The sequence below is a fragment of the Hordeum vulgare genome, chromosome 1H (genome assembly GCF_904849725.1).
Source record: "Hordeum vulgare subsp. vulgare chromosome 1H, MorexV3_pseudomolecules_assembly, whole genome shotgun sequence".
Lineage (NCBI taxonomy): Eukaryota > Viridiplantae > Streptophyta > Magnoliopsida > Poales > Poaceae > Hordeum > Hordeum vulgare.
The window spans coordinates 502179689-502251777 of NC_058518.1; the positions used below are offsets into that span (position 1 = coordinate 502179689).

At 44.0% G+C, this 72089-nt stretch overlaps 1 protein-coding gene, 12 non-coding genes and 1 pseudogene across 13 annotated transcripts; 1 reads left to right on the forward strand and 13 right to left on the reverse strand.

Annotated features, from left to right (window-relative positions):
* Positions 1 to 17625: 17625 nt before the first annotated feature.
* LOC123424029 lies at positions 17626 to 17712 on the reverse strand. Its single transcript, XR_006621520.1, has one exon. It is a non-coding gene; the product is annotated as a small nucleolar RNA U31b (small nucleolar RNA).
* Positions 17713 to 18372: 660 nt separating this feature from the next.
* On the reverse strand, positions 18373 to 18467 carry LOC123423873. Its single transcript, XR_006621409.1, has one exon. It is a non-coding gene; the product is annotated as a small nucleolar RNA Z43 (small nucleolar RNA).
* A 69-nt stretch (positions 18468 to 18536) lies between these two features.
* Positions 18537 to 18630, reverse strand: LOC123423428. The gene has a single exon (XR_006621072.1). It is a non-coding gene; the product is annotated as a small nucleolar RNA snR60/Z15/Z230/Z193/J17 (small nucleolar RNA).
* Positions 18631 to 19214: 584 nt separating this feature from the next.
* LOC123424027 lies at positions 19215 to 19299 on the reverse strand. The gene has a single exon (XR_006621518.1). It is a non-coding gene; the product is annotated as a small nucleolar RNA snoR8a (small nucleolar RNA).
* A 316-nt stretch (positions 19300 to 19615) lies between these two features.
* On the reverse strand, positions 19616 to 19736 carry LOC123422596. The gene has a single exon (XR_006620594.1). It is a non-coding gene; the product is annotated as a small nucleolar RNA SNORD14 (small nucleolar RNA).
* A 118-nt stretch (positions 19737 to 19854) lies between these two features.
* LOC123423947 lies at positions 19855 to 20014 on the reverse strand (annotated as a pseudogene).
* A 55-nt stretch (positions 20015 to 20069) lies between these two features.
* Positions 20070 to 20150, reverse strand: LOC123423981. Its single transcript, XR_006621488.1, has one exon. It is a non-coding gene; the product is annotated as a small nucleolar RNA snoR77Y (small nucleolar RNA).
* Positions 20151 to 20314: 164 nt separating this feature from the next.
* LOC123424038 lies at positions 20315 to 20407 on the reverse strand. The gene has a single exon (XR_006621529.1). It is a non-coding gene; the product is annotated as a small nucleolar RNA snoR31 (small nucleolar RNA).
* Positions 20408 to 20461: 54 nt separating this feature from the next.
* LOC123422708 lies at positions 20462 to 20557 on the reverse strand. The gene has a single exon (XR_006620664.1). It is a non-coding gene; the product is annotated as a small nucleolar RNA R30/Z108 (small nucleolar RNA).
* Positions 20558 to 20903: 346 nt separating this feature from the next.
* Positions 20904 to 20990, reverse strand: LOC123424031. The gene has a single exon (XR_006621522.1). It is a non-coding gene; the product is annotated as a small nucleolar RNA U31b (small nucleolar RNA).
* Positions 20991 to 21648: 658 nt separating this feature from the next.
* LOC123423893 lies at positions 21649 to 21744 on the reverse strand. Its single transcript, XR_006621420.1, has one exon. It is a non-coding gene; the product is annotated as a small nucleolar RNA Z43 (small nucleolar RNA).
* Positions 21745 to 21824: 80 nt separating this feature from the next.
* Positions 21825 to 21918, reverse strand: LOC123423446. Its single transcript, XR_006621075.1, has one exon. It is a non-coding gene; the product is annotated as a small nucleolar RNA snR60/Z15/Z230/Z193/J17 (small nucleolar RNA).
* Positions 21919 to 21976: 58 nt separating this feature from the next.
* On the reverse strand, positions 21977 to 22054 carry LOC123423983. The gene has a single exon (XR_006621490.1). It is a non-coding gene; the product is annotated as a small nucleolar RNA U83 (small nucleolar RNA).
* Positions 22055 to 63255: 41201 nt separating this feature from the next.
* Positions 63256 to 63774, forward strand: LOC123419959 (the record flags this gene model as incomplete). The annotated part of the gene is made up of 1 exon (XM_045107237.1): positions 63256 to 63774. A coding segment is annotated over one exon (519 nt), but the record flags the coding sequence as incomplete, so codon positions are not given.
* Positions 63775 to 72089: the final 8315 nt, after the last annotated feature.

Consider the following 72089-nt stretch of genomic DNA (forward strand, 5'->3'; position numbering starts at 1 on the left):
CTCAGTGACATCTGTTTCACGGCCCTTGGAGATGCTTCCTTCTTACCTAGCACGGTTATGAACATATTTCTTTAAGACTCCCATGAACCTATCAAATGGGAACATATTGTATATAAATGCAGGGCCCATAATGGCAATCTCTTCGACTAGGTGAACTAGAACGTGTGTCATGATATTGAAGAAGGATGGTGGGGGAACACCAACTCGAAACTGACAAGACATTCCACCAAATCATTCTGTAACCTTGGTAGGATTTCTGGATCGATTACCTTCTCAGAGATTGCATTCAGGAATGCACATAGCTTCACAGTGGCTGATCAGACGTTTTCTAGTAGAAGACCCCTCAATGCAACCGGAAGCAATTGCGTCATAATCATGCGGCAGTCATGAGACTTTAGGTTGTGGAATATTTCTCTGCCATACTTAGTATTCCCTTTATATTCGACGAATAGCGAGATGGGACCTTCATACTGAGCAGGCATTCAAAGAAGATTTCCTTCTCTTCTTTGGTAAGAGCGTAGCTGGCAAGACCTTCATACTACTTTGGATGCATGTCGTCTTTTTCGTGCATACGTTGCTGATCCTCCCGTGCCTCCGGTGTATCTTTTGTCTTCCCATACACACCCAAGAAGCCTAGAAAGTTCATGTAAACATTCTTTGTTACGTGCATCACGTCTATTGCAGAGCGGACCTCTAGGACTTTCCATTAAGTTAGGTTCCAAAATATATATTTCTTCTTCCACATGGGTGCGTGTCCGTCCGTGTCAGTCGGAATAGATTGTCCACCAGGACCCTTTCCAAAAATTACTTTTAAATCCTTGACCATATGAAGTGTATGATCACTAGTACGGTTGTTAGGCTTCTTCTGGTGATCTACCTAACCTTTGAAATGCTTGCCTTCTTTTCTTAAGAGATGCTTGATCGGAAGAAATCGAGGATGTCCTAGGTACCCATTCTTCTTACATTCATCTAAATATATACTTTCGGTATCATCTACACAGTGCATGCATGCATGGTATCCCTTGTTTATCTATCCTAAAAGTTTACTAAGAGCAGGCCAATCATTGATGGTTACAAACAGCAACCCTCGTAGGTCAAATTCCTCATGTTTGTGCTCATCCTACACATGTACACCTTTGATATCCCACAGTTGTCAAAGTTCTTCAACTAATGGCCTTAGGTACACATCAATGTCATTGCCGGGTTGCTTGGGGCCTTGGATGAGCATTGGCATCATAATGAACTTACGCTTCATGCACAACCAAGGAGGAAGGTTATAGATACATAGAGTCACGGACCACGACATTTGGCGTCCACCGTGGGGCCATCGCAACTATGTGGCGGCTTGAGAGGGGTTGGTCGGAATCGAGAGACGTGAGTTTACCCAGGTTCGGCCCCTCCGATGGAGGTAAAATCCTACGTCATTCTTGTGCTTCATTGATGAAGGTGATGATCTCGATTACAAGGGTGCTGAATCGCTACCTCTAATCTCGAGGGTGTCTAATCTATCTATCTCATGATTTGTCTTGTCAAGACCTAAGTTGTGAATCTGTCCCTCTTGGGGCGCCTTACCCCTCCTTATATAAGTGGAAGGAGTAGGTTTACATGTAGAGTCCTACTAGGAGTAGGAATAGGACTAGTCTCTCTTCAATCCTAATTTGGGTCTTGTTTCCTTTATGAGGGAGTCTCTCCTCTTCTTGGGCCTTCTCTTGTGAGTCGGCCCTCCTGGCCTCTCTATGAGCCACCTTATGCCAGGGTGTACGCCGGGCCTTGGGCCTTCGTCATTTGTCTGAGTCGCGTGTGGGGTCAAGTATGAGTCGCCCGCCAGGTCACTGCTGAGTCGCCGGTGAGTCGCCAAGTCCTTGGCGGGTCATACTTCAAGCCGGGTTACACTGCGGGGGTATATCCCCGACAGCTCCCAAAAAGGATTAATCTCATCGGCACTTAAACCAAACCAACAGTTCCTTGCGTCATCTGCAAAGTCCGGCCACTCTCTCTCGATTATATTCCACTGCGGGTACTCTCAACTTCCCGTCTTTCTTACGCTCATATTTGTGCCATCGCATCAACTTGGCATGCTCTATGTTTTGGAACAAACGTTTCAACCATGGTATTATAGGAGCATACCACATCACCTTGGCAGGAATCCTCTTCCTGGGGCACTGGCCCTCAACATCATCACCAGGGTCATCGCGGCGGATCTTATAACACAACGCACCGCATACCGGACATCCATTAAAATTCTCGTACTCCTCATCGCGGTAGAGGATACAGTCATTAGGGCATGCATGTATCTTCTGCACCTCTAATCCTAGAGTGTAGATAGCATTCTTTGCTTCGTACGTATTGTCGGGCAATTCGTTGTCCTTTGGAAGCACCTTCTTTTAACATTTTCACCAACTTTTCAAAACCATTGTCAGATACACCATTCCCTGCCTTCCATTGCAGCAATTCCAGTGTGGTACCCAGCTTCTTGTTGTCATCTTCGCAATTTGGGTACAACAATTTCTTGTGATCCTCTAACATGCGCTGCAACTTCAACTTCTCCTTTTCATTTACGCAGTTTCTGTTTGCATCGCAATGGCCCGACCAAGATCATCACGGGGCTCATCTGGTGCCTCTACTTCAGCTTCTTCCCTCATTGTAGTACCATCTTATTCAGGGAACAAAGGATAGCCGTCATCATCCTCTTCTTCTTCATCTCTTCCATTAGAACCCCTCTTTCTCCGTGCTTGGTCCAACAGTTATAGCCGGACCTCAAACCGGACATAAACAGGTGGACGTGAATGACTCTTGACTTAGAGTAAATTTTATCATTCTTATAGACAGCACATGGACAAGACATAAAATCATCCCGCTGGTTTGCCTCGGCCGCATGCAGAAAACTATGCAAACCATCAATGTACTGGGGAGAGCGTCGGTCATCGTACATCCATTGTCGGTTCATCTTCATTACACAAGACCGAAAAGACCAAATTAATACAAGTTCATACATAAAGTTCATACACAGTTATTCTTATAAATGAACATACAAGAGTATCTAGCTAAAGCATTTAAATGCAACAACAAATGCATCAAAATCGCAACTAAGGTAACAATTGATCCAACAACATAGTGATACCTAGCCTCTTTATTAATGACATATTTTCTAATCTTTCTAATCTTCAAGCGCATTGCATCCATCTTTTTGTGATCATCGACAACATCGGCAACATAGAACTTCAATTTCATCTTCTCTTCTTCAATTCTTTTCAATTTTTCTTTCAAATACTCGTTTTCTTTTTCAACTAAATATAAATTCTCGACAAGAGGGTCGGTTGCAATTTTCGGTTCACATACCTTCTAGATAAAAATATCTATGTCAACTTGATGGGCATAATTGTCATAAATGAGAAATGCAACAAATACTTATAAAAGATAATATACCACATCCGGATCATAAATCAGACGAGGGCCGGCGGGGACGGATATCAAGACCATGGCACTATGTATAACAAACAATCATGCATGTAAGAGAACTATCTAAATCATACAAATAAGATTTTTCTTGTATAAAAGGATAAGAACAAGAGGATCACCAAGGTGGTGCCGACGACGAGACGGTGGGGGCGATAGATGGTGGTTAGGACGGGGACGGGAAGGCATTAAGCAAACCACACCTACACATATGAAAATAAGAAGCTAATATGAGATTAGATTGCATATAACTCAAATAAACTCCCACAAAATTACTCCCCAAACTAAAACCCACAAATTACTATACTTATAGAGCATTGCACACACTAATCTACCAATAAGAGATAAAAGGACAAAGTTGCTAACGTTTATGAACACTTGGAGAGATGGGGTGCCTCAAATCTTGACAAATCTTGGCAAAAAATGGAGGATGAGCTCGAGCTAAGGGGAAGAACACAGAGGGGAATGGAGAAAATCGGGAAATGGGCTCGGCCTGGATGAAGGGCTTATATAGGGAGATCTTTAGTCCCGGTTTGTATAACCAACCAGGACTAAGTGGCTCCCACTAGTCCCGATTGGTGTTACAAACCGGGATAAAGGGCCTTGCATGGGCCACAGTCTGTCACCAGCCTGCCACCACCCCTTTAGTACCGGTTGGTAACACCAACCGGGACTAGCGGTCACAAATGAAGCGGGACTAAAGCCTAGCCTCATGAACAGGGACTAGTGGCAGCATTAGTCCAGTTCAAAAGCCAACCGGGACTAATACTTCGATCCAAAGGCATGTTTCCTACTAGTGTTACTTGCCCGCTGTGAGAAGTTGTACAAAATGTACGTACTAGAAGGAAGTTGACATATAGATCCTTGGATCTGTTAAAGTATATATAATATACACGTGTACCTTTTTGTACTTATCTCATTATATAAGGGGTTTCCTGCATATATTCTACACATGTACATGTATATATATTGGCCTATGGCCTCATGGGAATACAAGTTGCATATTTCCTAACATGGTATTAGAGCTAGGTCAATTTTTTGCACGTCGTAACTCATGCTATTGATCCTTCGTGGCGCCGCCGCTGCTTTCCTCCCCATCGTAGCCGCCGGTCCCCACGTCTGCTCCTGTCGCCGGTTCCCACGTACGCTTCTGCTGCCGGTCGATCCCACGGCCGATTCTCTCCTGCCCCATCATTTGGATCGGGATCCAGGACTTCCATCGAGCCGCTCCCGCTGGTGACCGCTGGTGTTGTCCGCTGGGATCGGATCCAGCTGCCCCTGTTGTCTGGATCCAGCCGCCGGCCCCCCCTCTCGATCCACTCGAGCTGTCACGTCCTGCCGTCGATTCCTGCTCTACCACCGATCGCCTCTCTACCCTGGATCGCAGCCGCCGCCTTCGCTGGAGCTCGCTGCCGGTTGCCGCCTTCATTGGGGCTCGCCGCCACCTGCGCTGGTCTCCCGCGCTCCCCACCAGCTGCCGATCTCTCCAGGTTGTCTCTCCAGGTCGGGTGGTTCCAGATCGAGCTGCCTCTAGGCTGGGTTCCAGATCAGGCAGAACAGCCTCCAAGCCGGGTTCAGGATTCCCACGAAGCAGATCGAAGAGGTTCCAGATTCTGCCACATCGCAGGCTTGGTCCTGGTCTGCTTTTTGTTTACTCAGTTTCTTTGGTAAAAAAAAAAAAATGTTTGCACCAGCGCGCAACGTTGTAGTCCCTTGCTTCCCGGTGACTCGTGACGGCTGTGCTGGTAGTTCTTCTGCTGCTCCTCCTGCGAGCTCCACATATGGTGATTGTTGCTCTACACTGACTCCTCCCACGACTTTCATCGGTGCATGCCGCTCTTCCCCGACACCTCTCACGACTTTCATCGGTTGTCCTGGTGCCTATGACTCCATGGACTGCGCTTTGTCCACGCGTCTTCCCTTGGCGCTCGGTGCTTGTCTGCACACGGCCTCGTCTTCTCCACCGGCCTTTGCCGATGATACTGATCATGCTACACAGCCATATTTAGTGGCTTCCACAGGTGGTGGTGGTCGCTTCTGTCCTCGTGCCACTATGTTGCCTACTTCAGTTGTGTACTTCACCAAGGACGAGATTGCATGACTTCGTGCCCTGTTGATTGCCTCCGACTCTCTATTGTCGGGTGCGTCTACATCGACATCTTCAGTTGCGCCCCTGACTGAGTAGGAGATTGGGCGATTTTGATGTCTGTTAGCTCCATCTTTTGGTTCTTCATCGACAGGTTCTATTGGTTTTGCTACGGACTCTTCTGGCATTGTGAGACCACCTTCTACACAAGCAGGTACATCCCCATGGATTCTGGATACTGGAGCATCTTTTCATATGACTCGTGATTCATCAACTCTGTCATCTACTCGACCTCTCGATTCTCCTGTTCATGTTCTTACTGCTGATGGTACTTCTATCCCGGTTACTGGTCGAGGTACTCTTAGCGCTGCATCTTTTCATATTTCCGATGTTGCTCATGTTCCTCGGCTTACCATGCAGCTCATTTCTGGTGGTCAGATTGTTGACTCTGGTTGCAGGGTCATTCTTGACTTTGACTCATGTTCAGTTCTGGACCATCACATTGGTGCTCTTCTTGGTGCTTGCCCCTGGCGCCGTCACTCTCGGAGTCTCTCGGAGCTTGACTGGCTTCACCTTCCATCCGCTGCCACCGCTGCCAGTCCCTCCAACTTTGTTGCCTTCGCTACCAGTTCTTTTCAGCAGTGGCATCATCGCCTTGGTCACTTATGTGGCTCTCGTCTCCCAGCCTTAGTTAGGCGTGGTCTTCTTGGATCCGTCTCTGGCGGTGTGTCTTTAGACTGTCAAGGTTGTCGGCTTGGTAAACAGGTTCAGTTACCTTATCCTCGTAGCAAGACTGTGTCTCAGCGTCCTTTTGACCTTGTTCACTCTGATGTATGGGGTCCAGCTCCCTTTGCTTCGAAAGGATGTCATCGCTACTATATTATCTTTATAGATGATTTCTCTCGACACACGTGGATATATTTCATGTCTTCTCGTAGTGAGGTCTTATCTATCTATAAGTGTTTTTCTGCCATGGTTCTCACTCAGTTCTCTTCGCCTATTCGAGTGTTTCGTGCTGACTCTGCTGGAGAGTATATCTCCAAGATGTTGCATGGATTTCTTGCTGAGCATGGTACCCTTGCTCAGTTTTCTTGTCCTGGTGCTCATGCTCAGAACGGCGTGGCTGAGCGCAAGCATCGCCACCTTCTTGATACGGCTCGTGCAATGATGATCGTTGCCTCTCTTCCGCCTCACTTTTGGGATGAGGCTGTCTCCACTTCCACCTATTTCATCAATCTTCAGCCATCCACTGCTTTGCAAGGTGCTGTTCCTTTCGAGCATCTGTTTGATCGTTCTCCTGATTATTCGACGCTTCATTTGTTTGATTGTGTTTGCTATGTTCTCCTTGCCCCTCGTGAATGCACCAAATTGACCGCTCGGTCTGTTGAGTGTGTCTTCTTAGGCTACAGTGATGAGCATAAGGGCTACCGTTGTTGGGATCCTATTGGTCGTCGGATATGTATTTCTCGGGATGTGACTTTTGATGAGTCTCGTCCCTTCTACCTGCGCCCATCTTCCTCGACCTTCTCAGTGGAGGATATCTCTTTCCTCACTTTTCCTGACACACCTCTCATCCCCATCGAACCTTTATCTATTCGTTCCGCTACCTTTGGTTCTCCACCTCTTGCCGATTTGCCGTCACCATCTCCCACTATTTCCTCACCTAGCATGTCACCGGATTCTGCACCTTCATCTTCGGTGAGTTCTTCATCCCCACCCACCCCCCCCCTGATTCTACCTTGACGCCTCCTCTTTGCATTGTTCCATCTTTTCCTCGGTGTTACACTCGTCATTCACGTCATGTGGATACCTCTGCGGATGTGTCGTTCTCCTCGTCTCAGCCTACCCATGGCTTGCGTCCTCGTCCTCGTTCGCCTGTTGATCGCCTTGGATTTCCCACCGCTGGTGCTGCTGTTCTTGAGACGACTTCTTATCATGAGGTTGTTGTTCATCCTGAATGGCAGAGGAGATTGCTACTCTTGAACGCACTGGTACATGGGATCTTGTTTCCCTTCCTCCCGGTGTCCGTCCCATCACTTGTAAGTGGGTCTACAAGGTTAAGACTCGCTCTAATGGTTCTCTTGAGCGTCACAAAGCTCTTCTTGTGGCTCGTGGCTTTCAGCAGGAGCATGGTCGTGATTACGACGAGACTTTTGCTCCTATGGCCCATATGACCACTATTCGTACACTTCTTATCGTGGCCTCTGCACGCCACTGGTCTATATCTCAGCTTGATGTTAAGAATGCCTTTCTTATTGGTGAGCTGTGTGAGGAGGTGTACATGCAGCCACCACCTGGGTATTCTGTTCCAGATGGCATGGTATGCCGTCACCGTCGCTCTCTCTATGGCCTTAAGCAAGCCCCCCCCCCGGCGCATGCCTGGTTTAAGCGTTTTGCCTCTATGGTGATTGCCGCTGGTTTTCAACAAGTGCTCATGATCCAACATTGTTTGTTCACCTTTCTCCGCGTGGTTGGACTCTTCTTCTTCTCTATCTTGATGACATGATCATCACTAGTGATGACCCCGAGTATATTGCCTTTGTAAAGGCCCGTCTAAGCGAGCAGTTTCTTATGTCTGATCTTAGCGAGCAGTTTCTTATGTCTCTTCTACCTCTGATGGCTTTTTTATATCCCAGGAAAAGTTTATTCAGGATCTTCTTTCTCGTGCTGCTCCTACTGATGAGCGCATTGTTGAGACTCCCATGAAGCTTAATGTTTACCTCTGTGATACTAATGGTGACCCCCTACCTGACCCGACACGTTATCGTCATCTTGTTGGCAGTCTTGTCTATCTAGCTGTCACTCATCCGGATATCTCTTATCCGGTTCATATTCTCAGTCAGTTTGTCTCCGCTCCCACCTCGGTTCACTATAGTCACCTCCTTCACGTTCTCCGAAATCTTCGGGGAACGATCTCTTACCGTCCATTATTTCCTCGCTCTAGTTCTTTACAGCTTCAGGCCTATTCGGATGCTACGTGGGCTAGTGATCCTTCAGATCGCCGTTCACTTTCTGCTTACTGTGTTTTTCTTGGTGGTTCTCTCATTGCCTTGAAGACGAAGAAACAGACCGCAATTTACCGCTCGAGTGCAGAGGCTGAGTTGCGATCGATGGCTCTTTTGATGGCAGAGGTGATTTCGTTACGATGGTTACTTCAGGATTTTTATGTTTCTATCACTACACCTACTCTACTCTTATCTGACAGTACAGGTGCTATCAGCATTCCGCGCGATCCTGTGAAGTCTGGGCTCACCAAGCATATTGGTGTTGATGTTTTCTATGTACGCGCTGGTGTGCAGGATCAGGTTATTGCTCTTTAGTATGTACCTTCCGAGTTACAGTTGGCGGATTTCCTGACGAAGGCCGAGACTAGAGCGCAATATGGCTTCTATCTCTCCAAACTCAGTGTTGTTCATCCACCATGAGTTTCAGGAGGGTGTTAGAGTATATATAATATAGCCATATACCCTTTTGTACTTATCCCATTGTATAAGGGGTTTCCTGCATATATTTCACACATGTACATGTATATATATCGGCCTATGGCCTCATGGGAATACAAGTTGCATATTTCTTAACAGAATCCATGTGCTTTCTTACATGCCTCCTTAATTAATTTGCTAGTCCTCCTTCCTCTTCATCTTTGTCTTGATGTCTTATACATCTTCCTTCTCCGGACTTTATCCACTCTAGGAGAAGGAAATCCAGTCTCCTCCTGGAAAGCAAAATTAAAAAATGGGAAGTGCATATTCAGCCTCTCGCATATTGGTCATCAAGTTAATTATGGGCTCATAACTCGTAATAGAATCACAGATTAATGTGTCTCCAAATTAGACCCAGATTTTGTTGAGAAACTCGATTATGAGATGTAGTTGAAGACATACTGCAGCTACATTGCATGTATGCACACTGATACATGTTAACCATCCATCCACATGAACAGCCACACCACGGAGCGATTCATCTACCATCTAGCCACACGCACCAACCTGCCAGCATAACAAAAAAGAGGGATGGATGGATTGAGTTTGCAAGTAAAACTTGTTAAAACTAATTACATAAATTAGGGGAAAATCTCCTCTTCAGTAACCGTTCAAGCGGTTTCCTCCCGCACGGGCGTCTCTCTCCCGACTCCCTGGAACCGACGCATCTCCTCTCTATCGTCGCGTCTCTCCACGAGTTATATATACTCCCTATAACCATCGACAATGACAGATCAATCACTTTGATTCGTTTCACGTTATCAGCACTTGTCTACCAGAAAAGGAGCGAATAGAGAAACAGAGAAGGGAAGGAAGACTCGCCTCTGGTGAGATGTCGCCCCTGACTACTTTCTTCCTTCGCCTCATTAGGGAGGACAACCACCGGAACCGCCTCGTTGCCCGTCGCCACCGTACCCTCGCTGGACGCGGCCTGAACGCCACTGGAAGCGGCCGGAACGCCACTGCACGTGGCCGGGGTGCCACTGGAGGCGGTCAGAATGCCGCCGGTGGCTTCGCACGGGGCGGTTACCACCCCCCCCCCCCCAGGCATGCGGGTGGCCAGCGCGCCACACAGGACGCCGCCCAGGGCGCTCCCGTCGGCCTTGACCTGTGGCTGCTCGCCGGCCATGCCGCACCGATGGTGCAGGCGGACCCGCCTCCGCCCCCTCCTCCGCTGGCGCACTGGCTGCCTCCGCGCACGCCAACGCCCGCCGCCGAGGATGTCGGCCCAAGTCGACGCCCGCCCGGCTACTTACCTGTGCCGATGCGCACTGAGGTGACCGCGGAGGAGGCGCTCGGCTTCGTCTCAACGCCCACCGGTGCCTCCGGTGTCGTCCGCCTCGGAGCAGGAATGGAGGGCGTCGTGGCCAATGCCCGACCACCGCAGGAGATGAACGCGGGCCCGAGCAGCCGCGCGGAGCGGCGCTTCGGCCGCCTCTTTGGGCACGCCGTCGCTGCCCTCGACCACCAGCCCGGCCGCCCCGCCGGCTCGTGGGCTCCGGCGAGCCTCGGCCTCGGCCTTGGCCTCGGAGCTGTCCCCCAGGACCCGGTCGTCATTTCCTCTTCTTCTGACGAGGAGGGATCCTCCGTGCTGCGCCGATGATCACCGGAGAAGCCAGGGAGGCAGCCCTCACTCCCGTCGGCGGGCTTCCTGTGGTCTTCGCGCGGTGGTGGGGATGGCCTCGATACATGTGGTGGAGAAAGGAGCGGTGCTGGTTGGGGAGAGGAGCGGTGCTTGGGATGGATCTGGAACCGGATCTAGGAACCGATCCCACCTCCTCTCTCTGCCTTATGCGGTGGTGTGCTGTCCAGGCCCACACACGTGTTGTGTTTTGGACAGGCAAAGGATGTCCAAGCGAGCGCATGTGTTGCCCTGGCCGGCCGTTGTTCTATAATTTTTTGTTCTCTCTCTTTCTTTTTCTTATTTCTCTGTTTAGTACTAGTTAGTACTAATTATTGTAAATAGTATAGTTCTAGACTATGTTTAGTACTGTCTTAGTACTACTATTTACACTTAGTCTAGTTCTAGATTTATTCTAGTTTAACATTTGTGTAATTATAAGTGTGTTTATATTATGCAATGGATTGATGATATAAATAAAGTACCGGATTTCATCTGGGCATAATGACATGTTTCATGTGTTTACCACATTTTTTTAACATGTTTCTTATTGTGATTGAGATCAGCTTCTCTCGCATCAAACTTGCAAATTTTTTAAATAATTCTCCCTCGTCTTATTTGGAATCACAAGGTAATGAGTTGTGATCTACTGCACATATGCAGACTATCCCCTCTTACTGTAAGGTCTACGCTTTGTCAATCTCGACAAGTGATTACCTTCAACGTGTATTCCTTATATCTAAATTGTAGCATACACAAGGTAATGGCCATGCAGCCTATTACTGTGAGATCTAAATGATCTTCAATGTGTTATGTTCACACAATTGAGGTTAAGAATTTTTCAAGTTTTACACTTGACTATCAAATTTTTGCATTCTTATTACACAACCATGATGGTTTTTAATTTACCGCCCGTAAATTAATTATCTCTGGTTCCCCATGTAGGCCAAGATGACTGCCAAAGAATTTGAGGAGCTTGCCCTCAATGGCCACAATTACCCTACATGGGCTATGGACATCAAGATCAGTCTTGCGTCCCGTGGGATAGCGCGTGCAATCCAGCCCCTGGAGACTCCTCTCCCGGCTAGAGCCACGCCGCTGACAGAACAGCAGAATTATGTTGCCTTATTCATCATAAGGCACCATATTCATCCAGATCTCAAGTCTGAGTATTTACAGGAGGAATCTCCTAGTACTCTGTTTCTGGCCCTCAAAACGAGGTATGAACAGCACAAGGCAGTGGTCCTGCGTGAAGCACTCCATGATTGGACTCATCTCCGCCTTCAGGATTTCAAGTCCATTGGTGAGTACAATCATGTTGTTCATAAGATATGTTCCAAACTACGTTTTTGTGAGAAGGAACCTACTCAAGGGGAGATGATAGAGAAAACATTATCTACTATGCTCCCTTCTGATAGGATCCTCCAACAGCAAAACCGTGCTCGCAACTACACTGTCTATTCCGAGCTTATTCACATGTTACTTCAGGCTGAAAAGCATGATGAGCTACTCGCTAAGAATGGCTCTCAGCGCCCAGTTGGGGCACAACCTTTACCTGAAGTCCATCTGAATGTCGCGAATAGACAGAAGTTTAATGGTACCTTTTGAGGTAAACATTCCAATTCTGAGCACAAGCACAAGCGCAATGAGAACAGAAAATTCAGAAACATTGGCAAAGGCAAAGGCACTGCAAAGCCAAAGTTCGATAAATCTGAACTTCGCAACAAGTGTGGATGCTACTTGCATTCTACTGAAAAGTGCTCAATGCCCCAGCATCTGGTCATGCTCTACCAGCAATCTCAGGGACGCAAAGCACCTCAAGGGAAAAGGCTTGAAGCTAACTTCAACCTACATCCGCATAGCGCAAATGGAGCTGGCGATTCTCAGGATATTCCTCCTGGACCGAGCAACGCCATGATTCCTTATCCACTTGAGGACCCTGCTGAAACGGAGGCCATGTTACTTGAGTACACCTCAAACGATGTGTTTGGCGACTTTGACTAGTCCCTCGACCTCCTTAGTGATCTATTTAACTATGTCCATTTGTGATGATTGTAATAAGAACATAAGTTTGTTGTCGTCTTTATATTGTATTGTATCAGCACATTTGATATAATAAAGATTGTATTCTATGCATTAACATAAGGTTTTCTTATTGAAAATTCTTTCGTTTTTATATAGTTTTTCTACGGGGACAATCCGATGGAAGAGGAATTATGCCTTGTGGACAGTGGTACCACAAACTCCATACTGAGGGAGATGAAATATTTCCAAACTCTGAAAAAGATGAATGGAGATATTCTAACTATCGCTGGACGCGATACAGTGATTGTTGGTACTGGACGTGCCATATTCACCCTCCCAGGTGGTACACAAGTGACAATCGAGGATGCTTTATTGTATCCTGATTCTTCACGTACCCCGATCAGTTATCGAGATATCCGTAAGAATGGTTTTCATATTGAAACCCATGAAGACAACAAAGAGGAGTATCTACTCTTTACTAAAAATCACGGATATGGCAAAAAGGTACATGAGAAAATTCCTTCTCTATCGTCTGGTTTGTACTATACGTACATCAAACCCGTGGAACATGTTGCATACAAAGTAATTTTTCAAAATGTTGACGCATTCCAAACCTGGCATGATCGCCTAGGCCATCCCGGAATCGGGATGATGAGAAAAATTACTAGCAATTCCATTGGTCATAATTTGCTTGAGTCAAAATTTCCTCAATCTTCTCATTTTGTGTGCACATCTTGTGCCACGTGAAAGCTAATTTTGAGGCCCTCGCATCTCAAAATACAAGCTGAACCACTTCAGTTCCTTGAACGTATTCAAGGAGACATTTGTGGTCCTATTCAACCATTATCTGGACCATTACGGTATTTCATGGTTCTGATTGACGCATCTACACGATGGTCACATGTGTGTCTTCTGTCCACACGAAACCATGCATTTGCCAAAATAATGAGGCAAGTCATTAAGTTGCAAGCCCATTATCCTGAAAGTCGAATTAAGAAAATTCGAATGGACAACGCTGCAGAATTCTCCTCACGTGCTTTCAATGATTATTGCATGGCTTTGGGGATTGAAGTTCGGCACTCTGTTCCATATGTCCATACACAAAATGGTTTGGCTGAAGCATTAATTAAGAGGATTAAACTCATTGCAAGACCTTTGTTGACGAATTGCAACTTGCCAACCTCTTGTTGGGGTCATGCAGTTTTACACGGTGCTGACTTGATACAATTGAGGCCAACTGCATATCACAGTTCTTCCCCTCTGGAATTGGTACGTGGAAATCCTCCTAGCATTTCCCATCTGTGTAAGTTCGGATGTGCTGCATACATCCCGATCTCACCACCACAGCGGACATCTATGGGCCCACACAGAAAGTTGGGGATCTATGTGGGGTACAAATCACCGTCGATTATCAAGTACCTGGAACCCCTAACTGGGGATCTGTTAACAGCCCTTCACGCTGATTGCATATTTAATGAGGAACATTTTCCAGCATTAGGGGGAGATTTCAAGTACCAGAAAGAATGCCCGAAAATTGATTGGAATGCTCAAACCATTTCATCCTCTGATCCACGTACCCATGAGACCGAACTTCAAGTTCGGAAGATCATTAATTTGCAACATCTTACAAATAATCTGCCAGATTCATTTACTGATCTAAAAGGTGTTACAAAATCCTTAAATCCGGCCAGAAACACATCAGAAAGAGTGGAGGTACCAATAAAAACCACTCAACTCCCTGTTCCTAAAAAGAGGGGGAGTAGTATGGCCTCTGACCTGGAGCTAGCTTCTAGCAAGCAGCAAAGGAAATCGAGGAGAAAATCCTCGGAGTTAGTAAATGCAGGTCAACTCAACGTTGACAATCACCTGATGGGTAGTTCACACCCAGTGAAAGGACAACCTCCACAACCCAGCTCCAGTGTGCACAAACTGGCTGGAACATCGGAACACCGAGACTCAACCGTATTGGGAAATCACGAAGAGTCTCTAGGGGTGCAGGAAATTTCCATCAACTATGTTGATTCTGGAGAATCATTTGACCGCAAGACTACAACTGTCGACATATATTTTGCTGAAAAGATTGCAGATACCCTTATCACTGATCATGATCCAAGGTCTATCGTCGAGTGCCAAAGGCGCTCCGACTGGCCTAAATGGAAGGATGCAATCCAAGCAGAAATTGCCTCGCTTCACAAAATGAAGGTATTCACTGAAGCAATACCTACACCTCCCAATGTTTTCCCCGTGGGATTCAAATGGGTTTTCCTCCAAAAACGGAATGAGAACAATGAGATGGTGAGATATAAAGCAAGGCTCGTAGCACAAGGTTTTACGCAGAAACCCGACATTGATTTCAATGAAACATACTCTCCAGTAATGAGTGGAACCACTTTCCGATATCTTATATCTATGGCAGTGCAAAATCGTCTATCCATGTAGTTGATGGACGTCGTGACCGCATATCTTTACGGGTCACTAGATTCGGACATATATATGAAGGTTCCTGACGGAATCTCCGTCCCAAATAACAGTGCAAAACGCAACATGTATTGTGTAAAGCTGAATAAGTCATTGTATGGCTTAAAACAGTCGGGACGGATGTGGTATAACCGACTAAGTGAGTTCCTTCTTCAGAAAGGTTACTCCAATAGTGATGATTGCCCATGTGCCTTCATTAAGAAGTCCTCTACAGGATTTTGCATCATTTCTGTGTATGTTGATGATCTCAACATCATTGGCAGTGCACCAGACATTGATGAAGCACGCAATCACCTAAAGATGGAATTTGAGATGAAGGATTTGAGTAAAACCAAGTTTTGCTTAGGTATTCAACTTGAGCACCTTCCCTCAGGAATCATGGTACACCAAGCTGCCTATATCCAGAAAATATTGGAGAAATTCAATATGGACAAATCCTATCCATCTAAAACTCCTATGGTGGTTCGATCTCTAGACGTAGAGAAAGACCCGTTCAGACCGAGGGATGATGGAGAACAGGTGTTGGGACCTGAAGTTCCATATCTTAGTGCAATTGGAGCGCTTATGTATCTTGCAAATTGCACAAGACCTGGTATTGCATTTGCAGTGAATCTACTTGCTAGACACAGCGCAGCTCCCACCAAACGACATTGGTCTGGAGTAAAGAATATCTTTCGATATCTCCAAGGCATCTTGGCCTATTTTTTCAGTTCCAGCAAAATCTGGACTCTGATATGATTGGGTATGCAAATGCCGGTTATTTGTTTGATCCCCATAATGCCAGATCTCAGACCGGTTTTGTGTTCCCATATGGTGGTACAGCTATATCATGGAAGTCTTCCAAACAAACTCTAGTGGCTACATCTACCAATCATTCTGAAATAATTTCATTATTTCAAGCGTCATGTGAATGTGTATGGCTTCGCAAAATGATAAACCACATACAACAGTCATGTGAAATTGGTTCTATTGAATCACCCACCATTATCTATGAGGATAATGCGGCATGTGTTGCACAGATGCAGACAGGATATACCAAGAGCAATATCACTAAGCATATTTCTCCTAAATGGTTTTTCCTCCACAATCTTCAGAAAAGCGGGGAAATAAGCATTCTGCAAGTCAAATCATGTGACAACCTTGCTGATTTGTTTACTACCGACGTTCCAGAAGATTCCCCTTTTCTTTCCGTTCTCATCGTGTGTCTACTTTTATTTGTCGCATCATCATCGCATCATGCGCATCATCAGCATTGCATCGGAACTTGCATCCGTTGTTAGTTGCCGGTTCTCGTCGTTGTCCGTTCTAAGCCCGACCGCACTCACACACGCCCGCGACATCGTCAAAACTCTGTTTTAAAAGTGTGCGTAAAACTTTCTCTGATCGAGGTGAAACTTGAAATGCGGTCGAGTCTCTACCAAACTCAACATTCCAAAAATATGTTCACGGAATTGGTATGCGACGACTTAGAGACTTGGACAACAGGGGGAGTCTCTTCTTGAGATATCCTTGTTCAATAAAATCACATTATGCTATCTCTTTCTGAGTTTACATTTGGTTTTCATCAAAGTCTTTATGAAGAACTTTTGAAGAAGAGTTTTTGATGATAAAGCTTCCCGGACAATCATGAAGATGACTCCACATGGTCAAGCGTAGATTAAGGGGAGTGTTAAAACTAATTACATAGGTCGATTAAGTACTTGTACTTCTTTGATCAGCTTTTGTTGAATGGTTGTGACTTGTCTATGGCCATTACGCATGCAATTTCAGAATCTAAACATTCTTTGTACTGCACAAGAAAAGCCAGGTTGGTAATCCATGATCAATTTATAGATCCATTTGACGATGATTTCCATCTTGAATACCCCTCTGTGACTTTCAAAGGTTGCAAATTATACTTGTGACCGGAGCGCATGCACAAAGATGCAGTTTCAGAACCTCAAACTAAGTAAACTTGTTGGTTTATTCATGAATCCTAGAGAGCATCAAATTAAGAGCAGCCATGGCAACATCATGGTATATTCACAGTAAGAAAATTAAGATGTGCACTGAAAAGAAGAGCAAAGAGAAGGCTAGTAGCTTATTTAGATTGTCGTTCTTGATTCAGTTGGAGTGTCAGGTTTCGGAGCACCATTGGCTGTTATGATCTGGCGTAGAGCCAACATCATCAAGGACCATGCCCAGATAAGTGCCAAAGGGACTGATTCCAAGTAGCATTTGTTGTGTGCAGAAACGAGATCAAAAAGAAAGCCTCATGGAGACTGATACTAGAAAGCCCAGTTCAGCAGGATAATCGTCACTGCCATCGTCACTGCCAATCAAAATTCAAACAAACACGTCAGCATACAAATGAACTCCTGAGAGAAAACCTGTGATTTTGTCTGTTGTGTTTGAATTTTGCAAATCGTCACTACCATCAGGCAAGAAAAATAAGTAGAAATGAAAATCAAACCAACTGTTCAAAATTTTCGTCTGCTGAGTCAGATTCAGAAGTATGTCAATCAGCACAGATCCACCTAGGCGGATCCTAAGACTGGGGCGACAAATATGAAATCATCATCCTCAAACTGGTTTGGAGAATCATTGCAAACATCAAAGTAACTTTTGTACATAGTCTACCAATTCAAAAATAGTTCAACTACACTAGTGCCGCATAAAAAAAAGATGTATTATTCTTAATTCTGTCATTTCTCTATTATGAAACTAGTACGATGTGACAGGTTACATGTAATGTGTAATAGAATGGCTTTCTAGTGTTCAGTGGAATTATCATTACAGTTCTGAACATATGAAACAGAGCTCAGTAAGAACGTAGCAACTATAATCACACCTCAGAGATCATAAGCGAATTGTCTCGTCACTGCTCCAAATTCAAGTAAATAATACAATTCTCCTAAACCATTCATAAATCTAAATAGCCTTACTGTGTAGGGTATGGTTTCTCATATGCAATTTGAACTGAATTTAAACAGGAAAGCTAAAGTTCATCAGCTAAAAGAGCAAGACTACTTTGTGGATTTAATCACAGTTTGGTAATATGTGACTATACTGTCATGATCAGCCTACGTCAGACAAGTTATATGGTTATATAGTACAAAAGCAATCAGATTTTGACCGCATTGCTAACTATGCTTTCCACATGGAAGAGAGAATCGAGACTTATGCTTGCCCACTAGTTTATATTAATAGTAGGCCAAACAACAAAACTAAAACTGAATAATTAAGGACTCAGAATATGGGTGGTGATATAGCAGGATGGTCGGCAAGGCAGTAAATGCCAGTTACGACGAACGAGACCAAATATCAATCTTCACCGTCCTCTACAACAAATTCAGACATGCGCTTGCAAAACATAACAAACAGATTCTCCTCAGAAAAGGGAAGGTCATAAGGCCGTCAGATAGGAGCGAAAGACTATTTTAGTTCAAGTAATCACGATTTGATCATATGAACTATGCACTTGTGATCATCATCCGACCTTGGCACAAAGAAAAACAGGAACAAAACCGACAGAAAAAAGCCTCCATGCGGGCCGCTTGAGAGGAAGTTGTGCGCATGTTTCTCCATTTTTTCAGAGAAAAAAGCCTCACTGTATATCAAAATCAAAAAAATATTCTCGCATCAAGAGAAATCACATCATCTTAAAAGAAATAGGAAAAACCTACATAATATTTCCTCAAAAAAGAACCTTACTTCCATCTTCCAAAAATAATCTCCATAAAAATAAAAATAAAATCACCACAACCAACAAGCATGCGCCATGTGGCATATACCTGGTTGGCTGCCTTACTCACACGCCTTAATGGGTGTAATTAGTGGTTTCAAAAAAGAAAGGTCCACACTAATCATCATCGGCATCACACATCGAATAAAACTGAAGATTAAGAAACGAGCAAGATCATTGGCCTCATAGAGAAGATTAGATCATTCCACATGAAGAAAATTCAGACATATGCTTGTCTATAACTTAGTTTAATCATCAGCCACTACCACTAACAAAGCAAAACGGAAATAAATAAAAAAGAAAAATTAAGAAACCAATGGCAAAAGAAGAAACAATGTTTGTTGGAGCTCAGATTCTATGGATGTACAGGTGTCTTCATAGGGATTTCCCATCAGCACGAGGAATGTTATATAATCACTGCACCAACAAAGGTTCAAATCACTATATAATCAATCCCATTATAAAAAACATACAAGCAAAAAAAGATAGAAAAGTAGAGATTAAACTGGAATTTGGGGGCGAGCGTAACCAAAGATCTACACGGTTTTGTGCTCTATGCACCACCAGAACACCTTTTGGGAGCGTTGTAAACTCAGATCCACCAAGAGAACGGCAGACTGACATGGAACAGTGCTCACCAAGTGAAACCAACAGAACAAAGTAACATTTAACAAGATTAAAGCATCAAAGAGGAGAAGACGGAATAATTAAGAGAAAAAAAATGATAAATTGAGGATATTATAAGGCTCAGACATCCAAGGAAGGAATTAGCAGCATTAGCTCTCAAGCCTGGCAGGGCGAAAGCTCTTAGGCGGCAACTGCGAATGTTTTGAGAAACAAGCCCTTAACGTATCATCATTGCCATAAATGCATCCCCAATTGATCACCATATTTATCACAACCGGTTAGCTATTCTAAAAAAATCATCACAATAACCAGCTATTTGGACAAACCATATACAATGCTAACAGAATTCAAGAGAATCCCTCGGAGAACCACTTAAAATCACGCAAACAGCTGAACCATACCAGCTGCAAATAGAGATTTCGGAACAGACCAAACCACAAAGTTTACAGTGTCAGAAGCACCAGTTTACAGTGTCATACGGCACTTCCTATGGTCTGAGAATCTTCACACGGAATTTAAGATGAACAAAATTAACAATGCAAAAAGTACAGAAGACCGGAAGATATAGGTTTTAAGCCTCAGAAAGCCGCAAAAATATCGTCATTGGGTATCTGACGGTAATTCCAACATAAAGCTAATCATCATGGGCTTCAAGTGCATTATAGATCTAACTTGGAACACAGAATGTAAGAAACGATGAAAATAAGATATATCATCAGAACATAAATGCCTTATCATTCACAGAAAATTAAGCACTGTGTATGAAGGTGTCCTGAGATTGTTTCAATGTTTAGAAAAAATAACACTGAACTCGAATGGATTCAGTTGCAAAGATGACATCATATGGGCGGCTCAAGCTGCCCTCGGATCAAGTGTTGGATTATGCATCAATACTTCCTCACGATCCAAACATACCTTGTAGAAGTAAGAAGAAGCAACAAAGATTGTACAAAGATACAGAGTTGCTCAGTGGTGGCAATATTTATTTGGTTCGATTCTGCCAGCGATATCATCAATGCTTTCAGAAGAGGGAGCTTGTTATCCTCATCGCAACTACGTCCTCCAATACAAACAAAACATTAAGCACTCCAATACAAATAAAACATTAACCACGAAAAGAAGCATGGAAATGAAGGATCCAGAGACAAGAACAATGAACGTCAGTATTAAAACCTCAAGTGTCACATGGCCCAATTCAGCAGGATAATCGTCACTGCCAATCGTCACTGCCATCGTCACTGCCAATCAAAATTCAAACAAACACGTCAGCATACAAATGAACTCCTGAGAGAAAACCTGTGATTTTGTCTGTTGTGTTTGAATTTTGCAAATCGTCACTACCACCAGCCAAGAAAAATAAGTAGAAAAGAAAATCGAACCAACTGTTCAAAATTTTCGTCTGCCGAGTCAGATTCAGAAGTATGTCAATCAGCACAGATCCACCTAGGCGGATCCTAAGACTGGGGCGACAAATATGAAATCATCATCCTCAAACTGGTTTGGAGAATCATTGCAAACATCAAAGTAACTTTTGTACATAGTCTACCAATTCAAAAATAGTTGAACTACACTAGTGCCGCATAAAAAAAAAGATGTATTATTCTTAATTCTGTCATTTCTCTATTATGAAACTAGTACTATGTGACAGGTTACATGTAATGTGTAATAGAATGGCTTTCTAGTGTTCAGTGGAATTATCATTACAGTTCTGAACATATGAAACAGAGCTCGGTAAGAACGTAGCAATTATAATCACACCTCAGAGATCATAAGCGAATTGTCTCGTCACTGCTCCAAATTCAAGTAAATAATACAATTCTCCAAAATCATTCGTAAATCTAAATAGCCTTACTGGGCAGGGCATGGATTCCCATATGCAATTTGAACTGAAATTAAACAGGAAAGCAGTTCGTCAGCTACAAGAGCAATACTACTTTCTGGATGCAATCACAGTTTGGTAATCTGTGACTATAATGTCATGATCAGCCTACGTCAGACAAGTTATATGGTTATATAGTACAAAAGCAATCAGATTTTGACCGCATTGCTAATTATGCTTTCCACATGGAAGAGAGAATTGAGACATATGCTTGCCCACTAGTTTATATTAATAGTAGGCCAAACAACAAAACTAAAACTGAATAATTAAGGACTCAGAATATGGGTGGTGATATAGCAGGATGGTCGGCAAGGCAAGTAAACGCCAGTTACGACGAACGAGACCAAATATCAATCTTCACCGTCCTCTACAACAAATTCAGACATGGGGTTGCAAAACATAAAAAGTAAAAAGGATAAACATATTGTTTGAGAAAGGGGAGGTTGCAAGGCCGTCAGATAGGAGCGAAAGACTATTTTTGTTCAAGTAATCACGATTTGATCATATGAACTATGCACTTGTGATCATCATCCGACCCGACCTTAGCCCAGAGATAAACAGGAACAAAACCGACAGAGAAAAGGAGCGGGAATCGTGGGCCCTCAGAAGGAAGGCAGTAGGTTATGTAATCACTAGCGATTTCATTGAGAAAAGTTCACACTAATCATCATCGGAACCACGAACCGCATCTAATAAAACTGCGGATCAAGAAACGAGCAAGATCTCTGGCCTGGCCTCATAGAGAAGATTAGATCGCTCCACATGAAGAGAATTCGGACATATGCTTGTCTATGATTCAGCTTAAACCTCGGCCACCGATAAGAAAAGAGGAAAACAAGAACAAATCACAAGAAGAATGCACTAGTTGGGAGAGATGTGTTTGTAATCCAGAAGAGATAGGAACAAGAGATGTCAATTCCCGCCGTGCTCAATACCCAGATGGCAATACCCAAATCACCCCAGGAAGAACGAACAGATCAGGAAGAACGAACAGATCGAGGTCGAGGTCGAGGCCGAGGCCGAGAAGAGATGGGATGGGAGGAGGCGGCGTGGGGAAGACCGACCTCTTCGTTGGTGATTAATATAGAGGGGCTCCCGTTAGGGCAGATTACAGGGGCGCTGGATGCGTTCGTGTAATCTGCTCGGCCCGTAGGCCCAGAACTAACGGGGCCGACGAGCCCATCCCATCGCTTGCTCCTTCGCCTCCTTGTTGCTTGGTTTTCCAGCCCTAAAAAAATATGTTGCTTGGTTTTCCAACCCCAAAGAAAATGATTTAATTTCTTAAATATATGTACATCAGCTTCATAAAGGAGATGAGAGAAGAATTAGTTAAAAACAAGGGAAGTTAAAATATCAGGTAGAAAGCTAAGAATACCGTATGCCTTTTGATTTCCCACTCATCATCGGTAGTCGACGTCACGATGGAATTGCGACTACATGAAGATTACTATGTGCAGAAAAACATCAATGTGATCATGGAGCGTAACGTCTCAATTTTCAGAATTTTTTAGATTTTTTTCTTCTAAAAAGTAGGACAGGGATGTGTTTGTTTGTTTTAAATTTTAATAAATAAAAGCTTAAATTAAGTTGACCTCGAATTATGTCCACCCATGTAGTCAATGTACGTCGTTCAAGCTGCTTGAGTAATAGTTATTTGGGGTTGTTTTCATCAAGCGGCTAAACTGAACCATAGACAATAGTCTGTCACATACAAGTTCCCCAATGCTACACTGTTGTTATAATATTCGCACATCCAGAAGCAAAGATAATTTTGTAAGTAGCAATTGAATGTTAATTATTTCATGTGCAATTTCTAAATACTGTTCAAAGTTCATCTCAACATTTGATTGCAATACTTATTATCAGTTAGGTAGTCAGAGTCTTAGACACGGAAACATAAAATGCTTGTGAAAAAAAGCTCAGGATTTTTGTAAATTTTCGCATATTCCAAAGCAATGTCCGTGAATTTAAAAATTATATTACTGATTTATAAAAATGTTTGTTTATTCTGAAAATTTTGTCGCATTTCAAAAAATGTTCGTTAATTTAAAAATCCTCCCACTTCAAAAAATATGTTCGTCTATTCTAAAAGTGTTCGCCAATTCAAAAGAAAATACTTAAAACCCGTTCGAAATATAAAAATGTTCACATTTTTAGTAAATGTTTGTAAATTGTAAAAATGTTCTCGATTTTAAAATTTTTCTCATATTTGTAAAAATGTTCACAAAGGATCTAAGGTATGTAGTTAAATAGTAATGCTTCTAAGTCTTTGTGACAATATACCCGTGTGAATTTTGAAGAATTAACTATCGGGTGGATCGAATTATTATTGTATGTTTTCTAAAAAATTCTTGAAATTCAGAATAATTCTTTAAACTACCAAGATTTTTGACAACCATGATATTTTTTGAAAATGTGAAGATTGCTTTAACTCGTGAATAAATTTAAAAGAAGAAATGTTTTCTTGCATTTGTGCACAAAATTACAAAATCAAGCGATGATGTGCGAATATAATGTGGTCATCATCATTAAAGATTATGATTTTTTTTTCTCCCGTTGCAACGCACGGACCCTTTTGCTAGTAACACTAATAAAGGTTGTAGTTTCTAAAAAATACGTGCTAGCTACTGGTGCATTCCGAATTTGGGAAGCTTCTACATGGTTAAAGTCTTGTTGTTCTGTCTCTCTTTTTTCATTTAGTTTTTCCTTTTTTTGAAAAAGAGGAACTTAGCCCCGCGGCCTCTGCATCAATCGATGCATGCAACCATCTTTATTTAAAAAGTAACAAATAGTCATAAATCCACAAGGTCCCGAAGTTCAAAAGTAAAACAAAGATAAAATGACAAGATGACTACCATATTGGGCGTAGCTAAAAACAGATTACGATGTATATACATCTAGCCTATGATTAGCACGCCATCCAAACCGGTTGAAGATAGCTCGTGCGACCATCTTCCATCGCTTGCACCCAATATCCATAAGCTTCATGGAGTCCGCATGGCTGAGTGACGACCATGTACGGATCCAAGACGTTGCTCTGAAGATAACCTGCAAAAAGTTATTAAAGTTCTTGCCATTAAAGATCATATCATTCCTGGTATTCCATAAAGCCCAAAATAAAGCACAGACCCCAATTCTGATAAGTCTCGATATTTTAACGTCTACTCCGTTGAGCCACGTTGTAAATAGCGAGGTAATGCATGTTAGTTTTTCTTTTGGTTTATCTTTTTCTTTCTTTTCTTTTTTTCATTTTGTCAACTTTTTCAAATTCATTAACTTTTAAAAAATGATGAACGTTTTTAAATGCATGATTTTTTACAAATCACGAACCATTCTTCAAAATCCATGGATGTTTTGAGAATCATGATTCTCTTGATATTTCACCAACAATTTTTGAATCCATGATTTTTTTTCAAATGCATGAACTTTTGAAAATTCACACACAATTTTCATATCCTTGAGTTTTTCTTTAATTGCGCATGTTCTTTAAAATCTATGATTATTATCATTTTCAAATCTGTGAACATCTTTTTTAATTTCCTGTTTCTTTTTCAAGATAGCTAATGCTTTCCGCATTCATGAATGTTTTTCAAAATTGGTAATTCCTCCGATTCAAATTAACTGACGCAGCTCTAGGGAGTAACTTTTTCGAATTCACAAACAATTTTTGCAAACTTTTTTATTATAGTTGTGAACTATTTTTTTTTATAGATATCATGTTAGCGAGCGAAGAAAAAAAATCAACCCGAGCGAGCTGATGCTGTATAAACCATGCAGGGATTCCTACGGAATATAGGCGCTAAAATTTAGGTGGTGTGTCTAAACATTTGTTTGAGCCAATGCTTAAGAAACCATTTATGTGTCGTGACTTAGAGCATCTACAGTCGGGTCTCTCAAACCCTCCTCGAATGCTCGGACAGGCCGTCCAGTCACTGCCTGGTCATAAAAAATCGACCCAGACGGACCTCTCAAACCGGTCTCAAATGTTCGGGCTAACCGGCACCCCCTATTTCAAGCCCAAATATGGAGCGGTTATGCATGTCGGACTGGCGTCTTGGCCCCACGTGGACTCGCCGGGAAATCCAACGGTCTCACAGGCGCCTCGCCCATCGGTGCGGTGTGAACACCGCATGCCGCCGCTTCGGCTCCCCGCTCGAGGTTGGGGCCGACTATTTAAGCCGTCTGACGCCCCTAGCCTTAGCACATCCGCCTCCTCCTTCTCTTTGCCGCCACCCGAGCCCGTCCATCTCATTCCGCAGTTCCTTCTCTGTCAGGATGGTCCGGCGGCTCATCACCACCTACGTGTAGCTCACTCCGGAGCGACACCTTCAAATCGAGGTAGAGATCCAGGCTCGCTGCGCCACCCGCATCGTTGCGGGTCTCCCTCCGGACTCGCCGAAGACGGTTGAGGAGGAGGACGAGCAGGAGTAGCAGGAGGAGGACGAGCAGTCGGAGGTCATGAAGGAGGAGGCTCCCGACTTGAGCATGATGGAGGAGGAGCAGTCGGAGGCCATGGAGGAGGAGGCTACCGGCTTGAGCATGGCGGAGGCGGAGGCGGAGTTCGTCGTCGCCCAATCGGAATAGATGACGGAGTAGCAGGCCATCGTGGATTCCATCCGGGATGAGTGTAACGCCCAAGATGCGGTCCTATCCTTATTTTGGCACGAGGGCCTCGATAGGGATAGAAACGCATCTCGTCGTTTCACAAGAATGGATATCGTTACAAGTACATGTACTGAAAAGATGAGTATACGGAGTTGGCTTACACTCGCCACAAGCTACATGAGAGTCACAACAGTACAATACATACAATCACCATGAAGAAGAGCAGGGTTCATCTGCGGACGAAAACAAACGATAAAAGAACGACGTCCATGTGACAGCCCGAGACCAACGTTCCAGAAGATTCTCCCTTTTATTCCGTTTTTGTCGGGTGATTATTTTTATTTTTCACATCATGATCGCATCATACGCATCATCTGCATTGCATCGACATCTCGTTGCTGTCAGTTTTCAAAACTTGCATCCGTTGTTAGTTGTCGGTTCTCTCCGTGTTCGTCGTTGCCCGTTCTGAGCCCGACCGAACTCGCACGCGCCCGCGGCATCGTCAAAAACCTCTTTTTAAAAGTGTGTATAAAACTTTCTCTGATTGGGTTGAAACTTGGCGTGCGGTCTTATTTAGTTGTAGGTAGGCCTCCTGCCAAATTTCGTCGCAATCGGAGTCTGTCTGGTACCCGAACGGTCGACCGTAGCGACCGTATTCGGTCTATCATCGCACGTTTTATCGGTGTTTGAAATTACGTTGTCGGGTGCCCGTTTTACCTCTCATCTCCGGCTAACCTACTCTACACGGCCACTTAGCCTTTCCTCCATTCGAAACCGTTCCATTCCGATCACGCGGTTGAAACCGGGGCGAAATTCTACTAAACCTAGCCCCCATTGCTATAAATAGACCCCATGCCATTATTTAGACAACCACTCTCTCTCTCTCCCTCGTTTTCCATGCAAACCCTAGCCTCCCACCTCTCTCTCTCCTCCTCCAGCCGACGGGCCCGCGAAGCCCATCTGAGGCCCGCCCGAGCCCGGATCGCCCCATGCCTCGGTCGGTTCCCTCCTCCTCCCGCCGGAGCTCGCCCCTGCCTGCCCTGGTCCCGTGGTCCGCCTCATCTCGCCGGCCCGTCGCGCCGCCAGCCTCCGCCTCCTGCCGCAGCAGCACGCCACCGCACCCCGCCAGATCCGGCGAGCTCGTCGCCACCTGCGCCGGATCCCGCCGCCCCGCGCCGGATCCCGTCGCCCTTGGCCTTCCTCGCCCCGCCGTCGGCTAGCCAAGCCGCCGTCGTCGCCCAGCCCCATCTTGTGCCGCGTGCTGTTTTAGCCCATCAGTTTGTTTCGGCCGTAGGATTTTTATTATCTCCGTCGAATTTATTAATTTCAGAAAAAACATTGATTTTCAAATGCCCGTAGATTTTAAACGGTGCATTGGATCGGAACGATTTATATATGAAACTCGTGTAGTTTTTCGTGTAGAATAATAAATCGCAACTTGTATGCATGTTTGAAGTGATTTGACTTGCCATATGCCTAGTTTTGCGTGCTGTCATAATAGGGGATTGTCCCGTATTAATTTTTGTGCGCGTCCGGATTGCTCAAACCCCGTATATAAAATACTCATATTTTTAGGGACACTTTTCTATGTATTTTAGAATAGTTGTTTGTATTTTTACATGTAGGATTCCGTCGCTAGTTTGTTATATCGTGATTAGGATATATTCTCGCATATACGTGTGGCGATATTTTTGTTTTGCAACCCCTCATGTTATATATGTTTTCGGGGTAGAAAAATCCATAGAATTTAACTGTGCATTTAGTTTTGTCTTTTGAGTAAATTAGTTTGCATGATTTTTTGCCATGTTGCCCTTTTGTTTATTTTGGTGGGATTTAATCCGTGCATGATATGAAGGAGTTGTCAACTAGAGATAAGCCCTTGGATGTGCAGGCTAGCCCCTGGTAATTTTGATTGCAATAGAAATCCATGTTTAGGTGTGGTTTGCTTGCTCTCAACATGCTACTCCCCCATTCCTAAATATAAGTCTTTTAAGCGATTTCACTAGGGACTACATATGGAGCAAAATGAGTGAATCTATACTCTAAAGTATGTCTATATATATCTGTATGTAATCATCTAGTGGAATCTCTAAAAAGACTTATATTATGGAACGGAGGGAGTAGAAAATAATGCTGATTTGGAGATGCTGAAATATTTCTAAGTCTTAAATCCGTTATATTTTGTTGCTGTCTTATCATGATTTTATCTGGTGATCCGTAGCTCTTTTGAGGTTGGTGCAATGGAGTTAGTTGTAGACTTTAGGATTCTCTAGCGTGCTGTCAATTTTCATGTCATTTGGAGTCCTGTAGCTTATGGTTTTGTTTCCATGCTAGGTGCTATTAGTAGTATGTTGTAGTGCATCTTGCCCTCTACCGCCTCATGCCTTGGTTGAGCATATTGGTTTTGTGTAGCTCGTAGTTGTGGGGTGTAGAAAATGCCATGTGGCTGATTTTCGCAAATTGTAGTCATTTCTTGTTTAGCTCGTAGTTGTTGATCCGTTGCTCCGTTTTGTTCGTGTCCTATATGAAACTTGCTTAGAATCTCATGTAGTTTCATATTATCTTACCGGTTGTGTGTTTTGGAATGCTTGTGACTGTCGTTGCATACATATTGCATTCATGCCATCATATCTTGCGGTGTTCGTATCTTTTGAACCGTAACTCCGTTGGAGATGTTCTCTATGTGTAAATTGATTGTAACGACGCGTAGAATCACGTGAACCTATTTATTTTGCTGTTTAACAAATATTTAAAAGTGTTAGTTCAGATCTGAACAGAATTACAAATTAACATATGAGGTCATCTCGAAGATGTTATATGTCATTTCCGACCTCATTTAAAATGCCTAGATAAGTAGTTTAATTACGCTTCAACTCTTGGCATGTTTAGCCACATTTAATATTGCCGTATACCTAACTGGGATATAACTAAATAATTCGTATGTGAAGTTTCGTCAATATGCAACTCGTTGCATATTGAACTTCACTTAATGTGTAGTAGTTGATTGTTGTGAATTGACATGCCATGTCTTGCGAATATTCAACCGTTCATGCATCATGTGTGTTGTGTATCGTGTGGTGAATACATGTGTTGATGCTTGTTTCCGGTTTGCTTCGTCTCGATAGAGTTCCGCAAGCGGGTCGGAATGTGAGGACCCGTCCGACTACATCGGTTCGTCTGCTTCATGGAGTCGTTCTTCTTCCAAGCGGGATCTCCGGCAAGATGACCATTTCCCCAGATACCATTACTATCATTGCCATGCTAGTATTATCATTTCTGTCGCTATGTCTCGCTGCCTACCACCTATTAAATATCAACCTCTCAACATTGCCATGAAAACCTTCAATCTATTCACAACCTAGCAAACCACTGATTGACTATGTTACCGCTTGCTTAACCATGTGTTAGCGTTGCTAGTTGCAGGTGCAGTTGCTTCCACGTGATAACATGGGTTCCTTGTTATATCACCGTATTAATGCTATTTAATTTAATGCACCTATATACTTGGTAAAAGGTGGAAGGCTCGGCCTTTCTAGCCGGGTGTTTTGTTCCACCTTTGCCCCCTTAGTTTCGGCTACCGGTGTTATGTTCCATAATTGAGCGCTCCTAACACGATCGGGGTTGTTATGGGGACCCCTTGATAATTCGTTTTAGATTAAAGCTGGTCTGGCAAGGCCCAACTTTGGTTTTCATTCGCCTAATTACCTAATAAAATTGCATAGGGACTTTCTGGACCCCGAGGATATTTAATCAACCCTCGGGCCAGTGCTCCGCATGAGTGTTGGTCCAACCTGTCAACCGCCGGTGGCTACCAGGGGCAACTGTGTGATTGGCCTACCGGAAGTTTGGACAATCCGTCGTGTCCTGAGAACGAGATACGCGGCTCCTATCGGGATCGTCGACACGTCGGGCGGCCTTGATGGATTAGTTTTACCTTGTACGAGATATCTTGTGCATCGGGATTCCGGTGATGCTTTGGGTAATCTCAGAGTTGAGGTTTTCCACTAAGGAATCCGACGAGATCACGAGTTTCGTGATCGAGGATTTCTATGCGGCTTGTGGTAATTTGTGATGGACTAGTTGGAGCACCCCTGCAGGGTTAAATCTTTCGAAAAGTCGTGCCCGTGGTTATGTGGCAATGTGGAAACTTTGTTTAACACTGGTTCTAGATAACTTGAAGTTAAGTTAATTAAAACTTGCCAACTGAGTGCGTAACCGTGACTGTCTCTTTCGCGAGTTCCTTCTCCGATCGAGGACACAGTGGGGTTATGTCTGACGTAAGTAGGTGTTCAGGATCATTCATTTGATCATTTGTAGTTTACGTCCATTATGCGTAGATCTTCCCCCCTCTTATTCTTGTACTCGTAAGTTAGCCACCGAATAAATGCTTAGCCGCTACTGCAACCTCACCACTTAACCATGCCTCACCCATTAAGCTTTGCTAGTCTTGATACCTTTGGAAATGAGATTGCTGAGTCCCTTGTGGCTCACAAATTACTACAACACCAGTTGCAGGTACAGGTAAAGGTTACTTGACGCGAGCGCGTTGATTGTTCATTTGGAGTTGCTTCTTATTCTTCATCGATCTAGGATGGGTTCCAGGACGGCATCCTGGGATAGCAAGGATGGACGTCGTTCTCTTTTCTCGTTTGTTTTCGTCCATAGTCAGACCCTGCTCTTCTTCATGGTATTTATGTATTATACTGATGTGACTCTGATGTAGCTTGTGGTGAGTGTAAGCCAATTCCATACATCTCATCTTTTCAGTACATGTACTTGTAACGATATCCATTCTTGCGAAACGACGAGATGCGCTTATATTCCTGACGAGGCCCTCGTGCCAAGTTAAGGATAAGGTCGCATCTTGGGCGTTACAGTCCATCCTTGCTATCCCAGGCTGCCGACCTGGAACCCATCCTAGATCGATGAAGAAGAAGAAACTCCAAATGAACAATCAACGCGCTCGTGTCAAAGTAACTCTTTACATGTACCTGCAACTGGTGTTGTAGTAATCTGTGAGCCATAGAGGACTCAGCAATCTCATTTCCAAAGGTATCAAGACTAGGAAAGCTTAATAGGTGAGGCATGGTTAAGTGGTGAGGCTGCAGCAAGCGACTAAGCTTTTATTTGAGGTGGCTAACTTACGAGTACAAGAATAAAAGGGGGTGATCTACGCATAGCAGACATGAACTACTAATGATCAAATGAATGATCCGGAACACCTACTTACGTCAGACATAACCCCATTGTGTCCTCGATCGGAGAAGGAGCTCACGAAAGAGTCAGTCACGGTTACGCACTCAGTTGGCATATTTTAATTAAGTTTACTTCAAGTTATCTAGAACCGAATGTTAAACAGAGTTTCCACATTGCCACATAACCACGGGCACGGCTTTCCGAAAGATTAAACCTTGCAGGGGTGCTCCAACTAGTCCATCACAAACTACCACACGCTGCAACGGAATGACGTCGATCAGGGAAACCCGTGATCTCCTCGGGTTCCTATTGGAAAAATTCAACCTCGAGATAACCCAAAGCATCCTCAGAGTCCCTCGCACAATACGCTCGAGAAAGGTAAAACAAGTCCAGCAAGGCCGCCCGACGTGCCGACATCCCGATAGGAGCCTTGTATCTCGTTCTCAGGGCACAATTGGATGAGTGCAACGTACAGTGGCCTGATAGAAATCACTCGAGTTGCCCCGGGTTGGCCCCGCACACGACTCTATTTTGGACCAGCACCATTTGCACTAGCCCTCCCTGTATTATGTTGAATTACTCCTCGGGTTCATGACGCACTATGTTTTTCAGTATTAACAGAATTATTATGTTGGGCAAATATAGTACCAATGTTGAGCCTTGCCAAACGAGCTTTATCCCAAAACAAGAACCTAGGAGTCCACATAACAACCTCAAGCATGTTAGGAGCACTCATTTATGGAACATAACACCGGTAGCCGAAACTAAGGCGACAAAGGTGGAACAAAACACTAGGCTAGAAAGGTCAAGCCTTCCACCTTTTACCAAGTATACAGGTGCATTAGTTTAATTAGCAATAATAGGGTGATATAACAAGGAACCCATGTTATCACATGGAAGCAAATGCACCTGCAACTAGCAACGCTATCCAATGGTTAAGCAAGTGGTAACATAGCCAATCAGTGGTTTGCTAGGTTGTAGAAAGGTTAAAGGTTTTCATGGCAATGTTGAGAGGCTGACAATTTAAGTGGTAGGCAGCGAGATATAACGAAAGAAACGAGACAACTAGCATGGCAATGATAGTAATGATATCTAGGGAAATGATCATCTTGCCTGAGATCCTGCTTGGAAGAAGAACGACTCCGTGAAGCAGACAAACCGAAGTAGTCGAACGGATCCTCACATTCCGACACGCTTGCGGAACTCTATCGAGACGAAGCAAACCAGAAAAGAATCAACATACGAAATTCACCACAGGACATGCACGACACGATGCACTACCTAATATGATGCATGTCCAGTTTCAAATATGCAAGTCATGGCAATTCAGGACAATCAAACGCTACACATTAAGTGAAGCTCAATATGCAATGAGTTATATATTGACAAAATTCCACATTTAATTATTAACTTCACTTTCGTTTAGATACACGATAATATTAAATGTTGTTAAACATGGCAAGGGGTGAAGCACAAATTAATCTACCTATCTAGGCATTTTTAAATGAGGCCGAAAACAACATATAGCATGTCCGAAATGGCCTCACGCATTACATTCTAATTTTGTCTAGATTTGTCCTAATCATCTTTTATGTTTGTTAAAAGGAAAAACAAAGTGGTTCACGTGATTCTACTCATCGTTCTAGTCCATTTACATATATGGCTCATCTCCAACGGAGCTACGGTTAAATAACTACGACCTAAACCGTTTCTATCACGTCGACACACAAACCGATGCAAACATCATGTTTAAGTATTTTTATCATGCATGAAAGTTGGAAATTATTAATCTACATAAAATTCTAGCCAAGTTACATATCTAACTTGTCAGAATTCAACGCACGGAATAGAAATTACGGGGGTTTGAAAATATGTTATTTTCTAAAATTAAATAAATCACAAATCTAAAAAAAACTAACGGGCCGAATCTCCTTTTCGGGATGAAATAGGCAGCGAGCCCAAAATAGCTACAATACGCCTCGGATGAAGGATAGGGCGCGGGGCTGCTCACCTTGTGGCCGTGGGCCGGATCTGAGCTGTGCTCGGGGGCGAAGGGAGGCATGCCGGCTTGGGGCTGGCCACGGGAGGTGAGCTGGCGGTTGATGGCGGGCCGTGGCCGGCTTGGTGTTGGTGCTAGGCCAAAGGAGGCCAGGCCTAGGCTGCGAGGCGATCTTGGCTGGGCCGGCCATGTGGACGATGGGATGGCTCGGGGTCGTAGCCCAGGAGCGGATCAACGTGCTCGTCCCCGTCCTCGCACCCGTTCCCGAGCAAAGGCAGGACGTCGGCGGCTCCATGGGCATGCGGGGTTGGGGGTCGTCATCGGGGTGGCGCGACCGAGGACGACCGGATCCGGGCGTGGGGGTCCCATCCCTCACGTTGGAACGCGATGGCGACGGGCGACGACGGCGGGCAAAGTGTGGCGGCGGCCATGGTGGTCTCCTCCTGCACATGCACAAAGAATGGGAGAGAGAGAGGAGGTTAGAGAAGGAAACGTCGCAGGGGAAGGAAGGAGAGGGCGACGGGGCTCTCCTAGGTGGCCGACGATGCCCTAGCGAACGGCAGAGTCGTAGGCGGGGAAGCCAACCGCGGGGCTGCACCAAGGATTGGTATTGTGGGGGCTCCTACCCTCGGGCACGGGGCTGCGGGCGCTGCTACTGCGCGATGGCTGCGGTCAGGCAGCGACGGCTCCAGATGGGCCAGAGAGGGCCGATGATGGGATCGGGCGGGCCCGCGGCGGCTGGGAGGAGGAGGCTGGCGGCTGGTGGTTGGTGGGGCACGGAGAACGAGGGAGGGCTAGGGTTTGGTCATTTAGGAAGGGCTATCCTTCCTTTTATAGCCGGGGTAGCTAGGGTTTGCTATTTGGGGCGTTTTCGGACCCTCCGATCTTGATCGGACGGCTCCGGTTGCACCCTAGGGTTAGGTGGGTGTGTTAGAGAGGCTATGTGGGGAAGAGAGGGAAAACGGGCACCCGGCGACAGAGTTTTAAAACACGGAAAACGTCCGACGATAACCCGATGACGGTGTCGCTACGGTCGATCGTTCGGGTAACAAACGGACTCCGATTGCGACGAAATTTGGCACACGACCTACCTACACTAAAACAAGACCGCACGCCAAGTTTCAACTCAATCCGAGAATATTTTCCACACACTTCTAAAAACAATATTTTATCGATGCCGCAGGCGCGTGCCTGTGTGGCCGGGCTCAAAACGGTCAACGACGAACACGGAGAGAACCGACAACTAATAATGGATGCAAGTTTTGAAAACCGGCGGCAACGGGTTGCTGATGCAATGCAGATGATGCGAATGATGCGATGATGAATGCGACACACAATCTAATCGCACGACGATAACGAGATAAAAGGGGAATCTTCTGGAGCGTCGGTCTCGGGCTGTCACAATAAGGCCGAGGTGGAGGTCAACCACCGGCTCATCCGACAGAGGCACGCGGAGGCCGACGCCCTCTTCGACGAGCTGGACACGGATATTGAGGCAGAGGAGACTGCAACGGAGCAGCCGGAGGGGGCGGAGCTGCGGCAGGTGGCCATTTATCAGCTGAAGGGCACGGAGAACGTCGACATCTCCGACGAGGAGTAGATAGGTTGTATGTAGTACGTAGGTTTCGTGTCTTGCACTTGTTTTTGGATGGATTTGAGGATCCTAATATGAGATGTTCAGATGTGAAGTGCAATATTTAAGGCGTGACCGGTCAGTGTCCGCGTGTACGGACGTTTAAGATGCCGGATTTGAAGGATCCGACTGTAGATGCTTTAAGCTAGCCCCTCATAAACCATGTATGCTTTAACATGTGCCTACGCAGCTAGCCCTTGTGGCCCTCGTAAACTGTTTCAGCCATTGTGTATGCTTTATAACATATGTTTCTTAAGTATTGTCAACAAAGGCATCATATGCTGGTTCAAACTTTTGGAGGTGCTCATAGAGAGGTAGGATATGTGTGTTTTTAAAGAGGTGAGTGTATGTGCGTTTAAACGAGTGTTTTGTATCTGTTCTGTGTTAAAAAACATCATCAATGCCTTGTTGACGCCGCTTAGTAACTTGAGATCACCACGGTTCACATGCTCTGTTTGTTTGGCAATGACCTGAACATGCTGCGGCCGCCTCACCCCTATTGCAACTGAATAAGGTTTGAATCCTGTCACATTCATATGTATGTTGTGCAAACGGATAGATTGAGTGCCATCAAGTTATGCAAATTTCACTTGTGTTTTCAGTCTGCGGTCTCCATCTTGCGTCGATACTTGCTGAAGGAATTGGGTTGCTTTGGCAACTCTTGAGAAAATGCTCGAGCGCGCTTCTCCTACAATTATTTTGATTCTCTTGTGAAGATAAATTTGTTGTTGCCACGCTAGTGACATTGCCCGGATTCGACGCTGTGACTTGTTCTGTCTAGCAACTAATAAGGCCCTGTTTGGAACCATATTAGATTATGATAATCTGGATTATGAACATAGATTATATAATCTGGTTTATAAAAATAATCCAGGTGGGCATGTTTGGAGGTCAGATTATATAAACTGTAAACCAGCTTTTAAATTGTACAATGACATGTTTGCCCTCTGTTTATAAGGAAACATAGGAAAGTGGCGGTGGCATTGTGTAATTCTCTTGAAGTTTACAAGGGTAACACGTCATTTGTAATCCATAATCTCATTTTAGCTGGGGTAGAGCAGATTATGAGATTATAATAATCTGGTCATCTAGTTTATAAAATCTACAATATAAACTGTCCTGTTTGGAAATACAATAGATTATAAAAACCAGATTATATAATCTGGGTGGTTTCAAACAGGGCCTAAACCGAAGAGTAGTATTTGAATGGAATCCTTTCGGGGTATAGGAGTTCATTCTTGGGCCTTGTCAGTGTGGGCTTGCCATACACAGAGTAATTCAGTAATACAGTCGGTTAGAAACCATTCTCCTCCGTTTCAGATTCAGTCCAAGGTCCATCCTTCGAATAGAAGCACAGGAAAACTTCATATATCCCCATAAGGCTTGAGATAGCCAATGAAATCAAGTTCAATCACCCCTTTTTTAGAAAAGGAGGCATCGCCCCGGCCTCTACATCGAGTGATGCATGCAACCTTTTATTTGAATAAGGTAAAACCAGTTCGAACCAAGTACATCAAGCTTACAAAGGAAATCAAAGATATAAAGCGCCATTCGCGCCACAACCGGCTATGATAATAGACCTGGATGACTAGCCACCAATCCTATTATTGTGTCGCCATCCAAACCGGTTGAAGATACCCTGAGCTACCATCTCCCAGTGGGCACACCCAGTAACCAAAGGCTCCCTGGCTTCCGCAGGAGTGAGTAATGACCACATGCGGATCAAGGCAGTAGCCCTGAAGATAACCTGCAAAAAATTGATAGAGGTGCATCTGTTAAATACTAAATCATTCCTGCAGTTCCATATAGCCCACAGCAATGCACAGGTTCCCACACGAGTAAGTTGTGCCAATCGAAAGTCAACCCCCTTTACCCACGTCCCAAATAACGTGTTTATGCTGTTAGGGGGGCTGATATTGAAGGCAATGTGAATCGAACGCCATAAAAGTTTAGCCAAAGGGCAATCGAGAAAGAGGTGCTTAATAGTTTCTTTGTTATGACAAAAGTTGCATCTTTGGTTGCCTTTCCAATTACGTTTTGCCAAATTGTCCTTTGTTAGAATAACTTCTTTGTGGACAAACCACATGAAGATCTTTATTCTCAGCGGCACTTTGACCTTCCATATATGCATGGATTTTGGAATAAGTACCAAATCTATGAGGTGGAGATACATAGATTTTACACTAAAAGCTCCATTAGTAGTCAACTTCCATTGAATAGTATTGGGTAAATCCGAGAGGGTGATATGCATTAACCTTCTGACTAGGTGCAGCCAACTGCCCCATCTGTCGCCAATCAAGGATCTATGAAACTGAATATTTAGAGGCGTCTCGCGCAGTATAGGCGCAACAGACGCTTGTCGACGTTGGACAATATTGTATAACTGCGGATACTGAAGAGCTAAGGACGCCTCCCCTAACCATGTATCTTCCCAGAATCTAGTTGATTCACCATTACCAATGATAAAACCTAGTCCTATGGAAAAAGGCATTTTTAGACCGAATAAAACCCTTCCAGAAAGGGGAGTCACTTGGCCTAACGGTCGCCTGAGCTAAGGTCTTATTTTGTAGGTACTTATTCCTAAGAATTTGTACCCACATACCTTCGGTTTCCACTCAGAGTCTGAACAGCTATTTACTTAGCAGACATCTGTTTTTAACCTCTAAATTCTCAAACCCTAAACCCCCTTGCTCCCTCGGTCTACAGACGATGTCCCATCTAGTGAGCCTATACTTGGTCTTGATATCATCACTCTGCCAGAAAAAACGGGACCGATAGAAATCCAACCTTTTTCGTACCCCAACCAGTATCTCGAAAAAAGATAGGAGGAGCATGGGCATACTTGTTAATACAGAATTAAAAAGTACTAAGCGTCCTTCATAGGATAAAAGCTTGCCTTTCCACCAACTTAGCTTTTTTTCAAATCGATCTTCGATACACTTCCAGTCCTTATTTGTTAGCTTTAGGTGGTGAATAGGAATACCTAAATAGATAAACGGTAAACTCCCACTTTCACAACCGAACAGTTGCTTGTAAGTGTCTTGTTCAACTTTGGCCTTTTCAAAGCAGAACAATTCACTTTTGTTGAAATTAATCTTCAAACCAGACAGCTGTTCAAATATGCATAGAATGAGTTTCATGTTTTTGGCTTTGTCTAAATCATGCTCCATAAAAAAAATTGTATCATCCACATACTGTAGGATTGAGACACCCTCATCCACTAGATGCGGTACTAGTCCTCCTACAAGATCTGTCACTGGCTCTCCTAATCATTAAAGCCAACATATCCGCAACAATGTTGAATAGAATAGGAGACATAGGATCCCCTTGTCTGAGGCCCTTTAGAGTCTGGAAGAAAAGACCCACGTCATCGTTGACTTTGATACCGACACTCCCTTTTTTATGAAGCAATCGACATGCTTCCGCCAAAGCTGGTCGAACCCCTTCATACGTAAGGTTTGCTGTAATAAAGATCATTTGACTTTATCGTATGCTTTTTCAAAGCCCACCTTGAAGATAACTTCATCCAGTTTCTTCGAGTGAATCTCATACAAGGTTTCATACAGGACCACCATTCCTTATAGGATGCTACGTCCAGGCATGAAAGTTGTCTGAGTAGATTACACCACCGAATGGGCCACCTTATTCAGCCTATTAGTTCCCAAGTACCCTGATTACAATATAAGTAACATGTGTAACCACGATATCAGAGGGTCAGCATCTCAAGTAAGATCTCTCGAGTCAAGAGACGGAGATTATTAAGTTGACATTTCTTAGATTCCAAGATAAGACAAATACCAATTTGACTTGCAAGTTAGTCGCTGCATAAATATATAGGTGAATTTGCATGGTACGATCATTCATAGTAATTGTTGTAGACTATGTCGCTCGCTCACCTGTTGGATCACGACCCCTCACTCGTGCAAGCAAAGCAAGCACTGCAGTGCAACGTCATATGTAAAAAGATGTAGCAAGTAGAAAGTTGATCTGACTGTAGTATGGATTAAGGAACTTTTAATAACTAACAATCAACTTGGTATGCAAGTTACTGTGAGATCTGTTTATTTTTTTGGTAGATTAAACAGATTGTAAGATGATCATGCTTCACCTAAGGCAAGCTAAAGACGCATCTTATCTCCCCTAGGCTGCGAGGCGGAATACTCCCAATGTAACCCTAGCCGCCGCCTTCCGTCGCCCCCTCCCGTCGCCCCCGTGAGCGACCAGGGGGTAACCCTAACCACCGCTACCGGTCCTTCCTCGCTCCTCCTTCACCCTCGCTGCCGCCAGCAGCGCTGCTGGGCGAAGACTGGCCGGCAAGGGCGGCGGCGGGGATTCTCTCCCCTTCACGCAACATGGCTGGCGCAGGACGACTGTTCATGAGGAGGCACTGGATTAGCGCGCGGTGCGGCATATGGATCCTAGCAGCGGTGTGCAGAGCGCGTCGAAGGCTGGGGTTCGTTCTTGCGGCACGGTGTGGCGGTTGCGGGAGGGGCAAGACATGGTGGTCGCGTGCGTCTTCGAGTTCGGATCAGATCCTTTTGGATCCGGCGCCGGGATGCCGTCGGCCAGCGCAGGGTGGTTACTCGTCACTGTACAGATTGGATCTTCATTGATCCCAATACCCGCAGTGAGCTTATCTCCCGTGGTTTTCTGGCGTTACCGGCGTGGCCATGGATGAAGCTGGTGAAGGAGATTCACATAAGGGGAAACCCATTGGTCGGCCCTGGACGGCCACGCCGACGACGATGCTCAAGGGCGCCGTTGTTCTTCCCCGAGACGTCAGTGTACGTCTGCTCCTCCACTTCCTACCTCACCGCCTCTCGGGTGAAAACCCTAACTCCGGTGGGCGGCGGTGGCGTCCTTGATGTCATGACCTTCCTGAACGGGGGTGGGCACTATGTGTGTCCTGGACGGTTGCTCGTGGTGGGCACTGCTTCGGGGGAAACCCTAAGATCTGACTTTCTAGATCGGACGATGGCGGTACTGCGGTGCCCTTTCTCTCTTGGGAGCATCGTTTGTGGAGCAGTGCTGGACGACAGATGCAGGACATGGAGCGGCTTCGTCTGGCCCGAAGATTTGGTGGAACTGTCAAGTCATGCCTGGCCGACAGGTGCTATGCTGAGTCATGCCTGGTTGGTAGGTGCTACGCTCGACATTTCTTCCAGAATCTTCGTGTCTGGACGAATGAGCGCATGGCGGTGGCGCTATTTGACGTTGTGCTGGCGTCGATCATCTTGCACGGAGCTTTCGGTGGAGATGTCAAGTCATGCCTGGCCGACAGGTGCTACGCTGTGTCATGCGTGGTCGGCAGGTGCTACGCACAACAGATCTTTCATAATCTTCGCGTCTGGACTGACGAGCCGTGGTGGCGTTGACGGATGGACGGAGTAACAAGGATGATACATATCTCTCTCCTGAAGATGGGTCTGCGACCTGATGATGATGGCGGCGTCTAAAACATGTGCATGTGGTGTACGCTTTAGGTCTGCTGCACCGGCTGTGGGTTCCGATACGTTATGTGGATGGATCGGCGACGACACCGGTTTTAGATATGGGAAGTGAGAGCACTCCACATTGATAAGTTTTATAGGTGTGAGTGGTGGCTTAGGATGGTTTGGTGTATGTTCTTCTTAGACCTATGTTGAATAATTAATAAAGATGGCAGTATGCATCGATCGATGCAGCGGCCGGGGGTTTGAACCTCCTTTTCCAAAAAAACCTAAGGCAAGCTAAAGTTGCCTAGGGTGGATCTATACTAAATGAGAAGGACCTCGGTACAACCCCCTATACGTATAAGGGCAGTATGGTCTTTACACATTGTGTACAGTATCCGTCGCCCGTCGTACGTACGTCCGATCTTCACGCACGCCACATCAGCCCACACGTGGCGGTTGGTTTGGAAGAAAAAATGGATACAAACCCTATCTTCTCTCTCCGTCGTTGGCGTGACTCCACCCCGCACGTCTCCGCCACCGCCGCGACTCCACCACGCGCGTCTCCGACGCCGTCGTTACGCCACCCCGCACGTCTCCGCTGCAATCTCTGCCGTCGCCGTTACGCCACCCCGCACGTCTCCACCGCCGTACGCGCCGCCGACGTGACTCCCCCCCCCCCCCCGCACGTCTCCGTCATCGTGGACGTGACCACCGACACCAACAAACCTCCGCCACCGATGCTTCAACGCCGGCGGTTGCAGTGACCGACGCGGCGTGTCCACCTTCAAACGACGATGTTGTAGCCACCGGTGCATCGACGTTGAACACGACGAACGATGTCATTAAAACCCTTCCACGACCGAACGTAAGTTTTTTTCATTTAATCCATACGATTTTTCATGATTTCATTGTATGCTTTATGTTGTGGTATAGTGACATTGATAAAACACCTTTTAAAAGGTTTATTGTTAGAGTAAGACAACGAATATGCCGGCGATGACTCTAGTAGTGAGGATGAATCATTGTCATTGAATGCAAATAAATCACCCGGACACAACTATATGAGTCAGGATGAATCATATAGTGGTAATGTAAGTGTTGTGTACGTTGACTAGAAATTATGGAATATAAGCTAATACATTGATACTTACAGTTGCTATTGAATTTAAATAGGTGCATGTCAATGATGACAATGACGATTACGATATAGATGAACAATTTTATGGTGAAAGTGGAATCCAGGTACGTTTCAAATATGTTGTATAATTACTAGCATACAAATTGTTACCACTTACACTTTTTAATCTGCATAGAGAAATACCGATGGTGACACTGAGGCGAGAACTTTAGATGATGACAATGATGAGGATGATGATAATGATGAGGATAATGACAATGCATCTAATGAAGGAAATGTGAGCGAAGTAAGTTATAGTACGTGTTCAAATTATTTATGAAAACTAACAACATAGCAACAGACTGACGAACATGGTGATATGTCTTATTTTTTCAGGGGGTGTTGATGGTCCTAATGGGAACGATGAGCATGTTGACGATCTTGAGTTTGACCTTGACATTGGCTATGATGAATATTAGCAAGAGTCATTGGATTGGCATTGGAAAGTGATGGCTAAGACATTCAGGTCAGAAGGAGAGGTGTACACGTTCTACAACGAGTACGCGAAAGATCGTGGGTTCAGTATCAGGAGGGACTTGAAAAGATTTGCAAAAGGTTCTTCAAAAGTTTTGCGCTTGAGGAGGTATCTCTGTTCGAGGGCAGGAAAACGACAGGCCAAATTTTATACGATGGAAGTCCGGACCCGCAGACTCAGACCGGAGAGTCGATGCTTCTGTGAAGCCCATTTAACAGTGAAGCTTGATAGAAAGAGTGAACTTTGGTATGTCAGCAGTTTCTTCGACGATCACAACCACGTTCTTCCACGACCGGACGAGGTCCCTTTCCTCCAGTCTCACAATGTGATCAAAGAATTTTAGAAAGCGGAGATTTTAACTATGGCAGAAGGTGGGATAAGAAAGCACATTAAGATAGTTGTGTCAGCAGGTACGGTTCGTACGCTAAGATAGGGTTTGGAAGGAGGAAGTTGTATAATATGTGCTACAGGGAGAAGATGAAACTGCTTGCCCATGGTGATGCTGACACTTGTTGGAAATATGCCGTAGAGGCAATAATAAATTAGTTATTATTATATTTCTTTGTTCATGATAATCATTTATTATCCATGCTATAATTGTATTGATTGGAAACAAATACTTGTGTGGATACATAGACAAAACACGGTCCTTAGTAAGCCTCTAGTTGACTAGCTCGTTGATCAAAGATGGTTAATGTTTCCTAACCATAGACAAGTGTTGTCACTTGATAAGAGGATCACGTCATTAGGAGAATGATGTGACGGACAAGACCCAAACTATAAACGTAGCGTATGATCGTGTCAGTTTATTGCTACTGTTTTCTGCATGCCAATGTATCTGTTCCTATGACCATGAAATCATGCAACTCCCGTTCACCGGAGGAATACCTTGTGGGTTATCAAACGTCGCAGCGTAACTGGGTGACTATAAAGGTGCTCTACATGTATCTCCAAAGGTGTCTGTTGGGTTGGCATGGATTAAGATTGGGATTTGTCACTCCGTGTAACGGAGAGGTATCTCGGGGCCCACTCGATAATACAACATCACGACAAGCCTTGCAAGCAATGTAACTAAGGAGTTAGTTACGAGATCTTGTATTACGGAACGAGTAATGAGACTTGCCGGTAACGAGATTGAACTAGGTATGGAGATACCGACGATCGAATCTCGGGCAAGTAACACACAGAAGGACAAAGGGAACATCATACGGGATTAACTGAATCCTTGACATAGAGGTCCAACCGATAGAGATCTTCGTAGAATATGTGGTAGCCAATATGGACATCCAGGTCCCGTTATTGGCTATTGATTAGAGAGTGTCTCAGGTCATGTCTGCATAGTTCTCGAACTCACAGGGTGTGCACACTTAAGGTTCGGTGACGTTTCAGTATAATTGAGTTATATGTGTTGGTGACCGAAGTTTTGTTCGGAGTCCCGGATGAGATCCCGGACGTCACAAGGAGTTCCGGAATGGTTCGAAAACGAAGATTGATATATAGGAAGTTGGTATTTGGATTCCGGAAGGTTTTCGGGCATTGCCGGCAGTGTACGGGGAGTGATGAATGGGTTCCGGGGGCCCACTGGGTGGGCCCACCATGCCCCAAGGGGTCCACGTAGGTTTATTGGATGCGCAATAAGGCATAATGGGCTGACAAAGTCATCCAAGGAAAGCCCATGAGGAAAAAGTGGAAAATCTAAAAGAGGTGGGAAATTAAGGAAGGAGTCCTAATCCAAGTGGGATTGGAGGAGGACTCCTCCCTCCTCCACTTCGTCCGATCCAAGGGCTCCTCCCTTGTGGCGCAAGGCCTGCCCCCTCCTCCTATATATACTAGAGGTTTAGGGCTGTTTGAAAAACAACTTTGCCATGTGCAACCCTAAACCTCTACTTCGTAGTTCTTCCTCTAGATCGGTGTTCTGCGGAGCTCGGGCGGAGCCCTGCAGGAATAGATCACCACCACCACCGGAGCACTGTCGCGCTGCCGGGGAACTCATCTACATCCCCGTCTCTCTTGCTGGATCAAGAAGGCGGAGATCGTCATCGAGTTGTACGTGTGCGGAACACGGAGGTGCCGTCCGTTCGGCACTTGATCGGGACGGATCACGAGACGGTTCGTGGGACAGATCGTGGGACTGTTCGTGGGACGGATCGTGAAGACGTACCACTACATCAACTGCGTTTATTTACGCTTCCGCTTAGCAATCTACAAGGGTATGTGGATCCGATCTCCCTCTCGTATATGATCATGACCATGATAGGTCTTCATGTGCGTAGGGTTTTTTTTGTTTCCCATGCTACATCCCCCAAAAGTGGCATCATGAGCTAGGTTAATACGTAGATGAAATCTCGAGTAGAACACAAAAGTTTTTGTGGGCGTTGATGTTCTATTTTCTGCCCTCCTTAGTCTTTTCTCGATTCGGCGGTATTGTTGGATTGAAGCGGCCCGGACCAACCTTACTCGTACGCTTATGAGAGACCGGTTTCGTCGACTAACATGCAACTTGTTGCATAAATATGATTGGCGTGTGTCTGGTTCTTCAACTTTAGTTGAATCGGATTTGACCGAGGTGGTCCTTGGAGAAATGTTAAATAGCAATTTGCATATCACCGTTGTGGCTTTGCGTAAGTAAGATGCGATCATACTAGATACCCATAGCAGGCACGTATAACATGAAACAACAAATTAGAGGACGTCTAACTTTTTTTAGGAGGGTATGCATGTGATGTGATATGGACAAAGACATGATGTGATATATTGGATGTATGAGATGATCATGTTTTAATAGTTAAATATCGACTTGCACGTCAATGCTACGGCAACCGGCATGAGTCATAGGGTTGTCTTTAAACTAACGTTTGTGCTTGCAGATGCGTTTACTATATTGCTAGGTTGTAGCTTTAGTAGTAATAGCATAGATAGCACGACAACCTCGATGCAGCACGATGATGGAGATCATGGTGTGGCGTCGGTGACGATGAAGATCATGCTGGTGCTTTGGTGATGGAGATCAAGAAGCACAAGATCATGGCCATATCATGTCACTTATGAATTGCATGTGATGTTAATCCTTTTTATGCACCTTATTTTTCTCAGAACGACGGTAGCATTATAAGGTGATCCCTCACTAAAATTTCAAGATAAAATTGTGTTCTCCCTGACTGTGCACCGTTGCGATATTTCATCGTTTCGAGACACCACGTGATGATCGGGTGTGATAGACTCAACATTCACATACAATGGGTTAAAAACAGTTGCACACGTGGAACACTCGGGTTAAACATGACAAGCCTAGCATGTACAGACATGGCCTCGGAACATAAGAGACTGAAAGGTCGAGCATGAATCATATAGTTGATATGATCAAGATGGATATGTTCATCACTGAAACTGTACTCAACTCACATGAGGATCGGGCTTGAGTTAGTGGATTTGGATCATGCGCCACTCAAATGGCTAGAGGGATGTCTATTTTCAGTGGGAGTTATTAGTAATATGATTAGCTAAACTCAATTATCATGAACATAGTCAAAAAGGTCTTTGCAAATTATGTTGTAGCTTGCGTTGTAGCTCTACTGTTTCTATATGTTCCTAGAGAAAATTTAGTTGAAAGATGATAGTAGCAATTTTGCGGACCGAGTCCATAAACTGAGGATTGTCCTCCTTAATGCACCGCTCGGTGTGCTGAACCTCAAGCGTTGTCTGCGGATGTTGCGAACATCTCACATACACATTTTTGATGACTACGTGATAGTTCAGTGTGTAATGCTTCACGACTTAGAGTTGGGGCGCCAAAGACATTTTGGAATGTCGCGGACCATATGAGATGTTCCAAGAGATGAAATTGGGATTTCATTCTCGTGCCCTTGTTAAGAGGTATGAGACCTCCGACAAGATTATTTGTCTACAAAGTAAGGGAGAAAAGCTCAATCGTTGAGCATGTGCTCAGATTGTCTGAGTGCTACAATCGCTTGAATCGAGTGGGAGTTGATCTTCCAGATGAGATAGTGATGGTTCTCCAAAGTCAGTGCCACCAAGCTGCTAGAGCTTCGTGATGAACTATAACATGTCAAGGATACATATGATGATCCTTGAGCTATTCGCAATGTTTGACACTGCGAAAGTAGAAATCAAGTAGGAGCATCAATTGTTGATGGTTAGTAAAACCACTAGTTTCAAGAAAGGGCAAGGGTAAGAAGGGATACTTTATGATATGGCAAAACAGTTGCTGCTCTAGTGAAGAAACCTAGGGTTGAACCCAAACCCGAGACTAAGTGCTTCTGTTATGAGGGAAACGGTCGCTGAGGCGGAACTACCCTAGATACTTGGTAGATGAGAAGGCTGGCAAAGTCGACAAAAGTATATTGGTTATACCTGATATTGATGTGTACCTTACTAGTATTCCGAGTAGCACCAGGGTATTAGATACCGGTTCAGTTGCTAAGTGTTAGTAACTCGAAGTTATAGCTACGGATTAAAAGGATACTAAGCAAGTGTGAGGTGACGATGTGTGTTGGAAGTAATTCTAAGTTAGATGTGATCAAACATCACACGCTCCCTCTACTATCGGGATTGGTATTAAACCTAAATAATTGTTATTTGGTGTTTGCGTTGAGCATGAACATGATTGGATCATGTTTGTTGCAATACAATTATTCATTTAAAGAGAATAATGGTTATTCTATTTGCTTGAATAATTACCTTCAATGGTTTATTGAATCTCGATCGTAGTGATACACATGTTCATAATATTGATGCCAAAAGATACAAAGTGGTAAAGATAGTACCACTTGCTTGTGGCACGGCCACTTGAGTCATGTTGGTATAAAATAGTGCGCTAGAGCCCACGAAACTGACCCGAAACGACAAAAGCACCGAGTTTTTGCGACATCTCTGTAGCCGTGCACAGGATTCATGGAGCATAAAAACCCGACCTGGGACCCCAAAAGAGTGCGCTATAGCCCACGAAACTGGCCCGAAACGGCAAAAACACCCAGTTTTTCGGACGTCTCGATAGTCGTGGACACGGTTCATGAAGCATCAAAAATTGACACGGCACCCTAAAACAGTGCGCTATAGCCCACGAAACTCGCCCGAAATGACAAAAACAACGTGTTTATGGGACGTCTCAATAGCCATGCACACGGTTCATGGAGCATAAAAAATCGACCCGGGACCCCAAAACAGTGCGCTATAGACCATGAAACTGGCCCGAAACAACTAAAACAACGAGTTTTTGCGACGTGTCGATAGCCATGCGCAGGGTTGATGGAGCATAAAAAATAAACCCGGGAACCCAAAACAGTGCGCTATAGCCCACGAAACTGGCCCGAAACGAAAATAGGACCGGCTTTTTGCGACGTGTCGATTGCCGTGCGGAGGGTAGATGGAGCATAAAAATTAAACCGGGGACCTCAAAACAGTGCATTATAGCTCACGAAACTGGCCTGAAATGACAAAAACAACGAGTTTTTGTCATGACTTGATAACCGTGCAGAGTGTTCATGGAGCATCAAAAATCGACCCGGGACCCCAAAACATTGAGCTATAGCCCACGAAACTGGCGCAAAACGACAAAAACAACGAGTTTTTGCGACGTCTCAATAACCATGCACATGGTTCATGGAGCATAAAAAATCGACCCGGGACCCCAAAACAGTGCTTATAGCCCACGAAACTAGCCCGAAACAACAAAAACATGTTTTTGCGACGTCTCGATGGTCGTACACACGGTTCATGGAGGATAAAAAATTGACCCGACACCCTAAAACAGTGCGCTATAGCCCACGAAACTCGCGCAAAACAATAAAAAAAGAGTTTTTGCTACGTCTATATCCGTACAAACGGTTCATGGAGCATAAAAAATCGATCCGGGACACCAAAACAGTGCGCTATAACCTAGGAAACTTGCCCGAAACAACAAAAACATTGATATTTTGTGACATCTCGGTATCCCTTCACACATTCCATGGAGCATAAAAAATCAACCCGGGACCCCAAAAACAGTGCCTATAGCCCACGAAATTGGCCCGAAACGATAAAACAACGAGTTTTGCGACGTGTCTATAGCTGTGCATAGGATTCATGGAGCATCAAAAATCGACCAGGGAGGCCAAAACAGTGCGCTATAGCCACGAAACTGGCCCGAAACGAGTAAAACAACGAGTATTTGCGACATCTCTATAGCCGTGGACACGGTTCATGGAGCATCAAAAATCGACCTGGGACCACAAAATAGTGCACGCCCACGAAACTGGACCGAAACGACAAAAACACCAAGTTTTTGTGAAGTCTCGATAGCAGTGCACTGGGTTCATGGAGCATAAAAATCGACCCGGGACCCCAAAATAGTGCGTTATTACCCACGAAACTAGCCCGAAACGACAAAAGCACCGAGTTTTTGCGATGTTCCTATAGCCGTGTACAGGATTCGTGGAGCATAAAAATCCGACCCGGGACCCCAAAAGAGTGCGCTATAGCCCATGAAACTGGCCCGAAACGGCAAAACACCGAGTTTTTCAGACGTCTCGATAGTCGTGCGCATGGTTCATGAAGCATCAAAAATTGACACGGCACCCTAAAACAGTAACCTATAGCCCACGAAACTCGCCCGAAATAAGAAAAACAACGTGTTTTTGGGACGTCTCAATAGCCATGCATAGGGTTCATGGAGCATAAAAAATCGACCTGGGACCCCAAAACAGTGCGCTATAGACCACGAAACTGGCTAGAAACGACCAAAACAACGAGTTTTTGCGACTTGTCGATAGCCATGCGTAGGGTTGATGGAGCATAAAAAATAAATCGAGGAACCCAAAACAGTGCGTTATAGCCCACGAAACTGGACTGAAACAAAAAAAGACCGACTTTTTGTGACGTGTCGATAGCCATGCGGAGGCTTGATGAAGCATAAAAATTAAAACAGGACCTCAAAGATGTGCGTTATAGCCCACGAAAGTGGCCTAAAATGACAAAAACGACGTGTTTTCGTGACGCCTCGATAGCTGTGCACAGTGTTCATGGAGCATAAAAAATTGACCCGGGACCCCAAAAACAGTGCGCTGTAGCACACGAAACTGGCGCAAAATGACAAAAACAACGAGTTTTTGCGACGTCTCAATAACCATGCACACGGTTCATGGAGCATAAAAAATCGACCTGGGACCCCAAAACATTGCGCTATAGCCCACGAAACTAGCCCGAAACAACAAAAAGAACGAGTTTTTGCGACGCCTCGATGGTCGTGCGCACGGTTCATAGAGGATCAAAAATTGACCCGACACCCTAAAACACTGCGCTATGGCCCACGAAACTCGCCCGAAATGACAAAAACAAAGAGTTTTTGCGATGTCTTTATATCCGTGAACACGGTTCATGGAGCGTAAAAAATCGATCCGGGACCACAAAATATTGCGCTATAACTGAGGAAACTTGCCCGAAACAATAAAAATATTAATTTTTTGTGACGTCTCGATATCCGTGCACATGGTTCATGTAACATAAAAAATCAGCCCGAGACCCAAAAACAGTGCGCTATAGCCCACGAAACTGGCCCGAAACGACAAAAACAACAAGTTTTGCAACGTCTCTATAGCCGTGCATAGGGTTCATGGAGTTTCAAAAATCGACCCGGGAGCCCAAAACACTGCGCTATAGCTCACGAAACTGGCCCGAAACGACTAAAACAACAAGTTTTTGCGACGTCTCTATAGCCGTGGACACGGTTCATGGAGCATAAAAAATTGACCTAGGAGCACAAAACAGTGCACGCCCACAAAACTGACCCGAAACGACAAAAACACTGAGTTTTTGTGAAGTCTCGATAGCCGTGCACTATGTTGATGGAGCATAAAAATTGACCCGGGACCACCAAATAGTGCGTTATTACCCACGAAACTAGCCCGAAACGACAAAAATACCGAGTTTTTGCGATGTCTCTATAGCCGTGCAGATGGTTCTTGGAGCATCAAAAATCGATCTTGGACCCCAAAATAGTGCGCTAGAGCCCACGAAACTGGCCCGAAACGACAAAACACCGAGTTTTTGCGACATCTCTGTAGCCGTGCACAGGATTCATGGAGCTTAAAAAATCGACCCGGGACCCCAAAGAGTGCGCTATAGCCCATGAAACTCGCCCGAAACAGCAAAACACCGAGTTTTTCACATGTCTCGATAGTCGTGCACATGGTTCGTGAAGCATCAAAAATTGACACAGCATCCTAAAACAGTGCGCTATAGTCCACGAAACTTGCCTGGAATGACAAAAACAACGTGTTTTTGGGACGTCTCGATAGGCATGCACACAGTTCATGGAGCATAAAAAATCGACCCGGGACCCCAAAATAGTGCGCTATAGACCACGAAGCTGGCCCGAAACGACCAAAACAACGAGTTTTTGCGAAGTGTCGATAGCCATACGCAGGGTTGATGGAGGATAAAAAATAAACCCGGGAACCCAAAACAGTGCGCTATAGCCTACGAAGCTAGGACGAAATGACAAAAAGACCGACTTTTTGCGACGTGTCGATAGGCGTGCGGAGGGTTGATGGAGCATAAAAATTAAACCGAGACCTCAAAACAGTGCGTTATAGCTCACGAAACTGGCCTGAAATGACAAAAACAACGAGTTTTTGTGACGACTCGATAACTGTGCACAGTGTTCATGGAGCATCAAAAATCAACCCGGGACCCCAAAAGAGTGCGCTATAGCCCACGAAACTTGCGCAAAATGACCAAAACAATGAGTTTTTGCGACGTCTCAATAACCACGCACACGGTTCATGGAGCATAAAAATCGACCCGGGACCCCAAAGCAGTGCGTTATAGCCCACAAAACTAGCCCGAAACAACAAAAACAACGTGTTTTTGTGACGTCTCGATGGTCGTGCACACGATTCATGGAGGATCAAAAATTGACCCGACACCCTAAAACAGTGCCCTATAGCCCACGAAACTAGCCCGAAACGACAAAAAAGAGTTTTTGTGACGTCTTTATATCCGTGCAGACGGTTCATGGAGCATAAAAATCGATCCGGGACCCCAAAACAGTGCGCTATAACCGAGGAAACTTGCTCGAAATAACAAAAACAACGATTTTTTGTGACGTCTTGATATCCTTGCACACAATTCATGGAGCATCAAAAATCGACCCGGGACCCCAAAAACAGTGCGCTATAGCCCAAGAAACTGGACCAAAACGACAAAAACAACGAGTTTGGGACGTCTCTATAGCCGTGCATAGGGTTCATGGCGCATCAAAAATCGACCCGGGAGCCCAAAACAGTGCGCTGTAGCCCACAAAACTGGCCCGAAACGACTAAAACAACGAGTATTTGCGATGTCTCTATAGTCGTGGACAAGGTTCATGGAGCATCAAAAATCGACCTCGGATCACAAAACAGTGCACGCCCACGAAACTGGCCCAAAACGACAAAAACACCAAGTTTTTGTTAAGTCTCGATAGCCGTGCACTGGGTTCATGGAGCATAAAAATCGACCCGGGACCCCAAAATAGTGTGTTATTACCCACGAAACTAGCCCGAAACGACAAAACACCAAGTTTTTGCGATATCCCTATAGCCGTGCACAGGATTCGTGGAGCAGAAAAATCCGACCCGGGACCCCAAAAGAGTGCGCTATAGCCCATGAGACTAGCCCGAAACGGCAAAAACACCGAGTTTTTCGGACGTCTCGATAGTCGTGCACACGGTTCATGAAGCACCAAAATTTGACACGGCACCCTAAAACAGTGCGCTATAGCCCACGAAACTCGCCCGAAATGACAAAAACAACGTGTTTTTGGGACGTCTCAATAGCCATGCACACGGTTCATGGAGCATAAAAAATCGACCTGGGACCCCAAAACATTGCGCTATAGACCACGAAACTGGCTAGAAACGACCAAAACAACGAGTTTTTGCGACGTGTCGATAGCCATGCGCAGGACTGATGGAGCATAAAAAATAAACCAAGAAACCCAAAATAGTGCGCTATAGCCCACGGAACTGGGCTGAAACGAAAAAAAGACCAACTTTTTGCGACATGTTGATAGCCGTGCGGAGGGTTGATGTAGCACAAAAATTAAACCGGGACCTCAAAACTCTGCGTTATAGACCACGAAAGTCGCCTGAAATGACAAAAACAACGAGTTTTTGTGACGCCTCGGTAGCCGTGCATAGTGTTCATGGAGCATCAAAAATCGATCCGGGATAGCCCATGAAACTGGCGCAAAACGACAAAAACAACGAGTTTTTGCGACGTCTCAATAACCATGCACACGGTTCATGGAGCATAAAAAATTGATCCGAGACCCCAAAACAGTGAGCTATAGCCCACGAAACTCGCCCGAAATGACAAAAAACAAAGAGTTTTGGCGATGTCTTTATACCCGTTCAAACGGTAAATGGAGCATAAAAAATCGATCCGAGACCCCAAAACAGTGCGCTATAACCGAGGAAACTTGCCCGAAACAACAAAAACATTGATTTTTTGTGACGTCTCGATATTCATGCACACGGTTCATGTAGCATCAAAAATCGACCGAGGACCCCAAAACAGTGTGCTAGCCCACGAAGATGGCCCGAAACGATAAAAACAACAAGTTTTGCGACGTCTCTATAGCCGTGCATAGGGTTCATGGAGCTTCAAAAATTGACCCGGGAGCCCAAAACACTGCGCTATAGCCCACGAAACTGGCCCGAAATGACTAAAACAACGAGTTTTTGCGACGTCTATATAGCCGTGGACACGGTTCATGGAGCATAAAAAATTGACCTAGGACCACAAAGTTGTGCACGCCCACGAAACTGACCCGAAACGACAAAAACACCGAGTTTTTATGAAGTCTCGATAGCCGTGCACTATATTGATGGAGTATAAAAATAAACCCGGGACCACGAAATAGTGCATTATTACCCACTAATACGTCCATTTTGCATCATGCTTTTATGTTGATATTTATCGCCTTATGAGATGTTATTACACTTCACGGTACAATACTTATGCCTTTTCTCTCTTATCTTATAAGGTTTCCATGAAGAGGGAGAATGCCGGCAGTTGGAATTCTGGTCTGAAAAGGAGGCAAGTTTGAGATACCCATTCTGCGCAACTCCAAAATCCGTGAAAATCAATGGGGAATTATTTTCGATTTGATGAAAAATACTGGGAGGAAGAAGTACCAGAGGGGCGCCACCAGGAGGCCACAATCCTGCCAGGCCCGACCTACCCCCTGGCCGGGCCTGGGTGGCTTGTGGCCCTCTTGTTGCCCCTCTGGCGCTCATCTTTTTCTATATGGAGGGTTTTGTCCTAGAAAAATCATAAGGAAGCTTTCGGGAGGAGCCGCCGCCACCACGAGGCGGAACTTGAGGAGAACCAATCTAGAGCTCCGGCAGGGCCGTCCTGCCGGGGAAATTTCCCTCCCGGAGGGGGAAATCGTCGCCATCGTCATCACCAATACTCCTCTCATCGGAGGGGACTCATCTCCATCAACATCTTCATCAGCACCATCTCCTCTCCAAACCCTAGTTCATCTCTTGTAAGCAATCTCCGTCTCACGACTCCGATTGGTACTTGTAAGGTTGCTAGTAGTGTTAATTACTATTTGTAGTTGATGCTAGTTGGATTACTCGATGGAAGATTATATGTTCAGATCTTTGATGTTATTCATTACCTCTCTGGTCATGAATGTAATTATGCTTTGTGAGTAGTCACTTTTGTTCCTGAGGACATGGGATAAGTCTTGCTATAAGAAGTCATGTGAATTTGGTATTCGTTCGATATTTTGATGCGTTGTATGTTGTTTTTCCTCTAGTGGTGTTATGTGAACGTCTACTACATAACACTTCACCTTTATTTGGGCCTAGAGGAAGGCAATGGGAAGTAATAAGTAGATGATGGGTTGCTAGACTGACAGAAGTTTAAACCCTAGTTTATGCGTTGCTTCGTAAGGGGCTGATTTGGATCCACTAGTTTAATGCTATGGTTAGACTTTGTCTTAATTCTTCTTTCGTAGTTGTGGATGCTTGCGAGAGGGGTTAATCATAAGTGGGATGTTTTTCCAAGTAAGGGAAGCACCCAAGCACCGGTCCACCCACATATCAAACTATCAAAGTAGCAAACGGGAATCATATGAGCATGATGAAAACTAGCTTGACAGAAATTCCCATGTGTCCTCGGGAGCGCTTTACCTCTTATAAGAGTTTGTCCAGGCTTGTCCCTTGCTACAAAAGGGATTTGGCCATCTTTCTGCACCTTTGTTACTATTGTTACTTGCTACTCACTACGAATCATCTTATCACACAACTATCTGTTACCGATAATTTCATTGCTTGCAGAGAAGACCTTGCTGAAAACTACTTGTTAGTTCCTTCTGCTCCTCGTTGGGTTCGACACTCTTACTTATCGAAAGGACTACGATAGATCCCCTACACTTGTGGGTCATCAAGACTCTTTTCTGGCGCCGTTGCCGGGGAGTGAAGTGCCTTTGGTAAGTGGAATTTGGTAAGGAAACATTTATATAGTGTGCTGAAATTTATTGTCACTTGTCACTATGGTAACTAATCCTTTGAAGAGCATGTTCGGGGTATCTTCACCTCAAACAGAAGCACAAGGAGTTGCTCCTCAACCTTCTGCACCTACTGAAAATATTTTTTAGGAAATTCCTTCGGGTATGCTAGAGAAACTGTTGGCTAATCCTTTTAAAGGAGATGGAACATCACATCCCGACTTGCATCTAATATATGTAGATGAAGTTTGTGGTTTATTTAAGCTTGCAGTTTTGCCCAAGGATGAGGTCAAGAAGAAGGTCTTTCCCTTATCTTTGGGGGATAAGACATTGATATGGTATAGGCTATGTGATGATACTGGATCATGGAACTACAACCGATTGAAATCGGAATTTCATCAAAAGTTTTATCCTATGCATCTAGTACATCGTGATCGGAATTATATTTATAATTTTTGGCCTCGTGGTAGAAAAAGCATCGCTCAAGCTTGGTGGAGGCTTAAGTCAATGTTATATTCTTGCCCCAACCATGAGCTCTCGAGAGAAATTATTATTCAGAACTTCTATGCTCGGCTTTCTCATGATAATCGCACCATGCTTGACACTTCTTGTACCGGTTCTTTTATGAAGAGAGATATTGACTTCAAATGGAATTTATTGGAAAGAATTAAACACAACTCTGAAGATTGGGAGTTTGATGAAGGTAAGGAGTGAGGTATGAATCTCAAGTTTGATTGCGTTAAATACTTTTTGTGATTTTAGCTCCAAATATAGACTTGACTCTGAGATATTAGCTTCATTGTGTGAATCATTTGCTGCTCATATTGATCTCCCTAAAGAGAAGTGGTTTAAATATCATCCTCCCTTAGAAGTCAATGTAGTTAAACCCAACCCAGTTGAAGAGGAAGTCATTGCTTATAATGATCCTATTGTTCCTAGTGATTACATTGAGAGACCACCTTTCCCTGTTAGGATAAAGAATCATTCTAAAGCTTCAACTGTGATACGTAGGGGCTACATTAGAACACCTACACCCCCTGAGCAAATTAGAGTTGAACCTAGCATTGCTATTATCAAAGATCTCCTATCCGACAATGTTGATGGGCATGATATTCACTTCTATGAAGATGCTGCTAGAATTGCTAAACCTCATATTAGAGACAAACATAGGCCTATTGTTGGCATGCCTGTTGTTTCTGTTAAAATAGGAGATCATTGTTATCATGGTTTATGTGACGTGGGTGCTAGTGTTAGTGCAATACCTCAATCTTTATATGATGAAATTAAAGACGAGATTGCACCTGTTGAGATTGAACCTATTGATGTCACTATTCAGCTTGCCAGTAGAGATACTATCTGTCCTTTGGGAATTGTTAGAGATGTTGAAGTCTTGTGTGGTAAAACTAAGTATCTTGTTGATTTTCTCGTCCTTGCTACCACAGAAGATAGCTTTTGTCCCATCATATTTGGCAGATCTTTCCTCAACACTGTCAATGCTCATATTGACTGTGAGAAGCAAACTGTCACTGTTGGCTTTGAAGGTGTGTCACATGAGTTCAATTTCTCCAAGTTTGGTTGACAACCTCATGAAAAAGAGTAGTCTAGTAAGTACGAAATTATTGCTCTAGCTGCTATTGTTGTGCCTCCAACTGATCCTTTAGAGCAATAGTTGCTTGAGTATGAAAATGATATGCATATGGATGAAAGGAATGAGATAGATAGAGTTATCTTTGAACAACATCCTATCCTTAAGAATAATTTGCCTATTGAACTGCTTGGAGATCCATCCCCACCAAAGGGTGGTCCTGTGTTCGAGCTTAAACAGTTGTGTGATACTCTTAATTATGCTTATGTTGATGAAAAAGAGATATATCCTGTTATTATTAGTGGTAGACTTTCATAGCATGAAGAAAAGAAGTTACTAAAAACTCTGAGGAAGCACAGTGCTGCTTTTGTATATACTCTTGATGATCTTAAGGGCATAAGTCCCACTCTATGCCAGCACAAAATTTAAACCGATCCTGATTCCAAACCAGTTGCTGATCATCAACGGAAATTAAATCCTAAGATGAAAGAGGTACTAAGAAAAGAAATACTAAAGCTCCTGGAAGCAGGTATTATCTATCCTGTTGCTCATAGTGATTGGGTAAGTCCGGTGCATTGCGTCCCTAAGAAGGGAGGTATTACCGTTGTCCCTAATGACAAAGATGAATTGATCCCACAGAGGATTATTACTGCTATAGGATGGTAATTGGTTTTAGGAAATTGAATAAGGCCACTAGGAAAGATCATTACCCTTTGCCTTTTATTGACCAAATACTAGAAAGATTGTCCAAACGCACACACTTCTGCTTTCTAGATGGTTATTCTCGTTTCTCCCAAATACCTGTTGCACAATCTCATCAGGAGAAAACCACCCGCACCTGCCCGTATGGCTTCTGGCTTATGTAATGCACCCGCTACCTTTCAAAGATGTATGATGGCTATATTCTCTGACTTTCGTGAAAAGATTGTTGAGGTTTTCATGGTGACTTCTCCGTTTACGGGTCTTCTTTTGATGATTGCCTCAGCAACCTTGATCGAGTTTTGCAGAGATGTAAAGATACCAATCTTGTCTTGAATTGGGAGAAGTGCCACTTTATGGGTAATGAAGGCATCGCTATAGGACATAAAATTTTTGAAAGAGGTATTGAAGTCGATAAGGCTAAGGTTAATGCAATCAAGAAAATGCCATGCCCTACAGATATCAAAGGTATAAGAAGTTTCCTTGGTCATGTTGGTTTCTATAGAAGGTTCATTAATGACTTTTCTAAGATTTCTAGGCCTCTTACCAATCTCTTGCAAAAGGATATTCCTTTTGTTTTTGACGATGATTGTGAGGAAGCCTTTGAAATACTTAAAAAGGCCTTGATAACTGCGCCTATTGTTCAACCACCTGATTGGAACTTACCTTTTGAAATCATGTATGATGCTAGTGATTATGTTGTTGGTGTTGTCCTAGGACAAAGAGTTGATAAGAAGTTGAATGTTATTCACTATGCTAGTAAAACTCTAGACAGTGCCTAAAGAAACTATGCTACCAGTGAAAAGGAATTTTTAGCAGTCGTGTTTGCATGTGAAAAGTTCAGGTCTTACATTGTTGATTCCAAGGTGACTATTCACACTGATCATGCTGCTATCAAGTATCTCATGGAAAAGAAAGATGCAAAACCTAGACTTATCATATGGGTTCTCTTGCTACAAGAATTTGATTTGCATGTTGTTGATAGGAAGGGTGTTGAGAACCCCGTAGCAGATAACTTGTCTAGGTTGGAGAATGTTCTTGATGACCCACAACCTATTGATGATAGCTTTCCTGATGAGCAACTGAATGTCATCAATGCTTCACATAGTACACCGTGGTATGCTGATTATGCAAATTATATCATTGCCAAATAGATACCACCTAGTTTCTCATACCAGCAAAATAAGAAATTCTTCTTTGATTTGAGACATTACTTTTGGGATGATCCTCACCTTTATAAAGAAGAGTGGATGGTGTTATTAGATGTTGTGTACCTGAGCATGAACAGGGACATATCCTACAGAAGTGTCACTTCGAGGCTTACGGAGGACACCATGCGGGAGATAGAACTGCTCACAAGGTATTGCAATCAGGTTTCTATTGACCCACTCTCTTCAAGGATGCCCGTAAGTTTGTCTTGTCTTGTGACGAATGTCAAAGAATAGGTAATATCAGTCAATGTCAGGAAATGCCTATGAATTACTCACTTGTCATTGAACCTTTTGATGTTTGGGGTTTTGATTATATGGGACCTTTTCCAAAATCCAACGGGTTTACTGATATTCTATTTCATGTTGATTACGTTACTAAGTGGGTAGAAGCTATCCCAACTAGTAGTGTTGATCACAACACCTCTATCAGGATGCTTAAAGAAGGTATTTTCCCTAGATTTTGAGTCCCTAGATATCTAATGACCGATGGTGGTTCACATTTCATTCATGGCGCTTTCCGTAAAACGCTTGCTAAGTATGATGTCAACCATAGAATTGCATCGCCCTATCATCCTCAGTCCAGTGGTCAAGTAGAGCTAAGCAATAGAGAGATTAAACTAATTCTGCAAAAGACTATTAATAGGTCTAGAAGGAATTGGTCTAAGAAGCTTGATGATGCACTATGGGCTTATAGAACTGCTTATAAGAATCCCATGGGAATGTCTCCGTACAAAATGGTTTACGGTAAAGCATGTCATTTACCTCTTGAGCTAGAGCGTAAGGCTTATTGGGCAATCAAAGAGCTCAACTTTGACTTCAAACTTGCTGGTGAGAATAGGTTATTTGACATTAGCTCACTCGATGAATGGAGAGCTCAGGCATATGAAAATGCCAAGTTGTTTAAAGAAAAAGTTAAGAGGTGGCATGATAAAAGGATACAGAAACGTGAGTTCAATGTAGGTGATTATGTCTTGCTATACAATTCTTGTTTAAGATTTTTTGCAGGCAAGCTTCTCTCTAAATGGAAAGGTCCTTACATTGTTGAGGAAGTATATCGTTCTGGTGCCATCAAGATCAACAACACGGAAGGTAATTTTCTGAGTTGTAAATGTGCAAAGAATCAAGCATTATATCTCAGGTACTCCCGTAAATGTTGAAAGCAATATCATTAATACTATAACTCCGGAGGAGTACATAAGGGATATTTATCAGCCTGTTTCAGACTCCGAAAACGAAGAGGTATGTGATTCCGTAAGTAAACCGACTCCAAAACTTTTCCAGTAGCAATTTTCCTCCGTTTTAGAATTTTTAGAAAAATAAAAAAATTTAATGTAGTCCAGAAAGCGTACGAGGAGGCGACAAGCCTGCCAGGCCCGGCCTACCCCCCTGGCCGGGCCTGGGTGGCTTGTGGGCACCTCGTGTGCCTCCCGGACTCTGTTTACTTGCGGAGTACTCCTTTTGGTTGGGAAAAATTCATTATATATTCTCCCGAAAGGTCCGACCCTCGTATCACGCAAATCTCCTCTGTTTTCAGTTCGAGCTTTTGTGCAGACAGATCTAGATCGCTATGACGTCCCCAAAAGTTCCAAAGGACAAGTTCTTCGAGAAGGTCATCAATCCCTACCTCGCGGGAGTGCTGCAACACCCTCAATCTATCGAGATGCATGAGGGGGTGCTGCACATCCGTGATGTTGAGGGGCCCAAGAAGACTGGAAGCATGGAGGCGAGGCTCGAAGCAATGGAGCAGCAAGTCTTCAAGTGCCAAGGGATGGTGGAACGCGGACTCAAAGCCAACCACATGATGATCATGGAGTTCACCAACAAGCACAAGATCGATGCCAATGACATCGGGAAGCACCTCTCCAGGCTCTATGACAGAATTGATCACCTTCAAGCCCAGATCTATGACCCGCAGAACCAAAACTGTGAGTATGAGTATAGATTTAAATCAATACGGTTGGCTGCAGATTTGAGGATTTTGGAGACTCGATCATCTTTCCATGATGGAGCACCTATGCATGGGAAGACAGAGGATCAAACCCAGGTTGCAACAACTCCACCACCATCACCTTCGAAGGAAGACAACTAAGCACGGGCGTGGGCAATCCCCTTGGCTTGTGCCAAGCTTGGGGGAGTTGCCCCGGTATCGTATCACCTTCACATCTTTTGCTTTTACCGATTTTCTTAGTTCGATCCTTTTTGGTTTTATCCTTTTTCTAGTAGAATAAAAGCTCTTAGTATGTTCTAGGCTTGCATTTTTATTTGTGTCACCCCCGATGTAATCGAGCTCGTGAGTCAGATAATAAGAGTGCTTTAGTTAAGGGCCTTGCTTCATGCCATGATCTAAAGAAAAGAATGATAAAAGAACAATAGCATGAAAGATCATGTATTGATCTTATGGGAAGTGATGGCTTCACATATAAAAATAATGTTGATTGAAACTTGTTGTGGGTGAACAAACGTAGACCTTGGTCGTTGTTGCAATTAATAGGAAGTAATAAAGAAGGAGAGGTTCACATATAAATATATCATCTTTGACACCGTTTATGATTATGAACACTCATTAAACTATTACATGCTTAGAAGTAGATGTTGGACAAGGAAGACAACATAATGAAGTATGTTTGCTTGGTTCTGAACAATGTTATATGACTAGAGATCCCTTAGCATGTGACGCTTGCTTCCAGCTCATATCCGCCAAAACTTCCGCACTAAGTAGAGATACTACTTGTGCATCCACAAACCTTCAACCCAGTTTTGCCATGAGAGTCCACCATACCTATCTATGGATTGAAGAAGATCCCTCAAGTAAGTTGTCATCGGTGCAAGCAATAAAAATTTCTCCCTAAATATGTATGATCTATTAGTGTGTGGAAAATAAGCTTTGTACGAACCTGTGATGAGGAAGACATAAAAGCGACAAACTACATAATAAAGTTCTTTATCACAGGAGGCAATATAAAGTGACGTTCCTACACACTAAGAGGACACACATCCAAACCTCAAAAGCGCATGACAACCTCTGCTTCCCTCTACGAAGGGCCTATCTTGTACCTTTAATTTTTTCCCTTGAAAGAGTCATGGTGGTTGACACCAATTCCTTATTTCACCTTTATCTTGGCTAACGTCATGTGCTAGGGAAAGATCTATATTCATATGTCAACGTGGAAGTAAGTACTCATGAATTATTATTGTTGACATTACCCTTGAGGTAAGTAGTTGGGAGGCAAAACTATAAGCCCCTATCTTCCTCTATGTCCAACTGAAACTTTGATCTCATGAGTACCTGCTACGGCAACAAAAGTTCTTTCCTGGCAATGGTGTCAGAAATTCTTCTGTCGTCTCTTGAGCTTGCGTTGGTTTTTCCCTTGAAGAGGAAAGGGCGATGCAGCACATGAGCAGTAAGTATTTCCCTCAGTTTGAGAACCAAGGTATCAATCCAGTAGGAGAATCTCGTCAAGTCCAGAGTACCTGCACAAACACAAAGAGCTTGCACCCAACGCTATAAAGGGGTTGTCAATCCCTTCAAGATTGATTGCAAAGTGAGATCTGAAGGCAGAAAGTGCAACGAAGAAAAAGTGTAAGGCTGAAAATATGGTGTAGAGTAGACCCGGGGGCCATAGTGTTCACTAGAGGCTTCTCTCAAAATAGCGAATATCACGGTGGGTGAACAAATTACTGTCGAGCAATTGATAGAACCGCGCAAAGTCATGACGATATCTAAGGCAATGATCATACATATAGGCATCACGTCTGAGAGAAGTAGACCGATACTTTATGCATCTACTACTATTACTCCACACATCGACCGCTATCCAGCATGCATCTAGTGTATTGAGTTCATGACGAACAGAGTAACGCCTTAAGCAAGATGACATGATGTAGAGGAAAAAATTCAAACTAATGATGAAAACACCATCTTTTTACCCTTGATGGCAACAACATGATGCGTGCCTCGCTACCCCTTCTGTCACTGGGTGAGGTCACCGCACGGTATGAACCCAAAACCAAGCACTTCTCCCATTGCAAGAATCATAGATCTAGTTGGCCAAACAAAACCCACAACTCGAAGAGAATTACAAGGATATGAAATCATGCACAAGAGAGATCAAAAGAAACTCAAATAAGATTCATAGATAATTTGATCATAAATCCACGATTCATTGGATCTCGACAAACACACCGCAAAAGAATATTACATCGGATAGATCTCCATGAAGATCATGGAGAACTTTGTATTGAAGATCTAAGAGAGAGAAGAAGCCATCTAGCTACTAGCTATGGACCCGTAGGTCTATGGTGAACTACTCACGCATCATCGGAGAGGTCATGGTGTTGATGAAGAAGCCCTCTGTATCCGAATCCCCCCTCCGGAAGGGCACCAGAACGTGCCCCAGATGGGATCTTGCGGAGACAGTAGCTTGCGGCGGTGGAAAAGTACTTTCGATGATCTCCTGATTTTTTCTGGGATTTTAGGGAATTTTTAGGCGAAAGTCCTAGGGCAGAGGTGGGCCAGGGAGCCCACAAGCCAGGGAGGCACGCCCCCTGGCCGCGGCTAGGGGGCTTGTGGGGTCCCTGCAGCCCCCCTGCCCTGATTCTCAGGCTTCTCGATCTTTTTCTGTTTCGAATAAAATCTTTTTGGCAGTTTCGTTCCGTTTGGACTCCGTTCAAAATTCTCCTCTGAAAGGGGTCAAAAACATGCAAAAAACAGGAACTGGCACTTGGCACTGAGTTAATAAGTTAGTCCCAAAAAATATATAAAAGGCATACAAAACATCCAAAGTTTGACAAGATAATAGCATCAAACCATCAAAAATTATAGATACGTTGGAGACGTATCAGTACCGCGTGAGTTTTAGCAATTGTAGAAGACGAAAGGATGATTGAGTATGTGGATTTGCTTTACAAGATCTTATTTGACTCTTTCCTATGTTATGATAAATTGCAATTGCTTAAATGATTAAAGGCTATTGGTTGTTAATTCTCAGTAAGGTTCTTGATCCATACTTTACTTGGTGAAGGAATTATCACTTTAGCATAAGAGATTATATGATGATATTGCTTTTCTAATTATGATCATGATGCCTGCATGTCCGTACTTTGTTTTGTCGACACCTCTATCTCCAAACATGTGGGCATATTTGTTGATCTCGGCTTCCGCTTGAGGACAAGCGAGGTCTAAGCTTGGGGGAGTTGATATGTCCATTTTGCATCATGCTTTTATGTTGATATTTATCCCCTTATGGGCTGTTATTACACTTCACGGTACAATACTTATGCCTTTTCTCTCTTATTTTATAAGGTTTACATGAAGAGGGAGAATGCCGACAGCTGGAATTCTGGTCTGAAAAGGGAGCAAGTTTGAGATACCCATTCTGTGCAACTCCAAAAGCCGTGAAAATCAACGGGGAATTATTTTGGATTTTATGAAAAATACTGGGAGGAATAAGGACCATAGGGGCGCCACCAGGAGGCCACAAGCCTGCCAGGCCCGACCTACCCGTCTGGCCGGGCCTGGGTGGCTTGTGGGCCCCTGTTGCCCCTCTGGCGCTCATATTTTGTTATATGGAGGGTTTCTTCCCAGAAAAAACCATAAGGGAGCTGTCGGGAGGAGCCGCCGCCGCCACGAGGCGGAACTTGAGCAGAACCAATCTAGAGCTCCGGCAGGACGATCCTACCGGGGAAACTTCCCTCCCGGAGGGGGAAATCATCGCCATCGTCATCACCAACACTCCTCTCATCGGAGGGGACTCATATCCATCAACATCTTCATCAGCACCATCTCCTCTCCAAACCCTAGTTCATCTCTTGTAACTAATCTCCGTCTCACGACTCCGATTGCTACTTGTAAGGTTGCTAGTAGTGTTAATTACTCTTTGTAGTTGATGCTAGTTGGATATTCGGTGGAAGATTATTTGTTCAGATCTTTGATGCTATTCATTACCTCTCTGGTCATGAATATAATTATGCTTTGTGAGTAGTCACTTTTGTTCTTGAGGACATGGGATAAGTCTTGCTATAAGAAGTCATGTGAATTTGGTATTCGTTCGATATTTTGATGCATTGTATGTTGTTTTTCTTCTAGTGGTGTTATATGAACGTCGACTACATAACACTTCACCATTATTTGGGTCTACAGGAAGGCAATGGGAAGTAATAAGTAGATTATGGGTTGCTAGAGTGACAGAAGCTTAAACCCTAGTTTATGCGTTGCTTCGTAAGGGGCTGATTTGGATCCACTAGTTTAATGCTATGGTTAGACTTTGTCTTAATTCTTATTTTGTAGTTGAGGATGCTTGCGAGATGGGTTAATCATAAGTGGGATGTTTGTCCAAGTAAGGGCAGCACCCAAGCACCGGTCCACCAACATATCAAACTATCAAAGTAGCGAACGCGAATCATATGAGCATGATAAAAACTAGCTTGACAGAAATTCCCATGTTTCCTCGGGAGCGCTTTACGTCCTATAAGAGTTTTTCCAGGCTTGTCCCTTGCTACAGAAGGGATTGGGCCATCTAGCTGAAGCTGTGTTACTATTGTTACTTGCTACTCGCTACGAGTCATCTTATCACATAACTATCTGTTACCGATAATTTCAGTGCTTGCAGAGAATACCTTGCTGAAAACCACTTGTCAGTTCCTTCTGCTCCTCGTTGGGTTTGACACTCTTACTTATCGAAAGGACTACGATAGATCCCTGATACTTGTGGGTCATCACCCAGGAAACTAGCCCGAAACGACAAACACACCGAGTTTTTGCGATGTCTCTATAGCTGTGCACAGGGTTCATGGAGCATCAAAAATCGACTTTGGACCCCAAAATAGTGCACTAGAGCCCACGAAACTGACCCGAAACGACAAAACACCGAGTTTTTGCGACATCTTTGTAGCCGTGCACATGATTCATGGAGCTTAAAAAATCGACCCGGGACGCCAAAAGAGTGCGCTATAGCCCATGAAACTCTACTGAAACGGAAAAACACCGAGTTTTTCAGACGCCTCGATAGTCGTGCACACGGTTCATGAAGCATCAAAAATTGACACGGCACCCTAAAACAGTGCGTGATGTTTGCTGTGTATCCCTTGCAATGGCGCCAGAAATAGTTGTGTCGACGGCACTAGGAATCCTTCAGCTACGGCTACGCCTTAAGGGACTTCCTAGGCAAGTATGCAAAGGATTTCCCCCGTGGCCTTGGAGCCTTGCGTTGGTGTTCCCTCGAAGCGGAAAGGGTGATGTAGCACAGCGACGGTAAGTATTTCCCTCAGTTTGAGAACCAAGGTATCAATCCGGCGGAAGAGTATCTCATGAAAGCAAGTAGACGGTGGGTGAACAAATTACTGTCGAGCAATTGATAGAACTGTGCAGAGTCGTGACGATATCTATGCAATGATTATTTCTATAGGCATCATGTCCGAAACAAGTAGACCGATACTTTCTGCATCTACTACTATTACTCCAAACGTCGACCGCTATCCATCATGCATCTAGTGTATTAAGTCCATAAGAACAGAGTAACGCCTTAAGCAAGATGACATGATGTAGAGGGATAATCTCAAACCAATGATAAAAACCCCATCTTTTTACCTTTGATGGCAACTGCTTGATGTGTGCCTTGCTGCCCCTACTATCACTAGGAAAGGTCACCACATGGCAGAACCCAAAACCAAGCACTTCTCCCATTGCAAGAATCATAGATCTAGTTGGCCAAACAAAACCCAAGACTCGGAGAGACTTCCAAGGATATCAAATCATGCATATAAGAAATCAGCAAAGACTCAAATATATATCATAGATAATCTGATCACAAGTCCACAATTCATTGGATCTCGACAAACACACCGCCAAAGAAGATTACATCGGATAGATATCCATGAAGATCATGGAGAACTTTGTATTGAAGATCCAAGAGAGAGAAGAAGCCATCTAGCTACTAACTACGGACCCGTAGGTCTGAAGTGAACTACTCACGAGTCATTGGAGGGGCGATGATGATGATGAAGAAGCCCTCCAACTCCAAAGGCCCCTCCGGCAGGGCGCCGGGAAGGGTCTCCAGATGAGATCTCGTGGAAACGGAAGCTTGCGGCGGCAGAAAAGTATTTTCGAGGCTCCCCTGATTTTTTGCGGAATATTAGGGAATTTATAGGCCAAAGTCCTTGGTCACGGGGCGGCCAGGGAGGCCACAAGCCTGCCCACCGCCGCCTCCCCTGGTGGCGGAGTGGGGGCTTGTGGGCTCCCTGGAGCCCACCTGGCTTGGCCCAAAACCCCCTGGACTTCTTCTGTTCGGGAAAAAATCATTTCGGGGTTTTTCTTCCGTTTGGACTCCGTTCCAAAATCAGATCTGAAAAGAGTCAAAAACACGGAAAAAACAGGAACTGGCACTTGGCACTGAATTAATAAGTTAGTCCCAAAAAGATATAAAAAGATACATAAAACATACAAAGAAGGCAAGATAACAGCGTGAAACCATAAAAAATTATAGATACGTTTGAGACGTATCAAACATCCCCAAGCTTAACTCCTGCTCGTCCTCGAGTAGGGAAGTGATAAGAATGAATTTTTGATGCTTTCATGCTACCTAGCATAGGTGTCCTTTGTTATTCCTCTTATGTGACGTGAATGTTCAGATCCATTAGATTCAAAACAATAGTTTGCTATTGACGTGGAAACAATAATAATTGAAGCAAACTAGCAAAGTAATCATGAAATTTCAAAATAACAAGGCCAAAAGAAAGTTATCCCTACAAAAGCATATAGTCTGGCCATGCTCTATCATCATTGCACAACGAATTTAAATCATGCACAACCCCGGTATTGGCCAAGTAATTGTTTCACACCTTTACTTTCTCAAACATTTTCAACTCTCACGCAATACATGAGTGTGAGCCATGGTTATAGCACTATAGATGGTGTGGAATGTGGTGGGGGTTGCAAGACAAAAGGAGAAGATAGTCACATTAACTAGGCATATCAATGAGCTGTGGAGTTGCTCATCAATAGATATCAATGTGAATGAGTAGGGATTGCCATAAAAATGATGCACTAGAGCTACAAGTATGTGAAAGCTCTTAAACAAAATTAGTGGGTGTGCATCCAACTTGCTTGCTCACGAAGACCTAAGGCAATTTTGAGGAAGCCTATCATTGGAATATACAAGCCAAGTTATATAATGAGAATTTCCAATAGCTATATGGTGGTGACAAAACGAGAGACTCTCAATCATGAAGATCATGGTGCTCAAAATGCACAAGTGTGGAAAAAGTGGTAGCATTGTCCCTTCTCTCTTTTTCTCTCATATTTTCTTTATTATTTTTATTTTGGTGGGTCTTTGGCCTCTTTTGTTTATGGGATTCTTTGGCCTCTTTTATTTCCTCACATGGGACAATGCTCCAATAATGATGATCATCACACTTTCAACTCAAAACTTAGAGCAACTATGACTGTGTACGGAATGCCTTCGGTAGTGTACCGTGGCAATGATCTAGCATGGCATAGACATCAATGGAAACATCATGCTAGCTATCTTACGATCGTGCAAAGGCAATGTAGACGTGGTGGCACATATCATGGTAGTAGTTGCATGGCAATATATCTCGGAATGACTTTGAAAAAAGCCATAGTAGGTAGGTATGGTGGCTGTTTTGAGGAAGGCTAATGGTGGGTTTTGTGCGGCACTAAGAAGATAGTGATGGTGGAAGGTGAAAGTGCATCTAAACCATGGACTCAACATTAGTCATGAAGAACTCATATACTTGTTGCAAAAGTTTTATTAGTAACCGAAACAAAGCATTCAACGCATACTCCTAGGGGAAGGGTTGGTAGGTATAAACCATCGCGCGATCCCGGCCGCCACGCAAAGGATGACAATCAATAGACTAATCATGCTCAAATTTCATCACATAGCGGTTCACCATACGTGCATGCTACGGGAATCACTAACTTCAACACAAGTATTTCTAGATCCACAACACCTTACTAACATGACTTCAATATTACCAAAACCACAACTCAAAACTAATTGAGATGAATCAAACTTCTCTAACTATTCAACGCACAAGAAGGTGGAAGTTTTCGTATCCCTTTGGATAACTACCCCTTTTGAGACTACTTTCAAAGCATAGATCCACTACCAAGCCACGCACCGCTGTGCTCTAAAATATATAAGTGAAGCACATAGAGCAAAAGTATCTAGCTCAAAAGATATAAGTGAAGCACATGTGAGCTGAATTGTCTACCAAAAGATATAAGTGAAGCTCGACAAAATCACGGTGTGTGCATGTATCTCTCTAGGTGTGCAGCAAGGATGATTGTGACACAAAAAAAGAGTCTCCTACGATACAAGACGCTCCAAGCAAAAACACATAACATGTGGTGAATAAAAATATAGCCCCAAGTAACGTTTCCGATGGATTGAAGACGAGAGAGGGGATGCCTTCCCGGGGCATCCCCAAGCTTAGGCTTTTACAACATCCTGGAATATCTTGGGGTGCCTTGGGCATCCCCAAGCTTGAGCTCTTGCCACTCTTTATCTTTTTGTCCATAAGAACTTCACCCAAAACTTGAAAACTTCACAACACGAAACTTAAACAGAAACTCGTGATAACATTAGTACAAGAAAGCAAACCACCACTTCGTTAGGTACTGTAGAAAACTTAAATTCTACTTGTGCTGATGTTGGGTTACTCTACTTTCAATCTTCCATGGCTAATACCCCCCGATACTATCCATAGTTTCATCAAAATAAGCAACCAACACAACAAAAACAGAATCTGTTAACAGCAGACCAGTCTGTAGCAATCTGTATGTTTCCTATACCTCTGGTACTTCACAAATTCTGGAACATTACGACAATCTGAAGAATTTGCGTAGAAATCAGCAGCAAAAAGAATCAACTCAAAAGCTCTTACAGAAACAAAATGAAAATTCTTTTCGTGAGCACAAAGTTTCTGTCTTTTCCAGCGTGACCAAACGATCATCCCCAAGACTAATCATAACGGTTTTGCTTGGCACAAACGCAAAAAGGAACACAAAAAACACAAGCATAACAGAATTATGAAAGTTTGGAAAGCACAAAACAGAAAGAAAAAAAGCAAAGACAAATTTATTCATTGGGTTGCCTCCCATCAAGCGCTATCGTTTAACGCCCTTAGCTAGGCATTGATGATGCTCACATAAAAGACAAGAATTGAAGCACAACGAGAGCATCATAAAGCATGTGAAAATCACATCTAAGTCTAACATACTTCCTGTGCATAGGAATTTTATAGGAAAACGGATTGTCAAGACAACCAATAGTTGCCATATGCAAGGAAGAAGAAAGAGACAAGAACAATCTCAACATCATGAGAGGTGATTTGGTAACATGAAAGTTTCTACCAAAATATTTTCCTCCCTCATAGCAATTACATGTGGGATCATATTCAAATTCAACAATATAGCTATCCTATAGGATATTCTTTTCATGATCCACATGTATGCTGTCACGCCCAAGATGCGACCCTATCCTCAATTTGGCACGAAGGCCTTGTCGGGGATAGAAGCGCATCTCGTCGTGTCGCAAGAATGGATATCGTTACAAGTACATGTACTGAAAAGAAGATATATATATATAGAATTGGCTTACACTCGCCACAAGCTACATCAGAGTCACAACAGTACAATACATGTTCGTCAAGAGTAAGAGCAGGGTTCGACTACGGACGAAAACAAACGACAAAAGAAGAACGACGTCCATCCTTGCTATCCCAGGCTGCCGGCCTGGAACCCATCCTAGATCGAAGAAGAAGAAGAAGAAGAAGAAGAAGAAGCAACTCCAACTGAACAATCAACGCGCTCGCGTCAAGTAACCTTTACATGTACCTGCAACTGGTATTGTAGTAATCTGTGAGCCACAGGGGACTCAGCAATCTCATTTCCAAAGGTATCAAGACTAGCAAAGCTTAATGGGTGAGGTATGGATAAATGGTGCGGTTGCAGCAGCGGCTAAGCATATATTTGGTGGATAACTTACGAGTACAAGAAAAAAGAGGGGGAAGATCTACGTGTAACGGACGTGTATACTGATGATCAAGTGAATGATCCTGAACACCTACCTACGTCAGGCATAACCCCACCGTGTCCTCGATCGGAGAAGGAACTCACGAAAGGGACAGTCACGGTTACGCACACAGTTGGCAAGTTTTAATTAAGTTATCTTCAAGTTATCTAGAACCAGTGTTAAACAAAGTTTCCATGTTGCCACATAACCGTGGGCACGACTTTCTGAAAATATTTAACCCTACAAGGGTGCTCCAACTAGTCCATCACAAATTACCACAAGCCGCATAGAAATCCTCAATCACGAAGCTCGCGATCTCGTCGGATTCCCTAGTGGAAAACCTCAACTCTGAGATTACCCAAAGTATCACCGGAATCCCGATGCACAAGATATCTCGTCAAAGGTAAAACTAATCCAGCAAGGCCGCCCGGCGTGTCGACGATCCCGATAGGAGCCGCGTATCTCGTTCTCAGGACACGACGGATAAGCGACGCGTACGAGTGCCAAACCTCGAGTTTCCTCACGGTGGCCCCGCACAGTGCTCTGTTTTGGTCCAGCACCATCAACACTGGCCCTACCTGTATTATGTAGAATTACTCCTCGGGTAGCGCTAACTCCCTATGCATTTCATTTTAACAGATTTATGATGTTGGGCAAATGTAGTACAAATGTTGGGCCTTGCCAGACCAGCTTTAATCTAAAATGAATTATCAAGGGGGCCCCCATAACAACCCCGATCGTGTTAGGAGCGCTCAATTATGGAACATAACACTAGTAGCCAAAACTAAGGGGGCAAAGGTGGAACAAAACACCAGGCTAGAAAGGCCGAGCCTTCCACCTTTTACCAAGTATATAGGTGCATTAAATTAAATAGCATTTAAATATGGTGATATAACAAGGAACCCATGTTTTCACATGGTAGCAACTGCACCTGCAACTAGCAACGCTAACACAGGGTTAACTAAGCGGTAACATAGCCAATCAGTGGTTTGCTAGGTTGAACAGGTTGAAGGTTTTCATGGCATTGTTAAGAGGCTGATATTTAACATGTGGTAGGCAACGAGACATAATCGATAGAAGCGATAAAACTAGCATGGCAATGGTAGTAATGGTATCTGGGGAAAAGGTCATCTTGCCTGAGATCCTGCTTGGAAGAAGAATGACTCCGTGAAGCAGACGAACCGACGTAGTCGAACGGGTCCTCACAATCCGACACGCTTGCGGAACTCTAACGAGAGGAAGCAAACCGGAAACAAGAATCAACACACGAGATTCACCACACGATGCACAACACATATGATGCATGAGCAGCTGAATACATGCAAGTCACGACATGACAATTCATACAATCAAACACTACACATTAAGTGAAGTTCAATATGCAACGAGATGCATATTGACGAAACTCCATGTTTATTTATTTAGTTCTATCCTGATTAGATACATGACATTATTAAATGTGGTTAAACACGGCAAGAGGTGAAGCGCAATTAAACTACCTATCTAGGCATTTTAAATGAGGTCGGAAATGACATATAGCACCTCCGAGACAACCTCACATGTTAATTTACAACTCTGTCCAGATCTGAACTAACACCTTTAATTAGTTGTCAAACAGCAAAACAAATAGGTTCACGCGACTCTACGCATCGTTACAAGAAATTTACACATAAAGAACATCTCCAACGGAGCTACGGTTCAAAAGATACAAGCACCGCAAGATATGATGGCATGAATGCAATATGTGTGCAACGGCGGTCACGAGCACTTCAAAACATACAACCAGCAAGAGAAACGAAACTTCACGAGATTCTAAGCAAGTTTCATGTAGGACACGATCAAATCGGAGCTACGGTTCAACAACTACGAGTAAAACAAGAAAACACTACAATCTGCCAAAATCAGCCACATAGCATTTCCTACACCCCTCAACTACGAGCTACACAACTCCGATAAACTCAACCAAGGCATGACACGAAATAGGGTAAGAAGCACTACCACATACAACTAACAACAACTAGCATGGCATCATGGATCACTAGGAAAGGAAGTCACAAAATGGCTTCTCACACACTATTTCAGACTTAGTGAAATAACACTTCATGAAACTGCAGTTTTCGGTATGAAGGCATATAGGCAGCAACAAAACCAATAGCTACAGG